The sequence below is a fragment of the Crinia signifera genome, chromosome 2, assembly GCF_055691185.1.
Source record: "Crinia signifera chromosome 2, ASM5569118v1, whole genome shotgun sequence".
NCBI classification, from domain to species: Eukaryota; Metazoa; Chordata; class Amphibia; order Anura; family Myobatrachidae; genus Crinia; species Crinia signifera.
In genome coordinates, this window is record NC_139218.1 from 333,258,950 (window position 1) to 333,331,038 (window position 72,089).

A 72,089-nucleotide genomic window follows, 5' to 3' on the forward strand; every position below is an offset into this window, starting at 1 on the left:
CACGGACGCTATGCGTCTCAGTATACAGTACAGTATTGTTCTAAAGGCGGTCACAATATTGGAAACTTGGTCACAATATGGTTTTGCAGCATTACGCATGACGCTCGAGCTAACGGGACGCTCGAGCTAATGAGACGCTCGAGCTAACGGGACGCTCGAGCTAATGAGACGCTCGAGCAGCAACGACGGTATCCGCTCCCCGTCGCTAGGCCCTGCTTTCCCCGTCAGCTCCTGACTGTTAAGCTACAGGCTGGGTGTAGAATCAGTCATGGTAGTATAGTAGTCATTACACTGTACAGTTCTTGGCTGTAGTGTAGTGGTTATCTGCATGGTGTTTCACGCCGGAGACCCGTGTTCGATTACGGCGTTAAACCTTTAATATTATAGTATCAAATTTTACAGTTTTAACTAAGATATAATTATTGACAATATACTGTGTGATTAAAATATAATTATTTATATTTACAGTATAGTATTACATTTTACAGTATATTGTATAAGTAATTTATTACAGTATATAAAAACTACTGATAAACTACTGATAAACTACTGTACCCACTACTCAGCGGCGGGCGCACAGAATGGGACGTTGTTCCGCACAGGACGCACGGCGCATAGGACGCACGGCGCATAGCACGCACGGCGCATAGGACGCACGGCGCACACGCTAATGCAGTATACTGTAGGCGCCATTATCAGTATCGCTAGTACTGTACCTGGACCTGTTCAGTATGTCGGACACTGGCAGAGTCAGGAGGGCAAGGCCCTTTGGCAGAGGGGAGCTCCTCACCCTGGTGGCTTGGCGGGACAGGCTCCTGGTCTCTAATCGGGAGATTGTGGAGGCCTACCAGGGGGCCCGTCAAGCCATCAGGGTGAGGTTCCATAGAGACAGGCCAGTTAGGAGCCTCCAGAGGAGATGGTCCGACCTGGTCCGTCGGGACCCTCAACTGCTGGACTCCCTCAGGCAAAGTAAGTACTGTACATACTGTACCTGTACAATGTTGAGTGCTATTGTATACAGTATTTTTTTACTTGTTGCCATGGGGGATTTTACAGTATACTGTACCTGTATTTTTTTTTAATGTGCTGATTGCTGTACAACTGTTCAGGTAGATTTTACAGAACTTGCTATTAGAATTAGAATTTAGAATTAGGGGGTGTGTCATTCTCCACCTGAAGGGTGTGTCTACAGTACTTCCATACAGTACACTACTGTACTGTACATGGAGATACTGTATTGTGTGTGGGGGGGGGGGGCGCTGACCTGGACAGAGAGGTTTTTTGGACCGGGTCTGAGAGCGCCAGAGTCAGCTGTTCAGCAGTGGTATTGATACAGATTTGGGGGGAGCAGTATTAGACAGGTCCTTCTGAGCATTGTTCCGCTCTCCAACTCCAGGGCCTGGACCCCACTTCTTACATTCCCATTCCTGCAGCCACCAGACCTGGTTTCCAGCCCATGGTTGGGGTGATGTCAACATGTTAACCCCCGGAATCCATGGCAGATCATGTACTGTACAGTAAATTCTTTGCAATGAGCATGTTAATCCCTTCCAGAGTGTGCAACACCTGGAAGACCAGGTTCATCCCATGGCAACGAGCATGTTAACCCCCTAATATGCAATGAGCATTATAGTGTGTGTAGTAATGGGTAATGGACATTATGGAATGTGGTAAAATACTGTACATACTGTACTGTAATACAGTAGGTACTGTACAGTATTTTGGTGTACAGTATGGCATAATGTGTAGGACTAATGAGAGAGAGATGGAGATTGCTGCTACAGTACTGTGCAGTATTTCAGGGAGTCTCCTGCTGAAGAGGGAAGGCAACTACTGTATGCTGTACAGTACATGCTTGTTGCCATGGGTGATTTCCTACAGCATTGGTTTTCATGACATACTGTACAGTACTGTACAGTAAATTGTGGGCCCTTACAAACTTTTGATATGGGGCCTACAAATACTGTATCTGCAGTAATTACAGTATGCCTTACGCACTGTATTTCTTATTTTTCCAGGTATCAGCAGGATGACGCTGCGGGAGAGACAGCACCGCCACTGTAAGTACAGTACAGTATACTGTATACAGTACAGAGCGGAACATTGCATATTGACTTTCAAACATGTGGGATACTGTACAGGACCACAGCATTTCATCCCTCCTGGAATGGGTCATTTTGGCAGGTACTGTACTGTACTGTACTGTTATGTACTGCACAGTACAGTATGTACTGTAGTGTTGATACAGTACCTTAACACATTGTACTTTATAGTACAGTATGTTCGTGTTAGAGAATATACAGTACTGTACAGCACAGTCGTTTTTTTGTGTGCTTTTCCGCAGTCCCAGTGGATGTCGCAGCTCCAGAAAGCCTCCCTGCCGCCACCCAGGAGGAGAGGGCCACCTCTGCCCCCACCCAGCTGGAGGAGGAGTCTCTGAGCGCGGTTGGTAAGTATTGTACAGTATAACACCAGGGCTCTCACCATCTGTACCGGAAAAGTATTTTTGAACAGGCTCCAGCATGTACTGAGGCCCTTGTTCTTCTTCACTCTCTGACAAAATCCTTCTTGGATGGACAAACCCATGTGCACTGCAGGTGAGGCAGGTGTTACTGGACTTGCGCAGAGAGAATTACAGTATCTACTGTACAGTAGATTTGGGTGTGTCATTTTGCACTGCCTCGCCTGCTGTGCACATGGGTTTGTCCATCTACTGTGGGGAGGATTTTGTCAGAGAGTGAAGCAGAGTAAGGGCATCAGTTCCTGCTGGAGCCTGTTCAAAAATACCCCTGCTTGCACGATACACCCTCTTTATTTTGTCCTTTTTTTTTTTGACATTTGCAGCTCCAGAAAGCCTCCCTGCCGCCACCCAGGAGGAGAGGGCCACCTCTGCCCCCACCCAGCTGGAGGAGGAGTCTCTGAGCGCGGTTGGTAAGTATTGTACAGTATAACACCAGGGCTCTCACCATCTGTACCGGAAAAGTATTTTTGAACAGGCTCCAGCATGTACTGAGGCCCTTGTTCTTCTTCACTCTCTGACAAAATCCTTCTTGGATGGACAAACCCATGTGCACTGCAGGTGAGGCAGGTGTTACTGGACTTGCGCAGAGAGAATTACAGTATCTACTGTACAGTAGATTTGGGTGTGTCATTTTGCACTGCCTCGCCTGCTGTGCACATGGGTTTGTCCATCTACTGTGGGGAGGATTTTGTCAGAGAGTGAAGCAGAGTAAGGGCATCAGTTCCTGCTGGAGCCTGTTCAAAAATACCCCTGCTTGCACGATACACCCTCTTTATTTTGTCCTTTTTTTTTGACATTTGCAGCTCCAGAAAGCCTCCCTGCCGCCACCCAGGAGGAGAGGGCCACCTCTGCCCCCACCCAGCTGGAGGAGGAGTCTCTGAGCGCGGTTGGTAAGTATTGTACAGTATAACACCAGGGCTCTCACCATCTGTACCGGAAAAGTATTTTTGAACAGGCTCCAGCATGTACTGAGGCCCTTGTTCTTCTTCACTCTCTGACAAAATCCTTCTTGGATGGACAAACCCATGTGCACTGCAGGTGAGGCAGGTGTTACTGGACTTGCGCAGAGAGAATTACAGTATCTACTGTACAGTAGATTTGGGTGTGTCATTTTGCACTGCCTCGCCTGCTGTGCACATGGGTTTGTCCATCTACTGTGGGGAGGATTTTGTCAGAGAGTGAAGCAGAGTAAGGGCATCAGTTCCTGCTGGAGCCTGTTCAAAAATACCCCTGCTTGCACGATACACCCTCTTTATTTTGTCCTTTTTTTTTTTGACATTTGCAGCTCCAGAAAGCCTCCCTGCCGCCACCCAGGAGGAGAGGGCCACCTCTGCCCCCACCCAGCTCGAGGAGGATTCTCTGAGCGCGGTTGGTAAGTATTGTACAGTATAACACCAGGGCTCTCACCATCTGTACCGGAAAAGTATTTTTGAACAGGCTCCAGCATGTACTGAGGCCCTTGTTCTTCTTCACTCTCTGACAAAATCCTTCTTGGATGGACAAACCCATGTGCACTGCAGGTAAGGCAGGTGTTACTGGACTTGCGCAGAGAGAATTACAGTATCTACTGTACAGTAGATTTGGGTGTGTCATTTTGCACTGCCTCGCCTGCTGTGCACATGGGTTTGTCCATCTACTGTGGGGAGGATTTTGTCAGAGAGTGAAGCAGAGTAAGGGCATCAGTTCCTGCTGGAGCCTGTTCAAAAATACCCCTGCTTGCACGATACACCCTCTTTATTTTGTCCTTTTTTTTTTTGACATTTGCAGCTCCAGAAAGCCTCCCTGCCGCCACCCAGGAGGAGAGGGCCACCTCTGCCCCCACCCAGCTGGAGGAGGAGTCTCTGAGCGCGGTTGGTAAGTATTGTACAGTATAACACCAGGGCTCTCACCATCTGTACCGGAAAAGTATTTTTGAACAGGCTCCAGCATGTACTGAGGCCCTTGTTCTTCTTCACTCTCTGACAAAATCCTTCTTGGATGGACAAACCCATGTGCACTGCAGGTGAGGCAGGTGTTACTGGACTTGCGCAGAGAGAATTACAGTATCTACTGTACAGTAGATTTGGGTGTGTCATTTTGCACTGCCTCGCCTGCTGTGCACATGGGTTTGTCCATCTACTGTGGGGAGGATTTTGTCAGAGAGTGAAGCAGAGTAAGGGCATCAGTTCCTTCATGGATTGTCTGAGTTTGTCCTTTCATAGATTAGTGCTGTCATGTACTGTAGTACTGTACTTTATTTTAGCGCAAGTCGATACCGTCCAACTCTGGAAAGGCAGGAGGCACTTTGACTTCAGCGCCTCCTCCATTTGCTCACTTGTACTGTATTGTACGTTCACTAGTGTCTCATTTTAATTTACTTTACTGTACTGTACTGTACTTTATCATTTCCCACGAGCACCTCATCGTGCATGAGCGTCTAATCGCGCACGAGCTTCTCATACAGTATAGTAATACGGCGAATGGAGGAATCACTCCGACTGTATCTTGATGGAGCATTAGCCACCCAGTGGTGGCAGATTGTATTACATGGCGAGCAACCATGTCGCTTGGCGGACGCCAGCGCCATAAAAATATCGATGCGCCAGAACCTCCGCCATGGCGTCCAGGCGGCAATAATAAGGCCGGCGCCATCTGTATTTGTACCCATGGGTGTTTTTCTCCAGTAAATGTTTGTCCAACTTTGCCTTGAACGCATTTAATGAGCCAGCCGTTACCACCTCTCTGGGAAGAGAGTTCCAGAGTTTGACTGTTCTGACCGTAAAGAAATTCTTTCTACTAGCTGAATGAAATCTTTTTTCTTCTAATCTATACTCATGCCCTCGTGTCCTAGATTCCTTTCTAGTAGAAAAGAGGGTGTGTGACAGTTCCTTATATTGGCCCTTGATATACTTGTACATGTTGAGCATGTTCCCCCTTAAACGTCTCTTTTCCAATGTAAATAGTCCCAAATTGCTTAATCTCCCCCCGTAGCTTAAATTCTCCATTCCCCTCATAAGCTTTGTTGCTCGCCCCTTGTGATTCAGTGATTCTTAAACCCAAAGGATACATTGTTTATGCTAACAACTACTGAATAACGGATAGAAATTGTATCATTAAGCTGCTAATACAAGTGTTTCTTTCTCCCGAGGACATTAGGCATAAAAGATCCTCTAAGGACTGGATACTAGGGTTGGTAGAATACCAGTCTGCCAGACAATCCTACACATCCACATAAAAAAATAATGGGTGTTTAAAGTACCGCTCATGTGTTGATGAAATTGTTTTTATAATACTATTGCCTTCTTATATATTTCTTTGTATTTTATATGATTTTGTTTATATATATTGCAAATGTTTTTTATCACTTCACCAAGGGAGGCTAATGAATAATTGCTAGAAAATTAGATCTAATTAATAAATTTTATCCAACGCTCTATATTAGTTTATTATATGTGTCTATCAGTTTACTAAGGACCAGCACTTTGTTTTTTTGGAGCTGCCGTCTGTAGCAGAATAAAGGGACTTTAGATAATTAGTACAGTGCCTATTGGAGGTGGACTAGCGCCTTTGTTTCCTTTTTTTTATATCTCTAAAACTGTCTGTTAGGCAGCGGGCTGCATCTACACATTGCGTTTTAGCAGCATGCAGTCGAATGAGAGCTGTTTAGCAGGATCCAGTTTCTTGTGTGTACCCAATGCGTTTTAGGCTGTGTCTACACAATGGGGGAAATTTACTAAGATGTGGATTCTACTTCACATGTGATGTTGCTATGGGTAACCAATCAGATCCTTTCTACTATCTTCTAGAGCGGGGGTGGGGAACCTCAGGCTCGGGGGCCATTGGCGGCCCATGTAGCCGATCTGAGTGGCCCGCCCACCTGCCCGGTGGCTTTGCCGGGAGTCAAGTACAGGGGAATTCTCGCCAGAGGTCGGTAGTTCTCAGCAGCTGCAGCAGGATAATTTGTAAGGGAAACTTTTACATATGGCCCCCGGAGGATTTTTTCCCCATACATATAGCCCTTGGCACAAAAAAGGTTCCCCACCCCTGTTCTAATTAATAGGAAGTAGATTCTGATTGTTTGCCCATAGCAACATCACATGTGAAGTAGAAAACATATGTTAGTAAATTTCCCCCAATGCTTTTTAGCGGGTCCAGTTCAATGTATGTGTTCCCACATGTGTTCTAGTTTATACTAAATATTAATACTGCCATTTATAAAACCTAACATGATCCTACATATTCTGTCATAACTACTGTATTTTAAGACCTATGTTGCCCTCTACTGGCAACTGATAAAGAAATAAATCTATGTAACTAGTGCATCTATCCCAACCTGTCCTGCATCTCATGTGATCCTTCCTTCTCTTCTCGCACCCTCCCTGAGCTCTTACTATGCGTTAAGGTATAAATCCATACCTCTCAACTGTCCCAATTTTCACCTTAAAATTGCTTATTTTTTAGGACTGTCATGTGTCCCGCTCAGGGCTGGCACTGTCCTGCAATGGGGGGAGAGTTGGCAGTCCCCCCTAACACTTTCTGGTGAATAGACACGCACAGCATCTATTCCAGGAGACAGGGGGACAGGGGGCTCATCCCATGAAGCCCTGCCCCTTTTCCTGCAGTCACACCCCCTTGCCGAGATGGAGTGGGAGTCCCACTGTGGGACGTTAAAATGTTGGGAGGAATGTAAATCTTTCTAAGTAATATTATTTATTCATCACTAATATAACGTTGTGTTCAGTATGGCAATGTTTTCTTTCTATGCACTTCTATATAGTAAGTAGCATTTGTCCAGCCAAAAACAGAGTGGGGCCTTTCTTTCCTGCACTGTGGGTTGGACAGCAGGATAGTGTCCAATTAGCAGGACTGTCCCACTATAATCTGGACAGTTGGGTGGTATGCATTCATTGCACTTAAGGCCCATACACACTGTTTTTTGCCCATTTCAGCAATTTTCACGGGAGTGGATGGCTTTCCATAGCAGGATGAGCGGCCGGGGCAGTAATGATGGGGGAGCGTGTATCAGCGCTCATCACTGTTCTGTACACACTGGCCCTTATTTTGTTGACTCACTCGGATGCAAATTTGCATGCTTGAGATTCAACCAAAACCGCCCTGCAAATGGTGGTACACCCGTCCCCCTTTGCATGCTGGGTAATATGAGGATTGTTCATACAATATGTAAAAATGATTGAAAAGCAGACCACTTAATACTTCTATTAAATGACAAAGATGCAGGGGCGTTTTTTACCTATGGGCTGCAGCCCCCCTAGGTAAAATTTGCCACTGTCTCTGCCTGGGTGTGGTATAGGGGTCCAACAGTCGGGATCCCGACAGTCATTATCCCGACGTCGGAATCCCGACTGGCCGGACGCAGACCGCATGGTGAGTGCAGCTAAGCCCCTTGCAGGCACGGTGGCTCGCTACGTGCACCACCTATTCTATTCTCCCTCTATGGGGGTCGTGGACCCCCACGAGGGAAAATAGCCGACAGCCATCGGGAACCCAGCTGTCTGTGTTTTGACAGTCTGGATCCCGACGTCGGGTGAATGCTTGTCGGAATCACGACTGTCGGGACCCTGTCCGGCACCCTTCTGCCTAAAGTGAAGCCAGATGCAATCTGTGAGACTGCTCTGGCTTCAATGTGACTGGCAGTGACTTCCTATTGGAAGTCCGACCTGCCAGTCACTCAAGGCAGTCCCACTGGGAGGTGTTACCTCCCTCCGGAATGCCTCTCTGTGTGCAAATGCACTGCAGCCCCGAAAACGAGTTCTGTGCATGCGCAGTACCGCGGACCATACTGCTCATGCACCGGAACCGGGAACCTGATTAAGCTTCCAGGGGCTGCTGCAAAGGCAGCCCATGGATGGTTGGGCCAGCGCATGTACAGTATGTATGAAGTTACTGTGCATGCGCTGTCCCCGTGCAGAAGATCGGCGGCCAGGACCAGAAGGTGCGGCAGCCCCCCATCCTCCCAAAGGGTAAGAGCCGCCACTGGAGCGATGCCATGGATATAATGCTGCATTCACTTATGGATGAAATAATTGAAACTGACAAGATATTTGCTGGGGATTAAATCTTTATTAACACTTTGTTGTTTTTATTTTATTGCAGAATTCTCTCCAGGGAGGAAGGTGTGATACATTTAGATATTCTGAAAAAAGGAGAAAATGTATTTTTAAAGCACATTCCCATGTACAATATTAACAGGTATCAGATATAGCATGGTCACATGTAAGACAGTTGCGTAGACACAAAAACCCCCAAAGCTGAATTTATATATCACTTCATTGAAATGTAAGCACTAGTAATCATAGAACTGCCCACAGCACCAATGAGATGATGCAGGATGACGGTAGGTTCGTTCCCTGGCATACCCAGCATCTACTATATTGTAAGCTCCTCCGAGCAGGGCCCTCTTCCCTCCTGTTGCCAAAGCCCTCTTCTCTTCACATTTCACTCACAGCTCTCCTACATATTCAAACACTCAGTGACCATCTCCGCATACTCATCTCCATCATTGGCCTCAAGCCTCTAGTTGTATGTTAATTGAGTCTTCACCACTTTTATTTAAGCTGTAATGTGTATTGAACTGTGGCGCTCTTTATTTGTACTCTATTTTTGTTATTTATTCAATGTTATGCCAAGTTTTGTCACCCTGTACTGTTCCTTTGTACGGCGCTGCGAAACACTTGTGGCGCCTTATAAATGCAATTATAATAATAATCTGCACTTCAGCTGTGAGATAGGGCCGGATGCACTAAGCTTCAAAAGTGATAAAATGGAGAGTGATAATCAACCAACCAATCAGCTCCTGTATGACATTTTCAAACACAGTCTGTGACATGGCAGGTAGATGGTATTTGGTTGGTTGTTTATCACTCCATTTTATCACTTTTTGTAGCTTTGTGCATCAGGCCGTCAGGCTACAGGGTGCAGTTTAGGGTACCTTGCAAGCCAGATGTAGAGACAGAGGAGCAACAATGGTCCATCCATCCATATTGTCCTCCGCTAGATCCTGTGGCACTACCTATACACCACCAGTTATGGCCCTGTCCACTTGTATAAAGGAAGTGTATACAAACTGAATCATGAAACATCATTTAAATATTATTTAAAATTTATTAATAAACTATAAAAAGGTAACCCTTTAAATGGATGCACAATTTGCTTGTGCAGAATTATAGCGATAAAGTGATTTTGTTTTCTTTATTAACATGATGATTTTACCATTATGATGAAAATGATTCAAGTAATATATAATAACAAATACTTTAAAACCCTGTTTTATCAAAGCTTGTTGCTTTATGTACATCTAATGTTTTTGCACCCAATTTGTGGGCATTGTTTTAAAGCCTTCATGAAACTGGCACTCAGTTCACAACAGTTGGACATGGTGCAAACTAAGTTACAAGTGCATTGGTGCCAACTTTTAAGATCCACAGCCACTGCCCAGGGCAGTAAAGAGCCTGGCTGGGCCCAGGCCCTTCCCGGTGGTGTGGTCTAATTACAGGAGGCTTATCCATGCACCTTTAGAATAAAATACAGAAAATAGTACTTTAAAACTTTAACACTGCTGGCCAACATACAGCAGCATGTACTGGGTTGCGAAGAGCTCCTACAGCCAAGTAATGGGGGCCCCACCGGGCCCCTCCCTCAGACCTCGGCCTGGGTAGTTAGTACCCCCTCTATCTGTGCCACTGCCAGGATTAATTAGATACATCCTTACATATTTTATTTGTTTAAAAAATATATATACTAGTTCTTGTGAGTAGTACAACAGCAAACCCACGTGCCCTGCAGGAATGGCCAGAAGTCTCCCGAAAAAATTGGGAGGCCCTCCCAGCCCCCTGTGGAAGTGGACAAACCTCCTGCATGCCCCCAGACACACCCGCATCCCCCTCCACTGCCAGTCAAATACTGGCAATCGTGGTTCTCTGGGAAGGGGTGTGACTAAAATGGCATCATTTTAGCCCAACCTCATCATCATCATAGACCCAGCAATCATGGCATTTGCCTGTGAAGGGGGCGGGGCTTGATGATGTCTCCTGGAGAGGAAGGAAAAAAGTAGATTATGCGCTATAGCCAGAACGAAAGAAGAGGCAACAAATCATATTGTACGGTAGCTATCATTTACAGTATATGGCACAGTTAGAAGCTAATTGACTGCTATGGGCAGCTTCTTGACTTTGTCTTTCTTGAAGGTTCGAGCTCCCCCACTGTATGCTATTAAGTGCTGATAGTCTTTCATACCTGTGACATCCTATAGCACTTTATTTCCCTGTGATCTACATTTCCGTTATGCCACAGTTCCCAGCTATTATATACAGGTTGTGCAATAACAGCCGGTCATATTTCTATTATGACGTAAGAAGTAAAGCACAGTTATGTAGAACATTCATGATAGGTCACTCACGCTGTTGATCCAGGAAGTGAAAGCAGAGACTCTGGTAAACACTGATGGTTTCTGGTAGTAGTTGCATCCAAGAGAGGATCCAAAGCTGACAATACCATGGACCTGGTACACACCTCCGACAGCACAGTTGAGGGGTCCACCAGAATCACCCTGAAGAAAACACAGACAACAAAGATAATTAATATTACACAATAATACAACAGTACTGCAATTACACTGCTTCATAATTATTTAACTAAAAGGATGACCATCCTTCATTCAGAAAGCATAGAACAAGGACTAATCCTTATGATCTTACCCCTTTTATATAATTTATTATTAGTATGTTGAAAAATACATAATAGTTATGCGATTTATATTCTCTACCAAACTTTATATTATTTGGATAATATTTAAACATTTCTAGATCTATGAGAATACAAGTCAATTGAAGTTACATTGCAGGAAGATTTGACTCCATCACCACCCGCACAGATCATGGTGCTCTTGACAGTTGAGCCCCACCAGGAGCTTGAAGAGCAAGTTGAGTGTGCAACAACGGGCAGAGTGGCCTGCTGGAGGATGGAAGCTAGAGCTCCACCGGCTGTAGAGAAAGATACGTAAATATAAATAATACAAAGTCAGTGACATTACATTCTTACAGTACTTTCTTTAATATTGAGGGGGAAATCTACTAAGATGTGAGTTCTATTTCACATGAGATCTATTTTATAAACAACGCTGTGTACAGTGCACTTACTGGTGAGTCTTCCCCAGCCTGTAACAACGCAGTTGTAGTTGTGTGCCAGGGTAACACCACTAGCGGGCAGTGCAGCCACTTTCACAGCATTATTCAGAGAAGCGCTGTAGGCCAGCCAGAGGATGGCAATATCATTGCTGCAAGAAAACAAATATTAAGACATTTTAAATAAGGAAACAATTATAATCTCATGCGCCTAAATGACTGTCACACAGCTTGGTTGTTGTGGAACCGATCTTGGACTCGGTGTAGGGAGTTTTAGAAAGAGCTAGGAATGTAGCAGTTCTAATATAGATTCTAAATTATGGGGTTTTATTCTGATTCACTCTGAAAGGCACAATCACTCTCTAATGGACCAAACCATATGCACTGCAGGTGGGGCAGATGTAACATGTGCAGAGAGAGATTTGGGTGCGGTTTGTACTTCAAACTGATATCTATATTGCAGTGTAAAAATAAAGCAGCCAGTATTTACCCTGCGCAGAAACAATAAAACACCCAAATCTAACTCTCTCTGCACATGTTACATCAGCCCCACCTGCAGTGCACATGGTTTTGTCCATTAGAGAGTGATTGTGCCTTTCCGAATGAATCAGAATAACCCCCTTAATTCCTGTGAAGAACAGTAGCACTGAACTGGACAGGCAAGACTAGATAGCCTTGGATACATGAGGACCGGAATGGCCAGACTGAATACACTTGGATACTCAAGAACTGAAGCAGACCTGCTGGACTGGATATATAACAAGGGAGAAGCGAAACTGAATCGGGCGCTGAGAAGCAGCTAATAGCCTATCTGATCATAAGAAGTATACACCAAACTTAATAAATACAATAAACAATACAGAAAAGGTATGATCATTCGGACAACAAGCGCTAAGAAACAATTTACTTTCCTGCAGATGGTGATATATCCAGAGTTTCAGTCAGGGTCTCTTCATGATATTTCAGGAGGATGTGACATGTAAAACAATGATAAAACAGAAACTAATGTGTATCATATTCTATGACAATGTGAAAATAAAAGATTCCCCAAGTGGTTCCTTTCGAAAAACGGGAGAGCTACCACCACTGGAATCTGATAGATGAATTATAGAAGCACATACAGATGTATCTCTCTCACAAGAAATAGGGTGTCTCACGTACCCAAACTCACAATCAAAGGAATTTAAATGATCGCCTCAAGGTTTCTTTTAAAGTGATGTCTAGTTATGCGTATTCACATGAAAAGTTATGGTAATCCACCTATCAGGGCACCTAAGGAAGATCCAGCAGGATTGAGACATGTTTGCCACTACAAGACCTATTGCCCAGTCATTGGATGATTTAGACTGACCACCCAGGGACAGATTAAGGAGTTCCGGACCTCCTTATCCATTTTTTTTCCTTCCCACCATCTATTTCCTCCAGTGCTGGTCACAATTGTGCTCCCTTCATTTCATTTTAATGTCATTTTTTTATTGCATTCTTGGACGTATTTATTACCTGTATTTTACTACTTGGATTAAAAATACTTTTTTACTGTGCAATGGTGCAGTTATCCCATGATATGCTTTGATCCCCCTAGTAGATCGTGAGTAGTGGTATGCCTTCCATCTACCAACATACAATACCTTTCCTTTAAGCGGTGAAAGTTAAAGATACCTTTAGAGGTGGATTACCATATCTTTTTGTGTGGGTACGCATCACTAGATATCACTTTAAAAGAAATCTTGATGCGATTATTTAAATTCCTTTGTGAGTTTGGGTACGCGAGACACCCTGGGGGAAATTTACTAAAGGAAATTTGTAAAAAAAATAGGTGTATTTGTATTTAGAAATACACTTATTTTTTACATTTACTATCCTGAAAATACAGCAATTCATATTCGAATTGATGTGCTATCAATACGAATACGAATTGCCGTATTTTCAGGATAGTAAATGTCAAAAATAAGTGTATTTCTAAATACAAATACACCTATTTTTTACAAATTTCCTTTAGTAAATTCCCCCCTCCCTCCCCCCCCCTATTTCTTGTGAGAGAGAAACATCTGTATGTGCTTCCATTATTCATCTATTAGATTCCAGTGGTGGTGGCATTATCTGATTCACCCTGTTTTTGAAAGGAACCACTTGGGGACTTTTTTCATATTGTCATAGAATATACTACACATTGGTTTATGTTTTATCATTGTTTTACATGTTTGAAATCGATATATCACCATCTGCAGGGAAGTAAATTGTTCCTGATCTTTTCTGTATTGCTGGACTGTATGAACTTGGATAGATGAGAACTGTACCGAACTGGCCAGACTAAGTACACTTGGATACATAAGAACTGAGCTACAGTAGACTGGCCTGGACTTGGACAGAGACTTAACTGGACTGGATTTGACCAGAATTGGACTGTAACTTAACTGGACTGGTCGTGACTGGACTTAAACTGTGACTAAACCAGCCTGGATTTCACCAGACTTGAACTGCGACTTGACCAGATCAGACTTGACCGGGCTAGGCTGAACTTGAATGGACTAGTACTGTGACTTTCAGAACTGGACTGCTTACCGAGATTCCTCCAAAGACGAGTTCCAGGAGTACAGCGTTAGCTGGGAGCAACGTTGCATTGGCAACTCATGATGCTCCAAAGTCTCCCTATATACCCTCTAGTGCAGGGGTCCTCAAAGTATTTTGCTCTGGGACCCCATTAGACAATAAAAATAATTACGCGACCCCAGCAAGTTGCGGCAGAAGGTCATCACATCACACGTGTAGTCAGCAGACAGCAGATACATGGCAGCATTGTGGAGGCACAAACTGATGGGAGGAGTCTAAAATAACAGACAATTCAACAGATCTTTCAGACTCCTTGAATCACTGACTGACATTAGAAAAGTCATCAGCCTTATGGTCAGCAACATGGAGTCGCGACCCCATGCTGAGAAGGCCGCGCCCCACTTTTGGGTCAGGACCCACAGTTTGAGAACCGCTGCTCTAGTGGACAGTGATTGGATCCTGAAGGCCCCATGAGCAAGAACCAGATTCTGTTTTAGTAAAGGCAGAAAACATTATCTTGGGGAAGATGGCAACGCTTATGCCTGGACTCAGGGAAGGGGGGGGGGGGGGGACCAAATCCTGCTACCCCACTACCTGAACTTCTGACTGCTGCCAACCCAACACAACCATTGGAAGGAATCCTCGCTGCTGGCAGGCTAAGTATATAAGCATACACACTCCTAAAAGGTAAGCATCAGGGTTTGTAAAACCACACCAGATCATGAAATCATTATCTGGATAGGGATGGCACCAGTGATACCATTAGAAATTGTTGGGCCTGAGCAGGGGCAGATTGGCCATGGGCCTCGCAGGGTAGATTTCCATTGGTCTGATGTACTCACAAAACTGCATGCAAGCCAGTATTTTTGTTTTTAAAAATTTGTGCTATCTAAGGGTGTAACAATTTCTGGGTTGTTTTTAGGCTGCACTGGGGGAGGGGTGTCGATATTTGTGATGTTCAGTAGATTGTGTTAATGAGTTGTTTGTCAGCTGTTGTAGAGTTGTTTGTCTACCTGATGGAGGTTTTGGGGTCTGTGGTCAATCTCAGTGGGAAAAGGTTGGGTGTTATTGGAAATGTGGAGGTTTGGGATTTGTTACAGCAGCTTAAAGGTCTGTGAGCCAATAGACTGCCAAGCATATTGAAACATTTCTCATCCTAACTCTCTGGTTATGCTCACTTCTATCCCTGCTGTGCTCCCCAGTTTGTCTGCCCCTTACCTTTAAGGCCTATACACATTTGGCGATTTTCAGCTGAGTATATATGGCCCAGAGATCCCCAACTAGCGATGATGCATGCTCCAGTATCATCTCTAGTAAGGTTTTTATTATTTAAATAGCCTTTTACCAGCATGTCTAGCGATTATGGTGAATTTTTCAACCATCATCGCTCAGTGTGTACGGTGCTGGCTGATGATGGCTAAAAGATAAGCCAGAGTCAGCCTGCCCTCCTCCCTCCCCCTGCTCCACACAGAGCACAGGAGTCCCTGCGGCCCGCCCTCCTCCCTCCCCCTGCTCCACAGGGAGCACAGGAGTCCCTGCGGCCCGCCTTCCTCCCTCCCCCTGCTTCCCCATTCCGTCCTGTCCCATCCGGCTGTCAGTGTCCGCGGCCACCTGCTCTGAGTCCGTACAGAGTACAATGCCCTATGCCCGACCGCTCCCTCCCCTACTCCACACGGAGCACACTACTTGCGGTCCTCTCTCCCCCTGCTCCCCCGTCCCGGCCAGCTGTCAGTATTTGCCTACTCTGTACGGAGCACAGTACAAGCTGCCCGCCTGCTCCCTCCCTCCCCCCGCTCCATACTTACCACAGTACAGGCTGCTCGCTCCATTCCCCTGCTACGCCGCAGCAGCACCAGCATTCTAGTACACTGCCCACCAATGTTGTATATTTACCCACAAGACAGTAATATATACATTGCTGGCCCAGGCCAGCAATCTATATGTTACAGGCACCACTGATCATCAATGCACACTGATTTATATGGCAGTAATATATACATTGCTGGCACAGGCGAGCAATGTATATGTTACTGGCACCACTGCCCACCAAGGCACATTTCTTTATATGCCAGTTATAAATACATTGCTGGCACAGGCCAGCAATGTATATTTTACTGGTACCACTGCCCACCAATGCACATTTCTTTATGTGCCGGTAAAGGGGTAGGATGGGTAGCAGGGCACCGCACCCCACACTCACTGCCCACCGGTCCGACCTCCGAATGCTGTGCCTTGCGGATGCGAAGAGTCTATGACAAAATTACAGAGATCCTGTGCCCTGGCCGCTGCCACAGAGAAGACACAATAGAGGACTCCTGCACCTCCAACGTCTATCGCACTGACAGACGCTAGAGGTGCAGGAGGACCTCTAGCGGCTGTCACTTTGCTGTGGCGACCATCTTTGGAGGGGCGCAGGCTCTCTGTGATGCTGTCAGAGACTCTACTCCCTGTGGCACTGACGGGTGGGCAATAAAAACATTTAAATCCCCTGGGCAATGAGCATGTAATCCCCCTTGGCTACGAGCATGTAGGTAAGCAGGGGACTTTATGTGTTTAAGCAGCACTAGTGCGGGCATTGTGTGAAGAGGGAGTGGCACTACAGGGGGGCATTATGTGTAAGCAGCACTACTGGGATCATTATGTGTGTAAGTAGCACTGCAGGAAGCATTATGTGTAAGTGGCACTAAAATGCCATGGGGGGGTGCAAAATATATAATTACGCAATTGTGTGTATAGCGTTACCCAGAAGCATTACGGTGTGTGGCATAATGTGTAATGGACATTACGGTGTGGCATAAAAGTAAATTGATCATTATGGTGTGTGGCATGTGAATTGGGCATTACAGTGTGTGGCATAATGTCTACTGGGTATTATGGTGTGAGTCATAATGTGTAATGTGCATTACGGGGTGTGGCATGCGTAATGGGCTTGTAATAGATTGTGTGGAATATTCTCTAATGGGCATTACAGTTTGTGTGGCTTAATGTATAAAAAATGGGTACTTGTTTCCTATCTGGGCGCCCACGATTTTAATCGCGGGCATCGGGGGTAAAATCGGGGCCATCGCGGGCATCGCGGCCGATAAAAAATCGGGTGCGATGGGCCAGACGCGATGCCCGCGATTTTCCCATAGAGAACAATGTTAAATGCCTCAATTTACCCGCGATGACCACGATTTACCATAGGAAACAATGTTAAATGGATCAATTTACCCAAATCAGCATAGGAACAACAGTAAATGGGCCAAAAACACCCCTGAACATTGAAATGTCCCCCCAAAAGTAGTTGACGCCACCCCGCCATCAACGTGAACCCGAAGCGTGGCGAGCGCAGCGAGGCCGCGAGGGGCGGCGGTACGCGTCCTCCGACCTTTTCATGCCCTACTATCCACTAGGGCGTGGAGTGAGAATAGAATAGTGTGGCGAGCCCGAAGCGTGGCGAGCGCAGCGCGCCCCGCGAGGGGACGCGGATACCTTCACAGGTAAACGCGTCCCTTCGCGGGCTTCCCAGGTGTCCGCGTCGCCATGGACACCTGGGAAGCCCGCGAGGGGACGCGTATAACTGTGAAGGTATCCGCGTCCCCTCGCGGGGCGCGCTGCGCTCGCCACGCTTCGGGCTCGCCACACTATTCTATTCTCACTCCACGCCTTAGTGGATAGTAGGGCATGAAAAGGTCGGAGGACGCGTACCGCCGCCCCTCGCGGGCTCGCTGCGCTCGCCACGCTTCGGGTTCACGTTGATGGCGGGGTGGCGTCAACTACTTTTGGGGGGACATTTTTATGTTCAGGGGTGTTTTTGCCCCATTTCCCATTGTTCCCTATGATAATTTGGGGAAATTGATCCATTTAACATTGTTTCCTATGGTAAATCGTGGTCATCGCGGGTCAATTGGGACATTTAACATGGGTCCTTATGTAAAATCGCGGTAATCGCGTCGGTCGCATCGCATGTCATTATAATGGCATGCGATGTACACGCGATGCCCGCGATGGGCGCCCAGATAGGAAACAAGTACCAAAAAATGTATAAGGAGCATTACTATAAGAAGGATAAATTACTAGGGGGGGGGGGGGGGGGGTGGGTGGGTGGGTCTGCCGAAACATACTGTTGTTCTGGGCACCATGTCACCTAGCTACTCCTCTGGCCGGTATCGTATAAATTGCTGGCGCAGGCCAGCAATGTTTACGTTCCCAGCGCCACGGCCCACCAATTTAGATGGCAGTAATGTATACATTGCTGGCACAGGTGAATGGATTTTTTTTAAATTAAATCACAGCTGTGCACATGGGCAGGATTTTTGCCGGGCTGGGCAGCGTTAACCTGATCGCTGGGCTCCGAAAATACGTTGCCCAGCAATCAGTTTTGAATCAGGCCTCAAGAACAGAAATGCACTGAATAAAATGGCCCCTGCTCCCACCCTCAGAATTTAAACCCAGCCCATTATTTAAATAGCCTTTTATATGAAAGATTTTCAGCAAAGTCTTTCGCCTCCTGAAAATCTCTTGCTCTTTGGGAAAATAGCTCAGTGTGTACGCACTACTTTGGTGACAGATATATCTTTCAGAGATTTGGGCAAAATCTTCTAGTGTGTATGGGCCTTTAGAATGTAAGCTCTAATGAGCAGGGCCCTCTCTCCTCATGTGCTTTTCTAAGAATATATCTCTGCCACTGTTTTAATAGTGTCAGTGTCTGCTGCTGCAACTGTCTTTTATTTACCATGTGCTTGTCCTAATTTGCATTTGTAGAATAAATCACTATTTTCTTCTTTTGTTTTTTGCTCATCTACAGTATGTATTGTCAGGCGCTGCGGAACCCTTGTGGCACCATATAAAGAAACAATAATAAACCAACGGTTTCCACACAGATGTAGTATTAATCCTAGAACAAACAAAGGTAGTGAGACTATCAGGCAGCTGTTACTGGGGTTGTCAGTCCCAAATGTAAGTATAATAGAAACCAAAAGTGTTGTACCAGTGCCGACTGTGTATAATGTAAAGGTAAAAAGGTTAATGGCTTCTTCTATATTGTAAAGAACTTCATTTACAGTATACAGAAAAAAAACAATGATAAAACAATGCAAATTTTAAACATATGGAATTCCATAAGATAAATTAAAATCATGAGTGAATATATTTTTTTGAAGAATAAGATGGCATATTAGGACTTTCTCCAGTACCAAAAAAGTGACATAGTGATTTACCAGGTAGCTGTACTTTTGGAGATGGTAGAAGGAGGTTGTAGTATTAATTCTGCCTATTTTGTGTTGATTCCGCCTACATTTAATTTGCTGCTGCCCACATGAGGCCACTTCTAAATATCTTTCCAGGGCCACTTTTAGTTCCCAATTTGACCCTGACAAAAAAGGCAGACCCCCTCTTCCCTTCCTGAACCCCAATGTGCATGATGAGACCTCTGGCACTTGCAGCACTACTCCCACATTGCTTCAACGGAAATGTGAACTTTGTTTAAGTCACATTATACTCCATACCTGGGATCCCTTTCTGGAGTCTGGGGCAGTCCCCCAATGGTGGCCCTGGCCATCATATACACAGTGCAGGCACTGGTTCTCACTAATGGAGATACTGTAGAACTCAGTGAGCGGTCACTGATCAAAGGAAGAGGCAGGGCTAAACACTGTGCTACCTACACCATGGGAGGAAAAATGTCCCCTTCATTGCATTGTTTTGGGACCACAGTTGATATTCTATTTGGCTAATTGTTTTTCATTTTAAAGCTTACATATCTGTTTTAAGTAATTTTCTAAACAAAGAAATATTAAAATTCTGACCTTAAAGAAAATAGAAAAATTCTCTACAAAGTAGTGACCTGTTTTGGGTGGTTTGGTACTTTCACTTTAAAAACACGGCAGTAACCTAACAATAGCGAAGCTTCATAGGCCCATGTTGTCAGTAAAATTGAATATGCATCTGTCAGTTTTCACTTTATACATTTTGCCTATTACAGATATGTTATATTGGGTGAAATGTGATACGATGAGAGAATCAGAAAGTGAGAGATTTGGTAAGAAATATTCATTTTTTTAAAAAAGTTTCAATCATTTACACTGCAAAACCAGTTTTTGATTTCGCAGTGTAAATGATTGCCGCTTTAAAAACCTAGAGATTTCTTAACACATCTCTCACTTTCTGATTCTCACCCTATTACAATTCACCCATTATCTTTTTACATGAACTATAAAATCTTAGTTACAGAAACTATGATAATATTTACCTAGTATAATTACTTACCCAGCAGCAACATTATTGGTATTCCAGCTGGCATGCTTCCTGATGGAGGACACGGAAATGTACTGTTCAGTACCATCATTAGCATTCAGGCTGTGATCTCCCAGAGCCACACGGAAGGAGACTACTCTGTTACAGAGGATGAGAAGAAGGAACATGGTATTTTCATTGTGTTTGTCAGTCATTTTATAAAGTATGATCCCAAAAATCTTCAAATTTGCAGCCTGAGCGATTATCAATCTACTGTGCATGCACACTGATCGTAGGGCGACTGACAGGCGGCCGTTGTTTGGGGATGGCACCCGGCCATTTTCAGGAAGTGTCAAGGCAAAACTCAGGCAGGATCAACCGTATTCAGGATGGACCTCTCATTCCTGTTTAATATATATATATATATATATGAATTTGCATAGTCCCTCCCTTTTATAAGAATCAGCCAATCCACATACTGCATTTCTAAAAACAAAACCTGTCTTTTTAGCTGTAAATCAATGTCTGGCTAGATAGAGAAGCATTAACCCCTAACACTGCAAAAGGAAATATTGAATTAAGTGTAATCTTTATGATCAATGAATTATATATATAATTCCAAACCAGTGCATTTTCCTCTTCCCAAACCCATCAGAGCCAAAAGGTTTATTGAGGAGAAAAAGGCTCAGTGGGTCCTCCTCGCCAAAGCTTGGGGAGATTCCATCCCTCAATCCCGGAATGGGAAAGAGTCAAAGGATCCTCCTCACCAAAGCTTGGGGAGATCCTATTCCTCAACCCCTGTAGGAGTAAGGGTCAGTGGGTCCTCTTTGCCGAAGCTTGGAGAGATTCCATCCCTCAACCCCCGAAGTAGTTAGAGTCAAAGGATCCTCCTCACCAAAGCTTGGGGAGACCCTATCCCTCAACCCTCAAAGGAGTAAGGGTCAGTGGGTCCTCCTCACTGAAGCTTTGAGGGACTCCATCCCTCAACCCCTGAAGGAATAAGGGTCAATGGGTCCTCCTAGCTGAAGCTTGGAGAGACTCCATCCCTCAACCCCTGATGGAGTTAGGTTTATTGCCCTTCCCTCTGTCTTGCAGCTCATGGTCATCCCAACTTCTTCAGGTTTGGCTGAAGCATGCTCTGGAGATAGAGCTTCGGTATATGGGGGGGCATGGCAGCACAAAAAAGAAAATACCTATTGCCAAATAAATGTGAGAAAAACATGAAAAATATAATAAACCTCAGCCAAAGGGCCAGGGTTGGGGTATAAAAATAAAAAATTGTAGCTGTCCTAGGCAGAAGGTCAGGGCAAGGGATGGGTAATGCAATAATCATGCCTTAGATGGACCTCATAGGCTATGAAAATTCTTTGTGCACTACACTTGACCTTAGCCAAAAGGCAAAGATGCAATAAGATAAAAGTGCAACAAGATAATCCCATGTACAAAATAACCAAGTCAGTCTATTACCTGTCCACGCAGTGAGCAGCAGTCAGCACACGGTTAGCACGGATCAGAGAAGCTCCACATGTGTGGTACCAACTGTTGCCAGAAAGATACTGGAGAGATACCTAATCAAACACCAATAACAGAAAATTACTATATTACACAATTTACTGATTAGCAAAACCTTGAATATAATGATAAACACATGTTGCCTGATCATGTAAGGCATAAGGCCAAGATACAAGGGGGGGGGGGGGGATCCCAAGGGGACAGTTGTCATGTGCGCTGGAATTTGACCCCCCTCCCCCGTAAAACAAGGATTTTCATGGCTGTGGCACCACCAGGCCAGAAGTGGGCCAAAAGAGTATTCCTCCGAGCAGGAGAGGAAGTCCAAGACTGCGGTAGTGGGAGCTGGTTACTGCCTGGGGACGGCAAACGCAGCTCCCTGCTGCTGCTTGCCCAGACTGGCATTAACGCTGGCACTGCTGTGGGAGGCTAGCACTATGCAACTACCTGGTCGTATCCATTCGCATCTGGCATCGTCCGTATTCGTAAAAGTTAGTAAATTTCCCGCATAACGTCTAATAGGCCTTATGGCGTGTGGTATAATGTCTAATGAGCATTATGGCATGTGGTATAATGTGTAGTAGGCATTTAAGTGTGTGGCATAATGTGTAGTAGCTGTCATTTCGGAGGTCAGGCTGTCTGCGCTGGGGGGCAGCCATTATATGGGACTTCTTGCTGCCAATAATAAAACCCTGCTCCACACCATTACTAGTCTTGAGGGGGTGGGGGCCCCAAAATTATCAGTGTTTGGGGCCCCAAAATTTCTGTTGTTGGCCCTGCAAAGCATAATACTAGAAGTAAGTAAAACATATGCATGAAAGTTGTGCTAATATGTAAATCATAATGTTAATTTTTTTAACCGGAACCTTTTAATGGAATTGTTTTATTATAGAATGTATTCATAAGACATACATTCTAGGTGTGTTCTATGATCCCTGTGTCACATAGTTCAATGCACTGCCGAAATTAGATTTTTTGGAAATTTAGGAAAGTGGCTTTGTGGGGAAAGGGTGTGTCACATAATAGTACCAGTTCACATTACACCACACAGCAGTGTCCATTTCATATTTCACCACAAAGTGCCACTTGTACACATTGCGCCAGGTATAGGGAGAGACACTGTGCCAGGTCCATAATATCCACAGAGTAGCACCCCGTACTCACTATATACCCACAGGACTAGCGCCGCTTATGCATACAATACGCACAGGAGTAGTGTAGCATCCCCAATTCCCCAGTGTCAGCCATGTTCTCCTTTCCCCCAGTGTCATTCATGTCCCCCTCCCCCCGCCCAGTGCCATTATCTTGTCCCCTTTTTGTTACTCACCAGTGCCTACTACTACTTGGCCAGCATGACAGCGTGCTCCTCAGCATTGCATGGTATTCCCCAGCCAGAGGATCTTCTGTCAGTCACAGCGCTGCCTGCTCAGCAGAGCTCAAAGTCTAGGACACAGAGAGGGAGCACTGAACAGCATCAACTTGGTGCCCCCTCTCTGTGTCCTAGATTCAGCGCTCTACGCACCGTGATTGAACGGTCCTGCCGGCTGGGAAGCGCAGTGCAGTGTGGCAGCGTGGAGGGGATGCGCTTGTCACTGTCACACCTTCTGCAGACTAGGTATTTGCCAGCGATGCGCCCACAGTGCAGATGCTTAACTTAACTTAAGCAAATCGTTTTTTGAAAGCTTGACTATTCATGGAATAGGAGATCAGAGAGAGGAGGAATAGGAGGAGATCAGAGAGAGGAGGAATCGGAGGAGATCAGAGAGAGAGGATGAATATGAGGAGATGAGAGTGAGGAGAAACAGGAGATGAGAGAGAGAGGAGGAATAATAGGAGGTTAGAGAGGGGAGGAATACAAGATGAGAGAGAAGAGGAATAGAAGGAGATGAGATAGAGAGGAGAAATAGGAGATGAAACAGAGAGGAGAAATAGGGGAGAGAGGGAAGAGGAATAGGAGACAAGAGAGAGGAGGAATAAGAGATGAGATAGAGGAGGAATAGAAAATGAAACTGATAGGAGGAGATCAGAGAGAGAGACAGACAGAGGAATAGGAAATGAAAGCGATAGGAGGAATAGGAGATCAAAGAGCTATAGAGGAATAGGAGGAGATCAGAGAGAGATAGATAGAGAGTGAGAGGGCGGGATGTATAAATATACATCACCGGCCTTCGCCTCCCGCCTACATACTAACATATGCGTCTGGCATCGCGGTGCGGTAACGGAGACCCCCCGCGATACCTGTACCTGCCCCCGGCGCCTCCTCCTCCCCCCTGCAGCCTTAAGGACGTCCGGCTGCGTTGCTAGGGGGAGAAAGGGCTTACCTTCCCGGGGTCCAGGAGGACCTGCAAGAAGGTAAGCCCAAAGGAGGGGGAGAGGGGTGGTCGGCGAGGCGGCGGGGTTGCGGCGGGTGGTGAAAAGAAGCCCAGGCGAAATCGGTGCGGCCGGGTAATAGTACATATGAAAATGCGGTAAAACTGGGGTTTTACCACATTTTCATTTTGATAAATCTCGCCCCCAGAGAGAGAAATAGGAGGAGATGAGATGAGAGAGAGAAGGGGGGATAGGAGTTGAGATTGAGAGAGGGGAAATAGATATAGAATGAGGAGGAAAGCAGCAGAAAGAGAGAAAGTGAGAGTGCCCTGACTAAAAAGTTGTAGAATCATACTCACCTTGTTGGAACTGATCACCTTTTTAGATCTGTTCATCATCCTGGAGGGTCCTCCTAGGGATGGCCATCATTGCCTTTGCCATCGATGGTTGCCATCGATGGCAAAAGTGCAACAGGCCATCGATGGTGCATAAGTATGCAATGGATGACCATCAATGTTTTTACATATCGATGGTCATCCATTTGCTTTGAAAGATTGGCCTGTGGGCCAATCAAAATACGGGGGCAGGGCTTCTCAGGTGTTGGGGGGCGGAGCTATGCTACGTGTCCCGGCCCCTTGATGAAAAAATAAAAACGAAACTATTCAGTTAAGCCTCACATCGTTGGTGGGAAACCATCTGGTTCTCCTCCATCAATGTCAAAACTATTCGACATCGGCCATAAACCATCAATGATTTCTAATCATCGATGGTCGATGGCCATCCCTAGGTCCTCCTCCTCTCCTCACCAGTAGCACGCCTCCTCCCTGCAGGACTCCTCCTCTGCTCAGCATTGGAGAGTCACAAGATTGCAAGGACATAACTACTGTAGCACCTCTGGAGCATGGTGAGCCAAAGGAAATCTTACTGTATTTGCTTATATAAGTTGTAGAAGCCAGTGTAGCTTCCTTTTCCGGATGAGCCTGAAACCTCCTCCAATGGTGGTCCTGATGCTGCTCATGATGTTAAGTGCTGCATATTGTGTGGGCATAAGATACACAGCTAAAAAGCCATATTTAATGTCTCTCGGTGTACTAAAGTCCAACTCACCTGCCATGGCCAGGCGTTCCTTGCTGCATTACTTCCTCCTACCACACGTCCATTTTCATTTTCTTCCAAATATTGGATATTGTCCTCATGACAATATCCTTTAAGCAGAGAAAACAGATATTGAATATTATTACTTATTCAAACATTCACTAGATTTTTGTACATTTATTTCTTCTTGCATCCTAACAAAGTCTATTTACTAATGCAACACCGACCTCACAGCACATTTGGGCAACACAGACATTTTAATGGTTAGCATTACTGCTTCACAGTGCTAAGGTCATGGGTTTGATTCCCACCATGGCTCTAACTGCGGAGTTCGTTTATTCTCCCTGTATTCTCGTGGATTTCCTCCGGGTACTCCGGTTTCCTCCCACAATTCAAAAATATACTGGTAGGCTAATTGGCTCCCAACAATTTAACCCTAGAATGTCTGGGGCAGGGATTGATGTGATTGTTTAAATATTCTTTCTGTAAAAGTGGTGCAGAATGTGTGAGGGCTATATAAGAAACTGGTAATAAATAATAAATATGTAGTCAAAATTGTAAGCCACAATCACACCTTGTGTACACATATTAAAACAATATTTGAGAGGTGTTGTTTTTCTTAATATTTCTTTGATCATAATATAGATCAGGTATTGCGTGCATTTTCATTTAATTAGTCAGTTTTACCTTTATGGTGCGGTTTATCTGAATTCTGTAGCTTATGATATATCATTCGAACTTATAGAGTAGATCCAGTTTTTATAATAATAGTTTGGAATTTAGGTACATATGTAGTAGTTGGGCACCCCGCCCACTAAGCAATTGGCTTAGTGGGCTATTCTGCGTAAAGAAATCTCATCGCATCGCATGACCAGTTTTAGTGGCATACGATGCGTGCGATGCGATATTACTAAGTAATTTATTCACTACTATTTATCTGCGGGAGCCACCCCCCCACTATCCACACCACCCCAAAACGTTGCAAGCGCAGCTTTCCCCCACTATCCACACCACCCCACCCCAAAGCGTTGCAAGCGCAGCGTTCACCCACTATCCACGCCACCCCAAAGCGTGGCGAGCGGCAGTGGAACGCATCATCTAGACCTTTTCATATCCCCACTATCCACGTCAGCGTGGAGTTGATCTTATATATTGTGGCGAGCGCAACGAGCCCTGCGAGGGGATGCGAAAGCATGTAATCCGTGTCCCTCGCGGGCTCGGTGGCTCACTGTGCTCGCCAAACTAAGCGAGCCCTGCTTCATGGTGGCGTGGATGGTGGGGTGGTTTCAGGAACACATTCACACCAGACATACAACACATCTGAAACAGTAATGTGGACACATGTTAACGTCAAACTGTAAATTTAGTGAAAATTTATTAAGATAATGAGTACTCATGACATAAATAACAATAGCAAAGATAATGATTAAATATAACAAGAATCACAAATACATAAAGAACAGTAAAGATAATAATAAGTACAATATTAGGAACAAGATTATGAAAAAAAGGCAGGCACTTAGTGGGCACTGCAGTACCCTTCGGCAGGAGGGTAAGTGCATATAAAATCCTTAGAATATGGTTGTTTGCACCCACACTTCTCCTCCACATAAACTCCTGCAGATATGAGTTTAAGTTCTGTCTTGCAGTGCCTCTGTGTTTCTTATTCCTCCATTTTGCGCCCCCCCCCCCCATATCCTTTCAACGTTCTGGGTGTGTACCCCAGAATCAGTGTCCACAAAATTGTATTTGTGGTTCACCCTGCAGTGTTTGTAGCCGGCCTCCTCTAGTTCCTCCGTCTTATACGTCCTCCAGCAGTCACTGTATATAATTGAGCCGGGGGCAACATTTGCAGTGATGGCAGCCATAAGGGTGGTGGCGTCTCTCCTTTCGACAGCTGTGAGGAAGCAGGCCCCTGTCTCCCTGCATATGCCACCGAACACCCATTGCTGGGGCAGCATCCTCCCGACTGCATATTTTCTTTTTGAAAACAGGGTCTCATCGAACTCCACCAGTCTGTGAGAGAAGATCGACGGTGCAGGCCTCCCTCATAAGTGCGTTATACTGCACCGTCATCTTAATCGACATCTGTAACTCCCTCTGGCAGTAGACAACACTAGTAAGTTCCTGTGCCCAGGAGTACAGAAACCATATGAGGGTGACGAATGGCAGCCAGGGTATGCCGGCATCCAGGGCATGCTCGCACAGTGACCTTTCGACGGCAGGACTTGATGTGGCAGCGCCACGTACCTTCTCTCTCACTGCGAGCCTAATGGGATGGCCGTTAACGCAAATCTGCGTAACCGGCCGAATTTTTTTTTGCTTTAAAAACAACAACGCCTCCTCCTCTGATGTCGGCAGGCTGAATAATGGCATCTGCTCACCTGCTGCCATGCTGCTGTGGACACTAGTCACTGAAACAGTGGGTGAGCTCTGAGTAGCATCCATCACTGACACTGTTTTACTTTTGACTGACTACATTATTTACGTTAGCTTAAGTTTATTCACAAAGCATAGTTACAGTACTCTGTGCATAGAAAGTAGTGGGATCGCATCGCACGGATCGCATGCCACTAAAACAGGACATGCGATGCGATTTCCTTCCGCAAGCGTACGTATCTAAATTGGGTGCCCGGCCACTACAGAAGTACCGGAATTTATTATAAGTATTTTCTAAAATCCCATTTTTTAACAAATATCATTATGCAGTTAAAGGAAACAATACAACAGAACATCACTTTGATATACGTACAACTTGTAAAAGAATGGTTTCATCAACTTAATGAAATGTTAAATCTTTTCTAATCCATAATGTGTGGATTACAGGGTTGTAAGGACATGTGCCTGTGGGAGGCTCTGATCCCCCTGTACATGGATACATCTAGGGTTGCACAGATTGTTGCTCATTGTGAATGATACATCTAACCCTCTAGCCCTTTGTTTCTCATTGAGAATGATACATCTATAACCCTCTAGCCCAGGGGTGGTCAACTGGTCAGAGGTAATGAGCTGAAAAATATCTGTAGTGAAGCTAAAGATCCAACAACATGCGCGCACCAAAAAAGGGGCGTGGTCTATTTGGACCCCTTGGGTGGGTGTGATACACATATGCCTCCAATAGTGCAATGCCATATATACATATGCCCCCAATAGTGCCAGATAGCTTTCTGCTATGGAATTTGTCCACTCCCGGGTAAATAGCTTAGATGGGTGAAAATCGTTCAGTGTGAATGCACTGAGTGAATTTCAGCTCAACGATTTTCCCCCATCATCGCTGTGTATACACACTGGGCAAAAACACCTAGTGTGTACGTACCTTAAGCGTGAAAATGGTCTACTTTTTGTGTAAAGCTTAGATACTGTAATATGAATGTAGATGTAAAGATGTTTTGTATCATTAACTATTGGCTGATGTAGAAGTCTTGTTATTTCCTTAAGTGGCCATAATAGATGTCTACTCTTCATCCATTACATGAACCTATTATCTAATTGTGCTTCTAAATATATTTTGCTAATTTTTTATTTTGTCCTGTCCTAATTCAAATAAATAGGTGAATAATTGAAATGGAAATGATACATACGGTAATAATTTAGTAGTTCTGCTCTAAATGAGGTCTCTTTTAAGACTATTGATGTAAATAAATGAACAGAATTTCTAAAAAGCAAAAACAGAGAACTAGGGGAAGGCCTCCATTGAACAAGTTAGGTATCAGTAATTCCTTAAGTAGTAATTGTGTCGTAGATTGAAGAAACCACAACATTTTCAGGAATTGCTTCTACAGACTTACCTGTATACAAGTGCTTAGATAAAACTTACCGCAAAGGACAAGAGCAGCCAATACAAGAAGCCTGAACATTGTGAGATGATTCCGGGGAATGTTCCGTAAAGCCCTAACAGCGTTGTCTCCCCTTTTATATCACTGAAAGTGGTGTCAATAAATAGTGAGAATATCTCCAGGTGATGCAGGTAACACAAGTGCCAAATTGGTTTCCAAGTTTACCTGAAGGACAAATAAGAATAAATATGTTGATATGTAAAAGATTTTGAAAGGGAATGAATAATAATACACACAGTGGAAGGTTTGCACATTTTCACAGTCTGATATATAGAGGTGTAAAATGTTTAGATGCTCCGCTCTACCTATTTTTTTATATCAAGGAAATAAGAAATATGTACAATAGATTTGGGGTGAAATTGGGGAGATTCAGAAAGTGTCTGTGGCTGATTAAAAAAATACAGCTGGAATGAAGTCTGATGGCTGTTTAAAAAAAAAAAAAAAACAGTTGAAATTGAGTCTTGAAGTGAGCCAGCCACAGATCCTGTGTAATTAATATGTCTCCAGTTTTAAAGGGATGAGGTGGCAACTCTAGCAACAAGGGTAGAGGTTTGGTATGAAAGACAGACAGACAGACGTTCAGATGGAAATGACCCCGGTGATAGCGGGTTCGGCATGGTCCTGGGAAATGGTGTGGTCTCAGGGGTGTGGTCTGGTTTATCTGAACAGGGTTATACTTAAAGCAGAAGATTGTCTGTGCATTCAGAGGGTTGCCTTAACGGAATGTCTGTGAGTGAAATGCCAGGAGCTAAATACCCCGGGAATAATCCAGGTCCAGTTTGAAAATGGTCTGACCTGGCTGTGAAAAGGTTTGTTCAAAAACACTAGTCGGAACTGGCATTTGGTGGATATGGGCTATTAATTGTGCCAATGAGGCACTTCAGTATCTATTTTAACTAGTTCCAGTTGGCATCTTCTTTCTTGTTTGTGACATCTTCCGGCCTCCTCCAAAACTTTTCTCTGTAAATCTTATTTCTTCTCCCATCGCCAACAAACTTCTGGCTGGCACAGCTATGATTTTGGGAGCTTTGCTTGGCTCACCATGGCCACTTCCCTTTGGCTGCTGGTCCAGTATCAAGTTTGAACTGCTGTAAGTCCAGTGCTGGAAGCAGATCCTCAGGAAAGTGGCAAAATGCTATCTTCTATTTGTCACCTTGTCTGACCCAAATTAGATGATTTGTACTTGTAGCGTAGGACTTCTGGTGTAGGTTCTTCCTAATGACAGTCAATCCCACAGTATTAAAAAAGTGAGATTAATTGGAAGCTTTTCCATTATAATGCATAAACTTGATATTAATATGTAAGTGCCATAAACCTGCTATGTATTTTGTGCATTTCCTGTACACTTTCTTACACCCGCTCCTTAGTAAGTCTACCTGTCATCTGTAGGCTAAGCTTTTTTTACTGATTGGCTAGAGGGGGGAGGAGAAGCATTGGTTGGCTGTACTAGTCTTTACAGTGAACCTGTCACACAAAACAGCCAGACATGGTGCAAAGTAACAAGTAAACTCTAATTGAATAGGTCAATCTGCAAGACAATAGAGATATGCTTACGTTTTAGTGTTGGGCAACGTAAGCAATGCCAACAAGGTTCCAGCCCCCTAGATGGCTGCCTAAAGTTACATCATGGAAGTCCTGGCTATGTATGGTTTGTAGCTGCAGCAACAACAAGGGATGTAATTTTGGTCTGCATTCTCTTGGTGCAGTCCATGGGGTCTCTTGGTGTTGGAAATATTGGTGGGTTCAGAATACTGACCAAAGAGCTGACAGTAACTGATCAAATATGTACAGGTTACTGGTCAATTGTTTGCTTTCTACTAGTCAGATTGGTGCTAGTGTCAAAATGGATATTGTACTATTCCTTTTAAATGATCACTGATCTAATTGGTACGGTACTATGGGCCTGATTCAGACCCACTTGCTCATCTGCGAATTCACAGCCTGATCGATTATCGGACGCCCACGCATGCGGATCGTAGTTTGCATGAGTGAGTCGTCCGTACAAATGAAGCCCGTGATAGCTAGCCATCGCTGAGCATTCGCAGGTGCTGGCTGTTTTGGGGCGAAACACCAGTGTTTTCTGGGAGTGCCCTGGAAAATGCTGGCATTTCCTGCCCATTGGAAAGAGAACCACTGATGTCAGCAGCGGACTCCTTCGCTCCATGGTCTTCGCAGTGGAGGCTGCACACGGAGGGGGAGAGGGGCGTATGTGTGATTGCAAATGAATTCCCCCCTCTTTGCACAGCTGCGATCACATTTGCAGCCGTGCACAAGGGTGGGAGTTCACCCTAGTGGGCCTACCTAATCGCTGGGCTGCAAACATGTAATTTATCTGTGACCCTTCCGGTGTGACTACGGGATGGTTGTAAAGGTGCTGTGTGGTAATCCGTCTTCAAATATTTTTCTTTGCACCCTATTCAGGCACACAGGAAAATGAGCAAAGATACCATACATGATCAACAACTCAATGGTTCCGATTTTATGACCTCATAAAGATGGTTATCGTTCCTGGTATAAAATGTAGAAACTGAAGGAAACTGACAACCAACTCGGTATCTTGGAATGCCATGGGTTATGGGTAAGCCACTTTTATTACCATTCATGGGGTTTGGGGATTGGATGGGTTGAGTCCAATTAATGAGTGCACATGCATTCTTTCTGCATTTAAGACTCATTACATAGGCTGTGAGCCATTCAGGCTGTGTGCATGGTGTAGCTGTGTGCATAATTTTTAAAGTGCGGCATAATTTAAACATAACTGCAGCATTATACTGGCGTTACACTGAAGTGACACAAAAGGACAGAAAACAACAGCAACTCTGAAAACTGTTTGAGTGAGCTCACTTCACACTAACAACATATTACCCCTGGCTGCTTAATCTGGCTATTCAGTTGTAATATCACCATTTTTACATCTGCTAAAACTTTGACTATCACTGTTAATGCTTGTATTTGCACTGTCAGTTTTGAAAATGCACAGCTGTACCTCTAATGACTTCACCTCTCGTGCTCCTCCATTGAAAGTAGGTGTCCCCCAACACATACTTTTGAAAAACAATTTCAGGGAGTTTATAGTTGGCAGGAGAATTTTGCACAGCGCCCCATCGAGGGGACGTGTCAGGCTCCACCCAAAGGGCGTGTCTAGTTCCATATAAGGAGAGATTGTGAAAAAAGATTGTGAACGTGGCACCTAGAAGCGTGGGTGTGTACTGCTACATCTGAGAGGAATATTTTAAAATGACTTATATCCAAATGTAGATGAGCCCCAAAGCAGCTAGTAAGAGCTACTGGAAAATGGCGCTGATGATTCAATGTAAATATCTGTCTCTAATTCCGTTTTTACCCCAAAAATGTAACAGTGTAATGTGGGCCAGGTGAAATGAGGGAGATTGCTAGACTAATGAGGGAGAGAGGGAGATTGCTACTATTTCAGGGAGTCTCCTGCAGAATGCAGGAGGGTAGGCAAGTATGCCCCAACATTTTATTCGGTACTTGTGTATTATAGCGTCGCCCCCGATGTACATCGTACGATGAACGCATCGCATCGCATGCCATGTACCGGATGGCATGCGATGCGATGCGATTTTGACCCCCTATACGATGAAAAATCGTATAAGCACCCTAAGCTTTTGAGCACCCTAATGGGTGCTTACAATGTTAAATGCACCCCCACGCCACCCCCCCACTATAAACATGAACCCGAAGCGTGGCGAGCGCAGCAAGCCCGCGAGGGGCAGCGGTACGCGTCCTCCGACCTTTTCATACCCCCACTATCCACGTCGGCGTGGAGTTGAGAATAGAATAGTGTGGCGAGCGCAGCGAGCCACCGAGCCCAAAGCGTGGCGAGGGGACGCGGATACCTTCACAGGTAAACGCGTCCCTTCGCGGGCTTCACAGGTATCTGCGTCCCCTCGCCACGCTTTGGGCTCGGTGGCTCGCTGCGCTCGCCACACTATTCTATTCTCAACTCCACGCCGACGTGGATAGTGGGGGTATGAAAAGGTCGTAGGACGCGTACCGCCGCCCCTCGCGGGCTCGCTGCGCTCGCCACGCTTCGGGTTCGCGTTTATAGTGGGGGGGTGGCGTGGGGGTGCATTTAACATTGTAAGCACCCATTAGGGTGCTTAACATTGTATAAGCACCCATTAGTGTGCTTATACAATGTTTAATCGCATCGCATCGTATGGCATTGTATGCCATGTACACTGCCATACAATTTGAAAATTGTATGCCATCGTACACTATCGAACGAAATCGCATCGCATCGTATGCGTTATGGTATGCGATGCGATGGGTGCCGCCAAAATACACAAGTACCTTTTATTCTTGGTCCTCTTCTTCTCTATCTCTACATGTCCTCTCTGGGTGAGCTCATTTGCTCACTCGACTTCCACTGTTATATCTATGCTGATAATACTGGAAACTCTCATCCTAACCTTCTGTTTATGCTCACTTCTACCCCTTCTGTGTCCCCCGTCTGTCTAACTCTCTGCTTTAGAATGTAAGCTCTCACGAGCAGGGCCCTCTCTCCTCATGTGCCTTTCTTAGAATATATAAACCTCTGCCACCCTGATGATTGCTGCAGTGTCCTGTCCCCTGATGCAACTATCCATATTTACCATGTACTTGTACTTGTCCTAAATTGACTTGTACTTTAATTCATTATCGGTTTTTACTCATTTGTGTATTGTTAGGCGCTGCAGAACCTTTGTGGCACATATAAATAAAGGATAATAATAATAATAATAATAATACATCATTTCTTAAGATTAATGTATTAGTATTCACAGCCAGTGATCAGTTTAGCCTCCGCCCCACTTCAATGAAATCCCGCCTTGCGAATTAATGTGCTTGCTGTGCAAGTGAATGTATACGGCTGCACATCCATTCGCTCCCGAGCAAATATGTCCAAATCCTGTCAGAAGCTGCTCACCATCGAATGTTCCACTGGGCACCAGTCATCGCAGCCGCCACGTAGCCCCGGACTTACTCGGCAGCTGAGATGAACAGGGGCACATCTGGGAAACGCTTGGGCATGCCTGCATTTTCCGAGGCATACCCAGCATTTTATTCTCACGCACTCAGCGTTTTCCCTGACACTCCCACTAAACAGTCAGTTACCACCCCTAGAGGCCTACGTCTTGTCAATCATCTTCTGAATGGCTAGTTAAGGAAAAAAGTAGCCATCTTTGTTCACTAACCTCAGTCACGCATGCGCGAAGCAGCTCTTGCGCATGCACAGTTTACTAATAATTGCCCCGATGTGTGGCCCAGTGGCATTGAAATCTAATAGAAAAATAGACTGCGCAGGCCAGACTCTATAGTACAGATCTGTACGATAAAGTCCAAATCGAATGCATTTGCCTTGCAGTGCGATTCAATCCTGATTCGTTCCCGATTGAATTGGGATCGAATAGCAAGGCAACCGCACTGTGTGTACATCCCTTAAAAATGAATAAGTCAACAATCTTACAGGATCACTAAATATGCCTAGTACTGTTAATGAGTGTGATTCCATTGGTATAATGCTGCGTTTCACATACGGATCAAAGGATTGACACATGTTTGCTGTGGATAAATTATTTATTAGCAAATTATTATTCTTATTCAGAAAAATATATATGTTATGTATTATTGTTTTTTCCAGAATTCTCTCCAGGAAAAATGGTGCGATACATTTAGACGTTCTGAAAAAAGAAGAAAATATATTTTTAGAGCACATTCCCATGTACAATATTGGACTCTTAACAGGTAGCAGATATATCATAGTCACTTGTACAACAGTAGTGTAGACACAAACACCCCAAAAGCTGAATTTTAGATATCACTTCATTTTCGTAGCTTTTAGTAAGCAATAAAAAAAGAATAATGACTAAAGGTGCGTACACACTGGGATTTTGGCATTGATTTTGGCTATGTAGTCAAAATCGATAGCAAGCTATGCACAATCGCGTGTTTAGTCGTATCCGATGTCGATACGATGCATGGCCCGGCAGTGTTGGTACTGCAAGTAGAAATAGACTTTGCAGGCAAGTCTAATTCTACTATCTCATAACAGTGGCCCACCTTTAGTTGTCGTGTGCCAGCCAATACCGGTACCTCGCCTGGTCCCCGCAGCACATATACTATTTCGTTCTACCCAATCAGAAGCATTTTGAGCATTTATTGGCTAAAGCTTTCTAAGGGCGAGATGTACTAAACCTTGAAAAGTGATAAAATGTAGAGTAATAAACCTCCAACCAATCAGCTCCTACCTGTCATTTTTCATACCCAGCCTGTGACATACTGTAGCAGTTAGTTGCTGATTGGCTCGTTATTAATCACTCTTCATTTTATCACTTCTCAAGCTTTGTACATCTGGCCCTAATGCTCCCGCATGCATATACTATCCAATTATCTACAGATTGGCCTGAAGGTTGGATAGTGTGTATAGCTTTAGAAACTGACTGGTTTCTTTGGGCAACTCCTCCACTTTATCTTTCTGTAAGATTTGATACATCTCCCACTGTATGCTACTGTTGGTAATACCGATATTGTTTATCACCTGTGATATCCTATATCACTTTACTGTACTTCACTATCATTTATGTTCCAATTATGCCACAGTTCCCAGCTATTATATACAGGATGTGCAATAACAGCCGGTTGTATTTCTATTATGACGTAAGAAGTAAAGCACAGTTATGTAGAACATTCATGATAGGTCACTCACGCTGTTGATCCAGGAAGTGAAAGCAGAGACTCTGGTGAACACTGATGGTTTCTGGTAGTAGTTGCATCCAAGAGAGGATCCAAAGCTGACAATACCATGGACCTGGTACACACCTCCGACAGCGCAGTTGAGGGGTCCACCAGAATCACCCTGAAGAAAACAAAGACAAAGATAATTATTATTACACAATAATACAACAGTACTGTAATTACACTGCTTCATAATTTTGTTCAATTAGTATTTATCTTGACGGATAGTATAGAACATGAACTAATCCTTCTTATCTTGGATGGAGTAATGGTTAGCTTTACTGCCTCACAGCACTGATGTCATGTGATTGATTCCCACCATGGCCCTAACTGTGTGGAGTTTATATATTCACCCCATGCTTGCGTGAGTTTCCTCTCGGTACTCTGGTTTCCTCCCACAATCCAAAAATATACTGGTAGGTTAATTGGCTCCCAACAAAATTAACCCTAGAATGTCTGTGTGCACGTGTACATGTGGTAGGGAATATAGATTGGAAGCTTCACTGGGGCAGAGACTGATGTGAATGTTCAAATATACTCTGTAAAGCGCTGCGGAATATGTGTGCGCTATATAAGAAACTGGGAATAAATAATTATCTTACCAATTATGTATTATATTCTCTACCAGATTTAAGTTTAACTGTGTGATATTTATATATTTCTAGGTCTATGAGAATATAAGTAGATTGAAGTTACATTGCAGGAAGATTTGACTCCATCACCACCAGCACAGATCATGGTAGTCTTGACAGTTGCGCCCCACCAGGCACTAGTAGAGCAGGTTGCGTGGGCAACAACGGGCAGAGATACCTGCTGGAGGATGGTGGCTGCAGATCCATTAGCTGCAGAGAAAGATAAGTGCATGCCATGAAAATAATAAAAACAATATAGTGGTATTCATTTTTTAACATTAAGCAATATTGTGTGCTCTATAGAGACAGAGATGAAACTGCTGAATTATTCCCTGTTTCTTTTTTATCTAATTTGTATTCATTCATATGGGTAAATTTACTAATATGGGAAATCTATTGAAGATGGGATGTTGCCTCTTAGATCTGATATATTATCTTCTAGAAAATTCTAAATAAATTAGAAGTAGAATGTTGCTATGGGCAACATCCCATCTTCAATTGAACTCCCATCTTAGTAGATTTACCCCCTTATAGTGCAGTTTTTCACCATTCTTTATAACAATAAATATTGCTCTTTTATTGTTCTTATGTTTCTGACAATGTTCTAGATCAGGGGTCCTCAAACTAATTTGCTCAGGGACCCCATCAGATAATAAAAATAATTACAGGACCACAGCAAGTTACTGCTGAAGTTCATCATATCACATGTGTAGTCAGCAGACAGCACATACATGGCAGTATCGTGGGGGTACACAATTACATCTAATATAACAGACAATTGTGTAAATACTGTTTCCAAGGGAGGAAAAAAGAGGAAAGATATACTCTGGGTGGCGGCACTCTTATCTCACAGACTGTGGTTAGGCTATTGTTACACCTGTTTAAGACATGATATTTATTTTGAACATCATTAAAAATATATGTTTACAACCTTAATGGATATTCCTTGTCTTGTCTCGTCTCAGTGCTGTGCAAAATTATGTTATAATGGTTGGTATCAACAGGTTGGTACCTGGTAGCTGCAGAAAAAATTGCAATTTTAATATGGACCTAGTGTGATCCTCATATTACCCAGGGTTAATACCATTGTGTAGGTAATGGTTGTGGGAATTTTAATCATTGGTCACATAAAAAATAAACAATAAACAAAAAGGTGTTTTGCTTTTCTGAGATGGGTACGACCAGTATGTGAGCAGGTAATAGAATTATACTGCTCAGACAGCGATATAGATGATAATTGCAAGAGGTTATTTCAAGCAAGAAGGGCTATAATAGCATGTAGCTTGGTATGCTGTCAGCACAATAACGATAAGGGGTGGGATCTTGTGCGCTGAGAGCCGCAAGCAGCCGCCGTGTTGTTCGTTTGCTGGTCTGTCCCCGTCTGTCAGCTGTGCGCCGGTCACGTGTGTGCACCACGTGATCGGCAGGTCCCGACGTATGTTTTGCTGGGCGCTTGTTCCCGTGAACAAGCGCCCAGTGAAACGTACGTCGGGACCTGACGATCACGTGGTGCACACACATGACCGGCGCACAACTGACAGATGGGGAAAGACCAGCAAACGAACGACACGGCGGCTGCTTGCGGCTCTCAGCGCACAAGATCCCAGGGACTAAGGTAACTGCTGGACGTATCCAGCGGACCCCCACCCCTTATCGTTATTGTGCTGACAGCATACCAAGCTACATGCTATTATAGCCCTTCTTGCTTGAAATAACCTCTTGCAATTATCATCTATATCACTGTCTGAGCAGTATAATTCTATTACCTGCTCACATACTGGTCGTACCCATCTCAGAAAAGCAAAACACCTTTTTGTTTATTGTTTATTTTTTTATGTGACCAATGATTAAAATTCCCACAACCATTACCTACACAATGGTATTAACCCTGGGTAATATGAGGATCACACTAGGTCCATATTAAAATTGCAATTTTTTCTGCAGCTACCAGGTACCAACCTGATTGATACCAACCATTATAACATAATTTTGCACAGCACTGAGACAAGACAAGGAATATCCATTAAGGTTGTAAACATATATTTTTAATGATGTTCAAAATAAATATCATGTTTTAAACAGGTGTAACAATAGCCTAACCACAGTCTGTGAGATAAGAGTGCCCCCACCCAGAGTATATCTTTCCTCTCTTTTCCTCCTTTGGAAACAGTATTTACATAATACTACCCATACTCAGGGGGCACCACTGGTGGTCCAATAAACAGATATTTCTAATTCATTAGATGTCTAGGACCCATGTATCCAATATAGGATCTCTCACCAATTTTCTTGCAGACAACATAGACCAAATACCCATCAAAGTTAACCACAGTGGGGTGTGACCACTGACCAGTGTGGATACAACTCTCAACATCCCCCTCTCCACTTCCCTTTTCTATAAAGTATAACAGACAATTGAACAGATTTTTCAGACTCCTTGAATCACTGACTGAGATTAGAAAAGTCATCAGCCTGATGGTCAGCAACATGGAGTCGCGACCCCATGCTGAGAAGGTTGGGACCCACTTTGGGGTCAGGACCCACAGTTTGAGAACCACTGGTCTAGATATTTAACAATACAAAACCCAGGCATATACTTTCCTAAAAACATTCTATTGCTCTTCTGCCTTTTGCAGTCAAATCTATCCCATTTTACAGAGAAGGCTGTGCACTTACTGGAGAGTCTTCCCCAGCCTGTAACAACGCAGTTGTAGTTGTTTGCAAGGGTAACACCACTAGCGGGCAGGGTAGCCACCTTCACAGCAGTATTCAGAGTGGCGCTGGAGGCCAGCCAGAGGATGGCAATATCATTGCTGCAAAAAAGACAAATATAGGGACATTTTCAATAATGAAACATTTATAATCTCAAGCACTTAGATGACTATGATCAATCACTGGATGGGGATGGCCAGCAAAGGGTCTCCCTTCAATGGCGACATCAGTGTTTCACATCAATGGCAGAAAACTATCAGTGGTGATCCATTGATGGTTTACATCATATTGATGGCCATCACACACACACACGCACACACACACTCACAGTGCAGACACTGGTTCTCCGTGGTAGATGGAACATGGTGAGTGGTCGCCCATCTTGAAGGGGGGAAGGATAAACACTAAAATAAATGCCACCTTCTCTGCCGTCAACGATGGAAAACCTTTGGTTCACTTTCATTGATGGCACAAAATCAGCCATTGAAGAAAAACCATTTAGGGCAATTAACTACCTACATCGGCTGTATGAATGTATTTTCACCATGCACAATAACGTTCCTCCTGATGTAGGATATTATTGTCAGTCAATGCATTGTTTTAGGACCACAGCTGAAGTGCTATTGGGTTGCAATACCGAAGCGTGTATATACACGTGTATATATATTTTTAAATAAATGAATATTAAAAAAAAAAAAACTGTCCTTGAAGAAAACAGCACAATCACCCTTCTCTGCGACGTAGTGACCTGTTTTGGGGCATTGACTAGTTCTACTTTGAAAGCACATTGCAATTCAGTAACCTAGCAGACAGCAAAGCTTCATAAACCCATGTAGTCAGTAAAACTGTGCAAGCATCTGACAATGATTATTTTGTATATTTTGCCTAGTGCCGATATTCTATTATCTTTAACAAGAATGCAACATCTTAGTTACAGTAACTATGATAAACTTTTCCTATTATAGTTTCTTACCCTGCAGCAACATTATTGGTATTCCAGCTGGCATGCTTCCTGATGGAGGACACGGAAATGTACTGTTCAGTGCCGTCATTGGCACTCAGGCTGTGTTCTCCCAGAGCCACACGGAAGGAGACTACTCTGTTACAGAGGATGAGAAGAAGGAACATGGTATTTTCTGTGCATATAGGGCCGGATGTACTAAGCTTGAAAAGTGATAAAATGGAGAGTGATAAACAGCCAGCCAATCAGCTCCTACCTGTAATCTCACAGGCTGTGTTTGCAAAATGTCAGGTAGTAGCTGATTGGCTGGTTGTTTATCACTCTCCATTTTATTACTTTACAAGCTTAGAACATCTCGCCCATGGTCTGTTATTTTCTAAAATATGAACCCAAATATCTTCAACAGTTTAAGGAACCAGTGATAATAATGCCTTTAGTATGGGGTGGGTCGATAGGGCCTCAAGCATCTATTTAACTAGCATAACAGTGCAGATCCATTTATAGGGATCCATAGCATTACAAACTACAGTACATACCCACCAACATGTGAGGGTCAGGAATCGGTGCAAATAAAAAAAATGTATCAGAGAGGGGCGTGGCTATGGAAAAGGGGGCATGGCCATATGTTCAATTCCTGTGTGTGCGAGAGTGGAGAATGATCACTTTACCTGCCCTGCTCCACGTCCCCCGCCCAGCGCTGGCCCTCTCCTGCTGTGATTTATTGAACCTGCTGCCCTGCACAGTGCACACTCCAGACAGCACGTTCTCCAGAGTCTACCCCGAGCAGGAGGCGGGCCGGCCGTGTCCCTCCTTGGTGCACCTTGGGAGTTGTAGTTTTGTTTGCCAGCTCCCCCTCAAGCTCCCTGGGGAATAGCCGGCAGTTGGAAACTACAGCTCCCAGAGTCCCCGCGGCTGAGACTGAGAGGTGCTGCGGCTGAAGCTTAAAAGTAGGTACAATCGGTACAGGGGAATTTATCCGGTACAGGCCGTTCAAGAACGGTACTGTACCGGGTAAATCGGTACAGTTGGAGGGTATGCAAACTATACTCTCATAGAAAGATAAGTGTGAAATTACTTCAGAAGAGAAAAGTGGTGTTGTCCACAGATGGCCGCAGGTTGATACTACAGTTATAACTGCTACAAACTATATTTCTACAAAGCCTGTATGTTTAGCTGTACATCACTGTCTGGTTAGATAGAGACGTATCCAGATCCTTCCACCTTCCAAATCATTCGATGGTCGGCGACCATCGAATAATGTGGGTGTTTCCCCATAGGCTGTGAATGGATTTTTATGTTAAACATTCATTCGCAACAGTGCAGGTTAACTTAGTGTGTGAGGGGTTGCGGGCGGACCTGTGATCGGCGGGCAGCGTCTGGGGGACTTTCAATGCTGTGAATGTAGTCAACCAGAATAAGGGCCGAAGAGAGTTAGATTTGCGTGAGTTATTTTGTTTCTGTGCCGGGTAAATACAGGGTAAATATTGGCAATTTTTCTCTCAGTTTGAAAACAACCCAGCCAAATCTAACTCTCTGCACATGTTACATATGCCCCACCTGCAGTGCAGCATGGTTCTGTCCATCTGCAAATAATTGCAGCCTTGAGGTGCATACACACTGGCCAATATATATCATCCGTTCGATTGAATGGCCAATATATCGATGCATCATCGTCCAGTGTGTACGAGCTATATATATGTGAACAGCGCTGTTCACAGATATATCGCGTTGGCTTTGCAAGGTCCGATATATCTAATGATATCAGCACATCGTGCTGTGTGTACGGGTGATCCACCGATGCCCGTACAGCCATGCCGGGAGCCGCCAGTGATTTGCGCCCTCCCATTTTGGATGTCAGCCCCGACGGATCGGGCAGTGTGTATGGAGAACACGCTGCCCAATCCATCTGTAAATATAGCTGCAGATTGGTTGATCTGCAGCTATTTCTATCGGTGTGTACCCAGATTTTCTAACAGGTTGGAATTAGGCCCTCGGTGTAATTCTTTAAGTGTTTAAGCAATAATAATTAATTTACTATACAGTATATCAGCAGGCCTAATTCATGTTTAGCTGCTGTTAACAAGTGAAGCTGCCAACCAGAAATGAAGAGACGTCCACTGGAGCTATTGCAAACTCATTTGTACACATATCCATAATTGCACAAAAACAGGGAACTGGGGGACTAATGCCCGGTACACATCAGGACGACACGCTCACGATGCACATCGTGAGCGGGTCATCAGTGTCTCCTCCGACCCGCTCACGCTCACGATCAGATCGCGACCCGCTCCCGGGTGTATGGTCGTTTTCAGATCCTACCTGCTGCAGGTAAGATCTGAATAACAACCGACCCGCGGGGCCGCGCATCCGTTCCGAACGGAACAGAACAGAACAGAAAAGGGCCCAATAAACATACAATCTACATCCAATTGGTAGGAATTGGATCTAGATTGGTGGGATCGTACCCTCGTCGTTCCTGGTGTGTACACTGCATAAGGGTTGCCCTATGGCTAAGCAGACTTGCAGCATATACAGATTACAGAGTAGTTTCTATGCATATACTGTATGATCTTAGGTGAATGCAGGTATATGCCCCAAAAATGGCAATGGCACGCATGCATTTTACCAACCGTTCCCCTCAGACCCCTGGGAATATCTCTAAATGGCATTTTCCTGTCATTAACTTTTCTCGGGTATCCTCATTCCAAGCGAGATCACTGAGGCACATTGGCACATGCAACCAGTCTGCCAATAATTGCACCATTGTATGATATTCGGTCATGGGGGGTTATTCTGGTTGATTCGCTCGGATCTGGTTGATGGCGGATTCGCCATTCTTACGAGTCAACCAGATCCCGGCCTGCGAATGCTTGTACGCCGGCCCACCATTCACAGGGCGCATATGTTTGCACTGCATGCAAATGGTTCCATTCGCATGTCAGTGGGAACCTCCCACATCTTTCGATGGTTGCATGCATATGTAAGGTTGCTCTGAGGGACCTTACATATGCGTGCACGTTCAGGAGGAAGTGGGCGGGCAGCTGATATCCAGGGATGTCAGCTACCTGCCCCCCACATGTCCTCACGGCTGAATTAGCATGAGAACGCCCAGCGTTCTCATGGGAACGTCAATGAAACGATGGACCTTCCAATATGCTAATGGACCCGCCCGGCACAGCCGCCCTTCACCTGCAAGGATGGGTGCGGGGCTCCCAGCGAAAAGTTTGTTCGCTGTGGGTTCAGACACCCAGCATCTGCACATGCACAGAAATGACCCTGCGCGTGTGCAGATGCAAAACATAAGACCCCTTGAGAACGAAGGGGTCTGAACGAACGGACCTGAATAAAGGTCCATGGTGAGCAAACATGAAATAAGCCCAATGTCCAGTAGTGAGTCTGTAACACCTTGTTAGTAAGTACCATTAGCTAGAAAATATTAACAACTAGGTTATGCTTTTCTATACATAGTAAACTAGTGCTCTTTTGAGGGACTACTAAGAAGGGCAACTAAAATGGTGCATGGCCTACAGATGTAGCCCCTGCCATCCTTGGCCGGGCTCGCCAGACCCTCCCTGCTGGGGGGTGCCGGCGGCAGGGGCTACACTGAACTGGGACATGGGTGCGTCTCACACGCACACGCATCCCAGTCTCTCGGCGGGGACGCTGCGTGTCCCTGCCCGTCTCTGCTTCAGGGAGACGGGCAGGGTTAGGGGGGGCTCGGGATGGCAAATGGTACCTGCGGTGACGGGCGGAGACGGCAGGGGAGGCGGCAAGGACCGGAGGCAGGCTCCGTTGCCCAGGTGGTGCGTGAGCGTCTCGTGCGCGCACCCCCTGGCGGGGCTGGCGTGATGGCGGGGCTGGTGTTAGAAACGCCAGCCCTGCAAAGATGGGACAAGCCCCATCTGTACATCACAAAATGTACCAGGAAAGACTAAAATATCTTAATATGTATACTTTAGAGCAGAGAAGGGAAAGGGGGGACATGATAGAAACTTTCAAATAAAACAAGGGTTTTAACAAGGTACAGGTGGGAGACATTCTTCACAGGAAGAGGAGCAACAGAACACAAGGACTTGCATGGAAACTAGAGGGAGGAAGATTCAGGGGAAATTTGAGTAGTAGATAAGTGGAATAGCCTCCCATCAGAGGTGGTAGAGGCAAATACAGTAGAGCAATTTAAACATGCTTGGGATAGGCATATTGATATCCTTACAAAGAAATAAAGATCAAATATGGTTTGAGGTAACATGTTTAAAAAAGGGCAGACGGTGGGCCATGTGGTTCTTATCTGCTATTCTATATTTCTAATCAGCAAACCAGCCCGTTACCTGTCCACGCAGTGAGCAGCAGTCAGGACACGGTTAGCACGGATCAGGGAAGCACCACAGGTGTGGTACCAGCTGCTGCCAGAGAGATACTGGAGAGATACCTGGTGGAACACAATAACAGAGCATTGCTATATGACACTGTATAGTAAAATCTTGGGTATACTTAATAGTTAATACCTGATTCCGCGAAGCATAATAATAGTCTGAAATAAAACATATGCATTGAAGTTGTGCTAAAATGTAAATCATAATGTCCATTTTTTCCAGAAACCTTTTGACAAAGTTGTTCTACAGTATTTTAAAATGTATTCTTAAGACATACATTCTAGGTGTGTTCTATGATCTTTGTGTTACATTGTTCAGTGATATGAAACTTTAAGCAGATCACAAGACTATAATATGCTTGTTCCAAGTTACAGTTACTGCAATTAAATGTATAATAAAATTTATATAATTGATCCCAATAGCGTACATAAAGTTGCTGCAAAACGCACATTTTCTTGCCAACTTGAATACTCATTAAGGGACACACAGGTCCATGTACTGTAGAATTGGAAGGAAGCTGTTGTTGTTTACACTTTGTTCGCTTGCAGATCAAGTCTTAGGGGGGGTATGCAATGTGATTCGAGCTCCCGCAGCCATCTCCCGACGGGGGAGATGGCTGCGGGGCCCTATTCAATGCTGTCTTCCCCGACAGCATTGAACAGGGGTTTTGCGCAGAACGAGCCCGACATCACAAGCTGTCGGGCTCGTTCTGCCGAGAAAAGCCGGAAATAGGCGAGCTACCGGCCGGAGCTCGTCTATTTCCGTCATCAACTCGCGGCCACGCCCCCTTCTCGCCGCTCGGCGGCCGGGACATTGAATCCCGACTGCCGAGCTCCAGGCGAGCTGACTGAGAACGGCTGTTGCACTAGCTCGACAGCCGTGCCCCTGACATTGAATACCCCCCTCTGACTTTCAGCAGAGGCGGAACTACCATTGGTGCAGCAGGTGCATTACTGCTGCCACCCACTGCTATGTGGCATATTGTGAACTTGGGTTGGAGTGGAGGAGTGGGACAACATTATACTGTATCTTTGCACCAAGGCCTACCACTCACAAGCTCTGTCACTGACTTACAGGCCTTGCCACCATGTTTAGTGATTTGTAATGGCAGAAGGAAGAAGCAAACAAATATTTAAGATGAATACACTAATATATTCATTATAAGTAGGGTTACCACCTCATCCTTTTAATTCCGAACACATATTATTTACACAGGTTCTGTGGCTGGCTGACTTCAAGAATCCATTTTGCCTGGTTTTAAACAGCCACAAAACCTGTGTAATTAGTATGTGTCCAGAAAAGGTGGTAAACCTAATTATAAAGGTAACTTAGACCCGATATGCTGTGTCTATCAGCAGGCTTATGTGGGGTGCGGTGCCCATGGATTGGTTGCGCTGGATGGCCCTAGTGTGGCACCCCATTACATTCATTAACACTTACTGTAGCACTGACTAATTCCTTTAACTAACACTACCGGTATTTCTTTAATTTTTTTTATTAAACTTTATTATTTTTGTTGCACTTTCTAACACCAATATTTATTGACGCTATCATTTTTTCACTGGTGTGCTGCCCTGGGCATTCTGGCTTATGCTGGAATTTGGTGTGTGCACCCTGCACCTAGATATAGTGTAGGGACCCCCCCCAATACACAGAGAAGCCTTGACGACAGCGTGGGGGCTTACACATAAATTTGTGCAATATATGTAACCATGATCTCTGAATTCTGTTGCCATATAGGATTTATATCTTGTTGCTGGTATCATTCAGGGTGCTGGGGGAAAATTGAGTGTGTTTTTATTATATCTCTTGAGGGTTCCTGGCTCATGATGCACAACACACACACACACACACACACATACCTCCCAACTTTTGAATGTGCTAAACCTGGACCTAGAGGCAAGGCCGTGGTTGGAAGAGGTTTAGGCCTTGGATGGAGGGAGCAGAGCATTATGCAGCAGGGGTATGACAAAGTGCCACGACCCCCACCATCTTTATTTTGGGGTTGTGCAGATCGCACCTTGATCAGCTGGGCAGCCCCCAGCTTCCCTCCTTTCATTGTTAGATGTCTTGAGTACAGCATCTATTTAGCGATTATTGGCTGCTTTGCAGAGCAGAGAGACAGTGATCACTGGCTCACCCACCCCCCCACCAGCGGGAGGCTGTGGCATGCAATTGGGACATTGTCAAAATAGTGGGACTGTCCTGCTGTAATCGGAGCAGTTTGGTGGAATACACACTGATGATAATACTGTAATTGGCTGATTGCAGATTACATTCTCCACTTGAAAAAGATTAATTCATTTGCAGCTATATGGCAGGAGTCTGATTGCACTTCATTCTTTCTTTTTTAAACCTCACAACCATTATGCCAATAAAGCAGCATGGTCCCATTGTTATGCACCATTGTGGATATGTTACTTATACCCCTTTTACACCAAAACGCCGGGTCGCACCCAGATTTTTGGAACCAGCTTCAACCCGGGTGCGATCCGCTGTTTGTTAACTTTTACACCGGTGGCTGCCCTGGCAAATTTCTCCTGCACGCCCCCCCCGGCGGAGGCGGTTCCTGAGCTGGCGCTTGGAGATGACATAATCTCCAAGTGCCGGGACTGCCGATTGCCGCGCCGATCCATGGAACGCTGTGCTGGGGGCAAGCCCAGCACCAAGGTAAGATGCTGGGCTGCCCCAGGCACCGTGCACCCCCCAGCCCCCGTCCACGAGGTGAATGGATGCCGCACACAGGCATCCATTCATCTCCTCCCTGCCTCCGCTGCTGTCTGCAGAGTACAGCAGACATCAGCGGAGGCTATGTGTGCCCCCCATCCAACCTGCAGATGCTGCGGTCTGGAGATTGGGCTTCCCCAATTGATGTAAACGGGAGCAGGGTCGGATGACCCGGCGTACCTGTTTACACTGCCCTCTACCCAGGTCTTGCCCGTGTTCTACCCTGGTCAGGACCTTGGTAGAAGTCCTGTTTAAAGGTACAAGGGTTAACCCCTTTTACACCGCTGCGGCATTGTAAATGGGGCATAATTAGTAACTGTTTGATCGCTTATGTCCAGTAGCCAAATTTAAATAACTGCAAGCACACACTATGTAAAGATATATTTTCTTTTAAAAATACATTTAAATATTAACTGTTACTCATAGGTGTGCGCACATTGAGTGTTAGGGGTGCACAGGCACCCCCTAATGCTGTACCCCACCCTTATGAAAACCTCTGCTGCTAACAATACCAGCAATACCCTTAACCAAAGACTTTTGCTTTTTAGAACGGTATTCCATTTAAAGAAGCGCCCATCAATCAATTATATGTGTTTGCATTGTTAATTGAACTAGACCATTGTCATATCACTAAATACATGCGTCATCTATATATGTTCATGACTGTATTGGCATGTACTGTTACAGAGAGTAATTAGAAGATTACAACTGAAATAGGCAGGAGATTATGGTGTGGCTGAGAGACTTTTTATATTGTAGCGAGTGCCAATAGATGACGGAAGACATGCCTGATTGGTGGTGTTAGACTCGCCCAATAGGTGGAGCTATGCACACTCCTTGGACGGTGCACCCCCTAATAAAATGTGCTGCGCACTCCTTTGCTGTTACTTATAATGTTTACAATCCGTTTAGTGTTCTGCATATTTTCTATGTACTGTATAAGATCCACAGCTAAAAGTCATATGTAAAATCTTCGTTTTTTTTACTAAGATGGGAGTTCTGTTGAAGATGGGATGTTGCTATAGGCAACCAAACAGATTATATTATCTTCTAGAAACACAGATTCTGATTGGTTGCTATGGGACACATCCCATCTTCAGTAGAACTCCCATCTTAGTGAATAAACCCCCATGTGTGTACTAAAGTCTTACTCACCTGCCATGGCCAGGCGTTCTTTGCTGCATTACTTCCTCCTACCACACGTCCATTTTGGTTTTCTTCCAAAAATTGGATATTATCCTCGTGACAATATCCTTTAGGCAGAGAAAACAGATATTGAACATTATTACTTATTTAAAACATGCCTTTAATTTGTTTCACTCATTTCTACTTGCTCTCTTAAAACACTATTTGAGAGTGTTGTATCGAAAAATATTTTATTTTGTCATAATACAGATAACGTATTTGAACAGTCATGCTCATTGGTAACTCTACTTTCCCCTCATGGTACGGTGGCTGGTGCTACTTCAGTCTATACTTTAGTCAGAGGTGTCATTGATCTATGTGATGCCCCTTGCTACCTGCATGAAGTGGGATGGAGCCTTGCAAAAAGGGGTGTGACCTCATCAACCTACATTAAAGTCACTTTGAGGGTTCCCGAACATGCTGGGCTGCCCTCATTTTAGTGTTACCCAGTACGATTTTTTGTTGAAAAACAGCTTCAGGAACTCCAGGTCTGGGGCTGGAGTAATTTAAAAATATTATATATATATCAAATTTGTTGGGTCCGACACTCAATAAAACCAAATTCAACTGCTCCTGGTGCCAGCCTCCCCGCAGGGGAAAACATAAGGTGTATGGGCTGGATGCACTCAAGAGGCTGTGCTAATAATTGACAGTTATTCAGTTGTAGTCCACAACCTTTGAATCATTGTCAATTATTTGCACAGCCTCTTGAGTGCTGACCAGCCCATTCACCATATATATATATATATATATATATATATATATATATATATATATACATACATACTTATAGAATTGTTTAGAAAATAGGCGCTCAAAAGGAACTTTAAAATAAAACTTATTTTATGGAAAGTACACTTTGGACCAGGACAGGTTCAGGAACCCGGTTTCTGATTATGTCATATTTAATGAGCTGAAAAATAGCACTGGTGTAACACGCCAAGGTGTAGTGATGCCACTGTCTTTAGTTTCAGTTTATATAATAAATAGCTTGGAATTTATATACTAATATCTCTAGTTTATTTTAACAAATACAACTATGCAGTTAAAAAAAACAATGTAAAATCCACAATGTTTTTTTTTATAAATTGGAAAACAAAGGCTTCCACAGATCAATAGTTTAAAAACTGGTGTAATTAGAAGTGTGTGGTGTAAGGACATTTACATGTTGGGGGTGCTCTGAACCCCCTCTGTTCTGATCAGTCTGGGGGTTGCAAAGATTGTTCTCATGAATATAATGACACATCTTCACAGTGGCCCTCTAACATGCTCTCAGATAAGCAGCGCAGAGAACTCCAAGACTAGTCCTGCACTAGGCCTAGGAGCAGCCATATGAGGAAGACATATCTGCTGTGGGGGCTATGTGTAACATGTTGTTGTTTTTAAGGGAAAGTGGGTTTTAAAGTAGATTTTCAACATTTTTAGGTTGGGAGGCCAAGATGGAATTTCATTAATGTACCCCTAAATTGCTGAATGTTGGGGTTCTGCTGGACTAACCCTACATATATTGGAGATGTTGCGAGTTGGGAGAAGGGCAAAGAGGGATATGAGGGACAAGAGGGGAGGAAAATATGAGGCGGGGAGAAGGATTATCTCAATCCTGACACTACCCATGGTAACCTGAGATGGTGGGCACACAAGGTCCTGCAACCCAGTACATTTACTGGCATCTTTTAAATATAAGGGGTGGGGGGGGGGGGGGGGGGGAGGTTGGCGAACCACCTCTGCCCTACTGCCACCATTTGGAATTTTTTTTAAGGACAGTTTGAATCTGCAATGGTTAGATGTGATTCTTTCTCAGGAGAACATGGAGTAATTCATTGCCCTCACTTGCTTACCTAATGTGATAATGGTCTACTTTTTGCTTTTAAAATGTTTATTTTTCATAAATGTTAACTCCTAAAGCCTAGACAATATACATGTAGATGTAATGATGTGCATAGGGGCTGATATGGAAGGGAGTGTCACTGCATCATTTTGTGGGCATAATTAGATGCTTACTCTTCATGCATTTAAATGAACCGATAGTCTAACTCAGTGGTTCCCAACCCTGGTCCTCAGGTACCCCCAACAGTGCATGTTTTGCAGGTCTCCACACAGAATTACAAGTGCTATAATTAGCTCCACCTGTGATCTTTTCAATTGTGCCTAAATAATGAGTGCACCTGCTGGGTGACCTGGAAAACGTGCACTGTTGGCGGTACTTGAGGACCAGGGTTGGGAACCACTGGTCTAACTGCAGGGCCGTCTTTTTGTATGGGCTTAATGGGAAATTGCCCAGGGGCCCAGGTGTATAAGGGCCCTATGCTGATAGCTGAGGATTCCATTTTTCCAGGGATATCAGAATTTTGAAAATCGGCCCTGGGGAACTGGAGATATCCAACTTCAAAGCAGCAGTCCACATCCGACCTGTTAATTGCAATTCCCAGTCATATTTCTCAGGTTCTCTCTAACGTAAAGTTTTTCTGATAGTATATTCCAAAAGCTGTGACTCTCCCCTTTCTGTTGACACTAGTCTCTATCATGCCCAGAACCAGAGATATCAGCCTTCCAGCAGCCGATCCCTGCTCCAGCTCCAAACGTCTAGTGTACAGCTTTATATTTTTGTCAATGGATTGCTTTGGCTCCTGATCTCTGATCCCCAAGTCCCCAGCACCTATTGAAAGTTGGGACTCTAGGTTTTTATACTATTGAAGGCTAATAAATCTATTTCCAGATAATGGCGATAGCTGCCCTTCCACCGGAAAATGATGAATATTAAGCCCACTCCATTATCCAACCCTCCCCTGCGTATAAAACACCCCCTACCTCCCTGGAAGTAATTTACAAGGGACCCTTCATTCAGCTCAGTGCCCCCTTCCACACGTTAGTGTTCTCCCTCCCACCACCTGTGCAGTAAAGGAGTAATTAGCAGAAGTTACTGCTCCAGGTCCTACATGTTGAATGGAAGATAGAGCACCCCCTGCCACCCGTGGTACATCAAAGCTGCTGCTGATAGCACCCCCCACCCCTAGGAGGGGAGAAGGGGAGAATGAGTAAGGGCCCCAGTGCATTGCTTTGCCCAGGGGCCACATTGCTGTTAAGAAGGCCCTGGACTCTTAACTGTTAAATATAATTTTGAAACATTATATAAATGGTTCTATTTTAGATGTAATAAGGTAAACAATAAAAATAGTAATTTGTAAACACCCCCCCCCCCCCGTGAGGTATTTTTTCTTGAACTTATTGATCTAAAAGAACTGCTACCTCCATTTTCCTACAAATGCATCTTACTCTTTACAATGTATGATAGACTTCACGTTTTCACCTGTCTGTAGTTGGACTAAACTGTGTAATTCTCAAGTCATTGCATTAGAATACATGATAAAGTGTGTTTGTAATTTTGAACGAGAGAAAAGCAGGGAAAACAGAGGACTTGAGGGAAGGGAGAAGGGGTCTCTCAGAATTTGGCCACCACTATACAACCTAGGTTCCCTTTAGAATGTAAGCTCTAACGAGCAGGGCCCTCTCTCCTCATGTGCTTTTCTAAGAATATTAGTTATCGGTAATTCTTTCAGTAGTAGTATGAAAGTGATTAAAAAAAAAACAACAACACATTTCCAGGAAATACATTGAGTATTCAATTGTTTATATAAAACTTACCACAGAGGACAAGAGCAGCCAATACAAGAAGCCTGAGCATTGTGAGATGATTCTGGGGAATGTTCTGTAAAGACCTAACAGCAGTGTCTCCCCTTTTATATCACTGAAAAAGGCATCAATGTATAGTGAGAATATCTCCAGGTGTTGCCGGTAAAACAGGTGGCAAATGAGTTTCCAAGCTTCCCTGAAGGACAAATATATATATATATATATATTTATATATTTGTTGTTACGTAAGGATTTGTACAGCCTTTATTCACCCTTTGCCCTTCCGGAAGCATGCCAAATATAGCCCAAGTGTCCCCGAATGGGACGTAATTCATTAAATGGTTTGTAGTAAATGTTCTGACCTTCAGCCAAAATGCTCTAATCAAAGGGCAACCAAAGAAATAATGATAAGGTCTACCACTGCTGCACGACATCTTGGGCATGTGGCCGAGTCCATCATTCCTGCTAGGTATTGGCGTTTGGGGGAAAAGTAAGCCTTGTGACATATATTCAAAAACATCTCTTGATACTGCATAGCCGGCATTAGCTTCCTAGATGTCTGTAAAGAGCGTAATATTTTATCATGTGTTAAAGAAGGCATCATCTTAATCCATACACTCATGCCCGTTCGTTGTTGTTCATGATTAAGTGTAGGCCTCAAAAACAGATAATGGGTAGAAATAGCCTTTTTCTCCATTTGTTTTTGCAATAGCATATTGTCAAAATCTTTATGCCAATCCCTCTCCGTGAACCCCCGGATCACAGAACCGGCACAGTGCTTGGCCTGAATATACGCGATAGGGAACCGACCTAGAGTAGGAAAGTTCTGAGATGCTTGTGTGAATGATAATGGCAATCTTGAATTCATATCCGAGAGGTCCCTCACTCCCTTCAGGCCCTCCTTCCTCAACTGTTTGAATGGCTGTGAAGCCATACCTCCCTGGAAACCAGGATTTTCCAGGAAAGGAAGAAATATAGAATTGTACGCATTAATGTTAGCTCTGTGGCGGAGGATATGCCAAAGACGTCTAGTGGACCACAGCAGTGGATTAGCACGCTCCGTATCCTCTATATCAACCTCCGGAACATGCAGGAAGGCGGTTAGACTACAATTTCTTAAGAATTCTTTCTCCACAGAAGTATCCGCATATACGTCCCTGCCACAGATCCAATCTCTCAAAAATCGCAGAACAGAAGCATGATTATAATGTAAAAGGTTTGGAAAGTTAATGCCTCCATTAAAGTAAGGCTGTTGGAGTTTGTGCAATCCAATTCTGGGTCGTTAAGGGCCCCAAATGAATTTCCTAAAGTAACCATTCAATGCTTTTAGATCTCTCTGCGTCAAAAGAATGGGGAGGGCCTGAAGCTGATATTATAATCTGGGAAAGGTTACCATTTTGATCAAATGAGCTCGACCTAGATAAGAAAGCTTCAGATGTTTCCATCCATCAAGCTGTCTTGCGTATCCTGCATAGCTGATGTAATGTTGAGTTTATACAAGTCAGATATCTTTTTAGGGAGGTGAATGCCCAGATAGTCTATTGTGGAAGAAGCCCATTGGAGCGAGATTCCACGGCTCCAGCTTGGGACGGTGACTCGGGGGTGTAGACACATAACCCTAGATTTAGACAGATTAACCGAGTATCCCGAGATTTCTTCAAAGTCCCTCAATTTATGAAAAAAAATTTCTAATGCCGTTTCCAGATTGTCAATATACAGCAAAATATCATCTGCAAACGCTGAGAGCTTAATCTCAGTCCTGCCTATTTTCATTCCCTTAAACTCGGGCCATACCTGTAGTATACGGAACAGAGGGTCAATACAGAAATTAAACAAGAGCGGCGAAAGAGGGCACCCCTGTCGTGTTCCTCTATGCATTACTATCGGGGTTCCTTTTTTCCCATTTATAAACAAGGATGTAGATGGCCAGTCATATAAATACCTCACGAGGTTAATAAATGTGTCTCCAAAATCCCTAATCTCCAATACTTTGAACAAGTGGGGCCAAGCCACCGTATCAAAGGCTTTGCTGGTGTCGAGACTCAGCAACATTCCCCCAGGGTCAGGTCTTCGAGTGCCCGCCACCACCGCTGCTATAGCCATTCTAATGGCTCTAACCGAATGCCTTCCCCTTATGAAGCCTGTTTGATGTTGTGTTAGTAGTTGGGGTGCTATTAGTTGTAATCTGTTGGCCATTATTTTTGTAAAAATTTTGAGATCCGTATTTAGCAAAGATATTGGTCTGTAAGAATCAACCAGCGTTTGGTCCTTACCTGGTTTTAATATTAATGACGTATTGGCCTCTGTAAAGGTCGACAGTCATTAGGTCAACATGGGCCAAGGTCGACAGGGTTATAGGTCGACACGGGTCACGGTCGACATGTGTTTAGGTCGACATGGGCCAATGTCGACATGGGTTTAGGTCGACGTGAGTTTTTCACTGTTTTTTGACCCGAATGTCAACACAGTCGACATGAACACAGTTGGAGGTGAACCGCGGCCCCTCGCATCGCTTGCTTCGCTCGCAATGCTTCGGGCACGGTGCCTCGCTGCGCTCGGCACACTTTTTTATTCTCCCACCATGCCCTAGTGGATGGTAGGGCATGAAATACCGCATGTTGGCACATGTCGGCTCAAAAAACAGTGAAAAACTCATGTCGACCTAATGACTGTCGACCTAAACCCATGTCGACCTTGACCCATGTCGACCTAAACACATGTCGACCTCGACCCATGTCGACATATAACCCTGTCTACATTGGCCCATGTCGACCCAATGTGGTCGACCTAATGACTGTCGACCTAAGTGTGGTCTAATAGATGACGGTTTCCCTTTGAAATGGAGCATGAACGCGAAACAAGGTCACTCTCAGATGCGTGCGTTCTGTACAGGAACAGGGTGGGCAGCTGACATCCGGTGATGTCAGCTGCCCGCCCTGGGAGCTGCGTCACTGCCTCATTTCCATGGAAATGCCTAGAGCTTCCACATGACCCCCCCACCCACACTGGTGGGTGTGAATGGGAGGGCTACCTTGCAGTTCTCCGTGACCATTCATACCCAGTGTCTGCACATGCATAGACGCAGACGCCAAACCCTCACTCGCGTTGTGGAGCAATGCTATCAGAATAAGGCCCTATATTAAAAGCATTTATACATACCTACTTTCTGGTTGCCCTTTCCGTGAGAGGGCAGCCAGCTCAGGGGGGGCTGCTGGGAGTGAAAAGGGCTGGGACGGGGGCTTAGCCACATGAGTTTCTACTTGTTTTATGGGCATGGCCAGAGCGATCGCGATGTTTTAGCCATGCTCCGATGGACAATTCAGGTTTTAAGGCATTGCACTGCAGTAGACGGGGCTAAAACGGTGCGATTGGTCTCATTTGACCCGCGGACCCTCCAGGCCATTGCGGGAGGGTAGAAAACCCGGTACTTGTGTATTATCTGGGCACCCGATTTTGTTCATCGCACCTTAAAATCACGTTGTATCGCATCGCATACAATCATATTGCATGCGATGCAACGCGATTTGACGCAATTTTTATATGTACAGGCACCCAGATGCTTGTTTCATATGTGAAATGGCCCCGCAGAACCCATTTATAATTGTATACCCACCCTGATGGCTAAATGCCCCCCATTGTTAACGCTGCCCTCTATCAACGCCAACCCGAAGCGTGGCGAGCGCAGCGAGCCCGCGTGGGGCGGCGGTACGCGTCCTCCGACCTTTTCATACCCCCACTATCCACATCGGCGGGGACGCGAATTACATGTGAAGTAATACGCGCCCCCTCGATTTCTTAACAAATCTCTTACTTTCTGAATCTCCCAGCCTATTAAATTTCACCCATGGTTTCCTATCCTAACTATCTCACTAGCTCAAGTTCTCCCATGGATTTTGTATGACAAATAGGTATACCGTATACTTGAGTTTCACATACATTAAAATGCATTAATGGCAGACTATAGGGGTGAAATTTAATAGGCTGAGAGATTTAGAAAGTGAGAGATTTGGTAAGCAATCTCCAGTGTTTTTTTTTTAAGTGGCAATCATACACACTGCAAAACCAGTTTGATTTTGAAGTGTAAATAATTGCTGCTTTGAAAATACTGAAGATTTCTTACCAAATCTCTCACTTTCTGAATCTCTCATCTTATTATTTATTTCACCTATTATGTTTACAATGTATATGTAGAAATTATAAATGTAATATATTGTTAGATACTGTAGGTAAATACATCTATAGCATTTTTTCACCAAAATGTAATTCTGGTTGTTAGGGCAACAAGGGTAGAGGTTTGGTATGAAAGACAGACAGACGGAAATGACCCCGGTGATAGCGGCTTCGGCATGGTCCTGGGAAATGGTGTGGCCTCAGGGGTGTGATCTGGTTTATCTGAACAGGGTTATACTTAAAGCAGAAGATTGTCTGTGCATTCAGAGGCTTGCCTTAAGGGAATGTCTGTGAGTGAAATGCCAGGAGTTAAATACCCTGGGAATAATCCAGGTTCAGTTTGAAAATGGTTTGACCTGGCTGTGAAAAGGTTTGTTCAAAAACACTAGTCAGAACTGGCATTTGGTGAAAATGGGCTATTAATAATGCCAATTTTCTTGGCTCACCATGGCCACTTCCCTTTGGCTGCTGGTCCAGTATCAAGTTTGAACTGCTGTATGTCCAGTGCTGGAAGCAGATCCTCAGGATAGTGGCAAAATGCTATCTTCTATTTATCACCTTGTCTGACCCAAATTAGATGATTTGTACTTGTAGCGTAGGACTTCTGGTGTAGGTTCTTCCTAATGACAGTCAATCCCACAGTGCTAAAAAAAGTGAGATTAATTGGAAGCTTTTCAAAAATATATAAAAACAGTCCTATATCTTGATATAGTCCATTATAATGCATAAACTTGATATTAATATGTAGGTAAGTGCCATAAACCTGCTTTGTATTTTGTACATTTCCTGTACACTTTCTTAGACTGAGTTATGCTGATATCTACTTCTGTCTGCAGTTCAGGCAGCTACAGATTCCCCCTCTAAGGGGTATTCTAAGTAAAGGGAGTTTGCTGGGGACAATGGGACATGGATTATCAGCAGCCTTGATTGAGAAATTAAAAATGGCAATATAAATACATAAATCAGCATTTCTTTCAATTGCTATTGGTCAAGGCTCGCTGATTGGCAGCTTTCAAAACCCGCTCCTTAGTAAGTCTACCTGTCATCTGTAGGCTAAACTTTTTTAACTGATTGGCTAGAGGGGGGAGGAGAAGCATTGGTTGGCTGTACTAGTCTTTTCAGTGAACCTGTCACACAAAACAGCCAGACATGGTGCAAAGTAACAAGTGAACTGTCACTGAATAAGTAAATCTGCAAGACAATAGACATATGCTTACGTTTTAGTGTTGGGCAACGTAAGCAATGCCAACAAGGTTCCAGCCCACTAGATGGCTGCCTAAAGTTACATCATGCAAGTCCTGGCGGGTGTGGAATAACACACCAACAGTCGGGATTCGCTAATTTATTCTCCCTCATGGGGGTCTTGGACCCCTACGAGGGAGCAGTCGGGATTCCGACGTCGGAGTAATGACTGTCGGAATCCCGACTGTCGGTGAGTCGTCCGGCACCCGTCCTGGCTATGTATGGTTTGTAGCTGCAGCAACAACCAGGGATGTAATTTTGGTCTGCATTCTCTTGGTGCAGTCCATGGGGTCTCTTGGTGTTGGAAATATTGGTGGGTTTAGAATACTGACCAACGAGCTGACAGTAACTGATCAAAAATGAGTCAATTGAACTCAATTGTCTAGGCACATAAAGTGAACAAACTAATTGCCCAGAGGGAATATTATGATTTGTTCAAAAACTAATAACTAATAAACAAAAACTAATAACTAAAAACTAATATTTGTAATTGTAGAATTCAGGAGGTATTTACATGTATGCATTATTGATTCTATATATATATGTATGTCTAGTTTACCTATGGACACTATTATGTATCTAACTGGGTTGATTTATGTGTCTCTGATTGATTGATTGATTGATTGATAGCCTCTTGAAAAATATTGGGCCAAAAATATATGTATGTCTCCTATACTTATGGACACTTTTTCTGTATATAACTGGGTTGATTCATGTGTCTCTGACTGATTGGTAGCCTCTTGAAAAATATCGGACCAAAAATAGTGGCTTAATTTATTGGTGTAAACAACAAAGTTTCTCCTTTCCTTTCTTTTCCTTTTCTTTTCCTCCCATCGTCAAATTGGCTAGCCCTCTATTACTATGTACCTTTAAGCTGTTTTTCTGTATTTCTTCTGCTTTATTATTAAAATAGGCATTTAGGGGGAAATTTACCAATATGAAAAACCTAGTTTTTCGTATTGGTATTTTCCCTACGACTGCATACGACTGTTTTAGTCGTATGCAAAGTCGTGTTCCGGAGGGGAAATTACAAAGCAGTCAGATACGACTGCTTTGTAACCCTCCGATGGTGTAACCATTCGTATTAGCTGGCCATATATACGGCCGCTAATACGAATGTTTCTGGCAGTCTGCACGGATCAGTCAGATCCGTGCAGGCTGCAAGGTGTAAAAAAAATAGAAAAATTAAATAAATAATAAAAAAAAACAGCGTGGGGTCCCCCCCACAGCTGTAACCAGCACCAGGCTGAAGGAGCCGGGGCCGGTAATTAAAAATCAGGGAACCCGACATATAGGGGTTCCCCGATTTTTAACAACCAGCCCCAGGCTCCAGGTCCGGGGCTGGTTCCCAAAATACGGGGGACAAAATGACTAGGGGCCCCCCGTATTTTAAGAACCAGCCCCAGGCACAACCAGCCAGCAGGGTAATGTCACAGCCGGGGGACACTTATGATCAGGGGCGGATTGGCCATTATATTTACCGGGAACTTTCCCGGGAGGCCGCTGCTACTGAGGCCGAATTAGCCAGCAGGGGCAGCACTGAGCACAAATTACAGCTGAGCAGAGCTCAGTGCGGGGCCTGCACGCTAATCGTCACAGCCGGCCACCGCTGGGTTGTGGAGCTGCTGCCAGTCAGAGACAGGAAGTGTGTGGATGGGAGGAGCAGGGGAGTCAGCAGCAGCCAGGGCTTTCGAGGTTGGCCACGCCCACCACACTCCGTGCAACATGCATCAGCCTGCTGCTCTCTCCCTGCTCTGTCCTTTCACCCGGCTGCTTCCCCCACCACCACACAGACTACTCCCACCACCCTGCAGGGTCCCTGCACTCCCATGGAAGGAGCAACACAGGCAAGTGCTTGGGAGTGGGTCTGTAATATGAGGGAGTAACTGTGAGCACATGGTGTAATGTGTTTGTGTGGGGGGAGGGGGCTGTGTCTAATGTATTGTGTAATGTGTTTGTGTGGGGGGAGGGGGCTGTGTCTAATGTATTGTGTAATGTGTTTGTGTGGGGGGAGGGGGCTGTGTTTAATGTATTGTGTAATGTGTTTGTGTGGGGGGAGGGGGCTGTGTCTAATGTATTGTGTTTGTGTGGGGGGAGGGGGCTGTGTATAATGTATTGTGTAATGTGTTTGTGTGGGGGGAGGGGGCTGTGTATAATGTATTGTGTAATGTGTTTGTGTGGGGGGAGGGGGCTGTGTATAATGTATTGTGTAATGTGTTTGTGTGGGGGGAGGGGGCTGTGTATAATGTATTGTGTAATGTGTTTGTGTGGGGGGAGGGGGCTGTGTATAATGTATTGTGTAATGTGTTTGTGTGGGGGGAGGGGGGGCTGTGTATATAATGCATTGTGTAATGTGTTTGTGTGTGTGTGGGGGGGGGGGCTGTGTATAATGCAATAAAGAGTGGACTGTTTATAATGTAGTATGGGTTGAGCTGTGTATAATGTAATATTGGGGTGTGTATAATGTAACAATGTGCTGTGTGTTATATGGTGTGGCTGTGTACAATAGACTATGGGCCTGATTCAGACCTGTTCACTAGGTTGCATATATTTGCAGCCTAGCGAGCAGGTAAACTTGATCCAACATCACGCCAACCCCCCTCCCCCCCCCCTCTGCGCGTGAATCCCCGCATTAGCATGAAAGTGGATGTTGTGTACATTTACACATCCCCTCACATGCGGCCATGTGGGAGAGAAATCCTTCGATGGTCGCTCCCCATGAAATGATTTATTTTCCCCTTCTACTGACTGACTCATCCTGGCCGAATTCAGGGCGAGAGTTGATGTCATTCGTCTGCCTCAAGCCGGCATAGACACTCTTGCGTTCACAGGGTTACGTCCAGCGGTTTTATTGGCACACCCATAAAACACTGGGCTTTCCCCTGCTAGTGCCCTGTGTCCTCCAAAACTGGAGCGAACGCCCCAGCGAGTGTGAAAGTCAGCGAAGGCATTGTACCAGGGGGTTGCACATGCGCAGACCCCCGCCTCATTGGTGCTGCAAATTTTACTAGCGCCTGGAATCTCCCTGAAACTAGTTTTCAAAAGTAGGCAAGCATGGTGTGACGTCCATTGCCCCGCCTCCTTTAGGATCCTCTGCGCCGCCCATCACCATTGCCAGTGATCACTAAAATACAAATATAACAGTACCGCTGGGTCCCCGATCAGAGGCCGCCGCCGACGCCGCACCCTTTGCACTAATAATGTCTGTGGCTTTGCCTCCTCCCGCCCGCTGTTCTCTGAGTCCCGGAGAACAGCGAACGGGAGGAGGCAAAGTCACAGACATTATTAGTGCACTGGGTGCGGCGTCAGTGGCCGCCGATCGAGGACCTGGCGGTACTGTTCTCATATTTTTAGTTTATAATCAGGCCAGGCCACCACCAGGGTCACTCACAGGGTGGAATATATTTTATATTTTAAACAAGAGAGGACAGAGGGCGGAAGGAGGCAGGGCCGCTTAACAGGGCAGGTCAGGCACTAGTAGGCACTGTTCACCGGGCTTGGGAGTGTAAGGAGGCGGGGCAGCGGAGACCATCTCCTCAGTGGAGTGTGGAGTGGAGAGGTCAGGTAGGGATGGCCATCGACCATTGAGGAGTTGAAATCATCGATGGTTAATGGCCGATGTCGAATACTTTTGCCATCGATGGGGGAGAACCAGATGGTTTCCCTGCATCGATGGAACAGCAAAACGATGTTTTGCTTTTTTTTTTTAGACACGGAACACAGCTCCGCCCCCCGTGTTTTGATTGGCCCACAGACCAATCAATCAAACACAATGGATGACCAACGATATGTAAAAATATCGATGGTCAGCCATTGCATAGTTTAGCACTATCGATGGCCAGTTGCAGAATTGCCATCGATGGCCATCCCTAAGGTCAGGTGACACTGACAGACAGACAGTCACTCTGCTATGCCTCTGCCTGTGACTGTCTATGTGAAATGTGCGTGGTTGGTGATGTCATGACGTCACTGCGCACATTACTAGAAGCGCAACCTGTGCTGGGGCAGGGCGGGAGGAAGCTGCCAGTGCCAAACCAACGAAACCGTGACTCTCTGCTGCGCAGCAAAATAAAGGAGACCGAGAAGACTGCACTACTACCTGCCAGCAGCAACTTATTGGTAAGCACTGCCTGGGCTGCAGTGTGTGTGTTTTAAGTCTACCTTTTCCATGTATTCTGTCAGACAGCCAAGAATTGTATTGCTAACCTGGCTATATAGTATACACATATACCTGACCCATCCAAATATGACCCAGGGGTGAATCACTGGCTGGGGCTCCTTGACAACAAAATTGTGCCCCCACAGACACTGCCCCCCCCCGGTACCTGGGCAGGCTGCACGTCCCTGCAGCAGGGCTAGCCGTCAGTGCGGGTCCCTTCAGTGGATGAGAAGTCAGAAGCGCAGCGCTACTGCCGTCGGCAACTGGTGTGAGCATTATGTATAGTGAGCGTTATGTATAGGCAGCGCTACTAGTGTTGGCAACTGGTGTAAGCATTATGTACATATAAGCAACTCTACTCCTGTCTGCATCTGGTGTGGGTATTACGCATCGCTACTACTGTCGGTAACTGGTGTGGGTGTTAGGTATAAACAGCGCTACTACTGTCGGCAACTGATGTGGGCATTAGTTATAAAGGAGCCCATACACGCTCCATTTTGCGGCGGCTCCGTTTTGTACTATGTGATGCGCGCTCCCGCTCATCACATAGTACGGTACAAAAAGTATGTGCTGCACATACTTGTTGTACTAGCTACACATCGCATCGGATCGCATTTCATGCTATGTGTACTATTTAAGTCCCGAACGGATCCGTTAAATGGACCGTGTATGGGCAGCTTTAGCAGCGCTACTACTGTCGGCAACGTGTGGGCATTAGGTATAAGAAGCGCTACTACTGTCAGACACTGGTGTGGGCATTAAGTAAAAGCAGAGCTACTACTGTCAGCAACTGGAGTGGGCATTGGGTATAAGCAGGGATACTACTGTCGGCAACTGGTGTGGGCATATGTATAGGCAGTGCTACTAATGTCAGCAACTGGTGTGGGCATTATGTATAATCAGCCCTAATACTTTCTGCAACTGGTGTGGGCATTACGTATAGTCAGCTCTACTACTGAGGGCAACAGTGGGCATTATGTATAGGCAACACTACTACTGTGGCCAATATTGGGCATTATGTTTAAGAGGCACAACTACTGTGGACATAATATGTGTGTGTGTAAGGGTTCTACTACTCTGGGCATAATATGTATAAGCAGCGCAACTACTGTGGACATTTTTTGTAATGGGCATTACTGTGAAGCGTAATTTGAATAAGGGGCTCTAGGTGCTGTAAAGGGCAATAACTAGGTGTGTGCCAGTGGTGCCTTGCCCATTTGCACTGTGGGTACATCATGTGGTCCAGCAGCTGCAGTTATTGATTTCCTGTTGGACCAAAAGCTCTGATTGGCTCAAAACCTGGCGCCATATTTGAAAATCAATTCAGTGCCTCTGCAGGCTCTGCTGGGCTCAGGGCTAGACAGGACTGGATTACACAGTGAGCAGTACTGAAGGCATACTGCAATGGGCACTTCTCTGGGCATTGTGTAAGGGGAACTACTGGTGGCATTATGTGTATAAGCAGGAGTACTTGGGACATTACGCATAGCATAATGTCATATGGGCATTAAAGTGTGCAGCATATTGTGTAAGGGGAATTACAGTGTGTGTGGCACAAAGTGTAATGGGCATTATGTTGTGTGGCATAACGTGTAAGCACATCACAATATGTGGCATAATGTGAAATTGGCAGTAATGTGTGACATAATGGGGGAAATTTACTAATATGGATTCGTATTTTAAAGTAGAAAAAAGTCGTATTCGTAGGGAAATAATCGTGAATTTCTGTCGTATTCGTGAAATGTTCATTTATCAAGTGCAAAATTCGTAGATTCGTGAAATTTGTATTGTCGTAAACATGTCATATTGAGATCGTATTCGTATTTTTAAATACGATTACGCATGTTTACGAAAAGTCTACACCATCGATAGAATACGCCTGATTTTTGCATTGGCTAGGCGTATTTTCACCATTTACTAAAAATTCGTATTCGTGAATTCGTAAAATCGGATTCGTAAACACCTACGATTCGTAAACAAACTCGTGAAAAAAAATACACCTTCCTTTGCAAGGTGTATTTTGAAGTGTCTTTCGCCTGCTTCAATGGGACACATGTGTTATCATTTTAACAATACATCACAGACCATTGTAATCCCAAATGTGTGCCTTATAAAGCCAAATAACTACCTACAAACACTTCCTGACTTCTAGCATGGCAGACTATATGCTATATCAGGGTGCTTCAGTGTGGGCTTTGAGAGACCTGATGTCTTGGCAGTGCCAAGGAAGAAGACGACTAATGCGCTGTCTCAGGCCTGCACAAACTGCTGGCTGTGTTGTACTTTCTGGCATCTGGCAGTTTTCAACATGTCACTGGCCAAGGCATTGGCATATCTCAGCCCACACTGTCCAGGTACCTGACCCAGGTGCTTGAAGCCCTTCAGCCACATATAGATGCCTCAATCTGCTTCCCAAGCCAGGAGACAGAGTGGCATGATGTTAGGGTAGCATTCCATCGCATTGCAAGCATGCCTAATGTGCTTGGTGCAATTGACTGCACCCACATTCCGCTGAGACCACCTCGGGATACTGCCCGTTCCTATTATAACCGACATGGAAGCACAAGTACCAACGTGCAGGTGGTCTGTGATGCAAAACTTAAGATCATGAGTGTGTTTGCAGGCTACCCTGGCTCATGTCATGACTCCTATATCCTCGGCCAGTCAGTCCTCTTTGATGAGTTTGAAGCCGGATCAATGGCAGAGGGCTGGCTACTGGGTAAGTCTCTAATACTGTATAAACTGCTGTATGCGATACATAGGGAATTGATTACACATGTGTGTTTATCTCTCTGGCTTTTTGTGTGATTATGAATACATTATAATCTGTCTCTGTCTCCCTCCATAGCAGATTTATTAAGCTTGGAGAAGAGATAAACTGGAGATAAAGCGGAGAAAAGGTAAAAGGAGATAAAGCACCAGCCAATCAGCTCCCAACTGTCTTTTTTCAAACACAGCTGATTGGCTGGTGCTTTATCTCCTTTTACCTTTTCTCCGCTTTATCTCCAGTTTATCTCTTCTCCAAGCTTAATAAATCTGTCCCATATCTCTCTCTCTATCTCTCTAAGGACCAGATGCACTAAGCTTCAAAAGTGATAGAATGGAGAGTGATAAACAACCTGCCAATCAGCTCCTACCTTCCATGTCACAGGCTGTGTTTGAAAATTGTCAGACAAGAGCTGATTGGCTGGTTGTTTATCACTCTCCATTTTATCACTTTTCAAGCTTAGTACATCTGGCCCTAAGACAGATGTCAGCGAGGCACCACTACACACAGCTGATCAAATACACCTGTTACTGTTGTAAAGTCAGCTGTAACCAGCAGTTATGGTGACTCATACATCAGCTAAGTTGATCAAAGACATGGCCAGCAACTGACATCCTGGTACCAGCCAGCCCAGGAGAACAAGCCCCATACACATGTGTGAGAAGAACACACACTCATGCAGGAAAACATGCTGTGCTGTGGCCTGAGTTCATGTAACATTTGTAGTGTACAAATTGACTTTGTGTTAGCGTTGCACTATGCCTATTATTCTGTTATGATGGTAGTTCAATGTTTTCAACAACGTGGGTCAGAGCATGTGTAGTGCACGTGGGCCAGATGTAACATGTGCAGAGTCAGATACAATTGGCTTGGGCAGTGCCGGTGCAAGGCGCCGGAGCGCCCCAGGCGGGGGGGGCGCCCCGGCGCTCACCCGCTCTACGGGGGGGGGGCGGTGGTAATACGGTAATCCTGGGGGGGGGGGACACCACTCACCCTTAAGGAGGACCTCGGGTGACGGTCCAGCGAGCGAGCGGGCGGGCGGGAGGGAGAGCTCAGTCCCGATGCATGTTAATTGACATTTTCCTCCACCCGCACCGCGTACAGCCACTCAGCCGGGCAGCGCTGAGCACTTGGCTCACCCTCAGACGCTGAACGGCTGTACGCGTGGAGGAAAATGTCGTTAACATGCATCGGGACTGAACTGCGCACAGCGCAGTGAGCCCTCCCTCCTGCCCTGCTTCCAACCATTGCCTAGTGGTGGCGCCAGCCCTGGGCTTGGGTGTGTGGAAGCAGAAATGTAAAGTGCTGTGTTTTTACAAATAAGTACATTATTTAGGCTGCACAGGAATTAAAAATCATAGAAATATATAAAACTGTTTATATCCATGTTACATCTGCCCCACCTGCACTGCACAAGAGTTTGAAAATGTGGATTGTGAAATTTTGGTGTGCTGAGAGCAGAATAAATGTATGTCCACTAATAACCCTTGAGCAGCTAAAGCCCACCTGAAGCACTCACACAGTAAAACATACATGTATGTGATTGAACCTGTGATTTCCTAAACAAGATCAGTGATGCACAGCATTAATACACATTCAATTAGCAGGTCACATGATCAATAAAAACTGCAGTTAGTGGGTATAATGTTTACAACACTGTAATATTGCAAATGGCTAAAACCAGGATGAAAAACAGTAACCTTCTGGACTTTCAGAGTAATGAAGAAATGATGTCAGCTGCTGCACTGATGAGCTGTGCAAACAAGGGTGTGTCAAATTAGGTGAGGAGAATCATTAATTTGTATTGAAGGTTATGAGCAGATATTATGTTATTGTCTGCATATATATATATATATATATATATATATATATATATATATAGTTCTGTACACACTTACAGATGTTATGTCTGATGTAAGTGTTGGGAACAAAAATCTGGAAAAGTAAGGTTGGGAATTACAAGGGCAGAAATGGTGGCAAACGCTTGTAAAGAGTGATGAGTATTGTGGTTTGCAGTGTTTCTGCAGACCTAACCTGTGCTATTGTGTTGTAATGCAAACAGTGTTTGCTATACATTAAACTGAAGTTTTGGCGCCTCCACGACTTATATGTGGCTGTGAGAGACCTCCCAAGTGTAAAACAAATACACCAATCACGATTCTGGTTTCATTTTCATAGTGATGCATGTGGAATTAAATACAATTTTTTGTATTTCATTTCACGAAAATTCGTAAAATATCCTGGTTTTTAAACAAACTTCCCTAGGACATTTGTATTTCAATTTACGATTCTACAAAAATACGAAACATTTGTAAAACAAAATACGAATGGCTACGACATCGAAAAATACGAATTTTTCAATTACGACTACATAGTAAATTAAAGCCCGGAACAAGACTTTTTCTACAACAATACCATTCGTACACATTCGTAATTGGTCGTAGGTAAAATACGAATACGAATTTTTAGGTTTTCCATATTAGTAAATTTCCCCCAATGTGTTATTGGCATTACCACGTGTGCCATAATGTATAATGGGCATACTGGTACAATTTTTTTTTCACTTTATTGAAACTTTTTATAAGCATCTCCATGTCATATTGCTTATATACCAAATCCACCTTTGATTGTACACCCGATGCAGCTAGCGATCAACCTGATTGACCAAAACTCCCACTCCGGACTCTGAGAACCACACATAACGGAGGGATGATGATACAGAGGTTTGGAACTTGAGTGAAGCGCATACTTCCGGGTATAGTGCTCTCCATGGAACCACCTATGGAACGCATCCTTCTGGTTACTATGCGTCCCAGTGACTTGAGCCGTAGAGACGGAAGTGACGTCATCAGGCTGGACATCGGCGAAACGCTGCACCAGGTGAGTGTGATCTTCACTGTTTTAAGCCCTATTTAAAGCAGCTTTTACACTTTGTTATTACTGACAAAAAAATCTGATAAAGATTTGAAACGTTGGAATCTACCACAGTTTGGTCGGTACTTGTGTATTATCACAGCGCCCAAGATTTTCATCGCAGGGCATCTCATGCGATGCGATCCGATTTTTAATTGTATGGATATGGCATGCAATTTTTTTTATTGGACAAGCACCCTGATGGGTGCTTACTATGTTAAATGCACCCCCATTGTCAATGCCACCCCCACTATCAACGCCAACCCGAAGCATGGCGAGCGCAGCGGTACGCATCCTCCGACCTTTTCATACCCCCACTATCCACGTCGGCGTGGAGTTGTTTTTAGATAGTGTGGCGAGCCACCGAGCCCGGCGAGGGGTGTGGATTACTTCACATGTATTCTGCGTCCGCTCGCCACGCTTCAGGCCCGATGCGCTCGCCACACTATCTGAAATCATCTCCACGCTGACATGGATAGTGGGGGGTATGAAAAGGTCAGAGGATGCGTGCCATTTTAACGGCATGCGATGCTATGCAATATTTTATTGTACTGTGCGGGTGTTTTGACCCGAAAATCGCATTGCATCGCATACCACTAATTAAGGTATGCAATGCGATGCGATGGGCTCCGTGATAATACACAAGTACCGTTTGGTCTATTTATTTACTGACAAATTGGTTGAGTACTTCCTGCTCCATATTGACTGTTTTCAACAGACAAACAGCCTGGGAAAGGCACCGGGGCATGATTTCTGTCAAAAAAGGAGTGCCGGCCATATATATTTCGTCCTCATATATGCAGCCACAGCTTAGCTTATGCTACAGATCTTATGTAGGACTCTAGGCGTACTATGTCACTACCCTGGGTCCACGCCACTACCCTCCTGTGTCTATTACCTTTAGAAAAGTTGTGGCAAGTGAAGGTGATCTAGTCAGATCACTTAGAAAAGGGTCTGAAATCACCCCATGTGTACGCCCCTTAAGGCTTTAGGAGGTGAGCTCATGAACATGTTCCCCCTCCCTGAGAGGTGCTCACCCTCATCCCATTGTTCAGAATTATACATGGGCTGAAAACTTCATATACATATTTTTTAAGTGTATGTATTCACAGTAATCAGCCCTGTTTCCTGCAGTGTCCATGGCTGAATTGCTTGGGCGGCGCAACACTAGTGATTAGGTAGAAACACGTGCAGCTTCAAGTTTGGCAGGTATACTGATGTAGTAACCCCACCTACTGTTATGCTGGACACGCCCATTTTGGTTTGGTGCCACCCACATGAGGCCGCTTCCAGAAATTTTCCAGGGCCACTTTTGGTCCCCAATCCGCCCCTGCTTATGATATAAGGTCCCGCGGCCAAAACATTAACCCCCTGACCGGTCAGCCTGGCCAGGGGCCCTGGGGGAGTGGGGACCCCCCCAATGAAGGGGTCCCCCCCTTCCAGGACTTACCTGACCAGGCTGAAGCCTGGTACTGTCCCCGATGCCCCTGGGCGGTAGGCATCGGGATAATTCAAGTGTAAAAAATAGATGAAACTATTGTTTTTTACTGTGGCACTACAAGTGCCAGCAAGCTGGGACTTGGAGAACCACAAGTCCCAGCCTGCTGGGCATTAAAGCGCCCGCTGGCACTTGTAGTTCCACAGTTAAAAAAATAGTACACAAAACACACTGACACACATTTTAAATAAAACTTTAATACATACAAAGCCCACACATAGGTAGCCCTGGTCCTGATGTCCGGTCTGTGTCGGCGTTCTTCTTCATGTCGACGTAAATACCTCCTGAATTCTACAATTACAAATATTAGTTTTTAGTTATTAGTTTTTGTTTATTAGTTATTAGTTTTTGAACAAATCATAATATTCCCTCTGGGCAATTAGTTTGTTCACTTTATGTGCCTAGACAATTGAGTTCAATTGACTCATTTTTGATCAGTTACTGTCAGCTCGTTGGTCAGTATTCTAAATCCACCAATATTTCCAACACCAAGAGACCCCATGGACTGCACCAAGAGAATGCAGACCAAAATTACATCCCTGGTTGTTGCTGCAGCTACAAACCATACATAGCCAGGACGGGTGCCGGATGACTCACCGACAGTCGGGATTCCGACAGTCATTACTCGACATGAAGAAGGACGTCGACATGAAGAAGAACGCCGACACAGACCGGACATCAGGACCAGGGCTACCTATGTGTGGGCTTTGTATGTATTAAAGTTTTATTTAAAATGTGTGTCAGTGTGTTTTGTGTACTATTTTTTTAACTGTGGAACTACAAGTGCCAGCGGGCCCTTTAATGCCCAGCAGGCTGGGACTTGTAGTTCTCCAAGTCCCAGCTTGCTGGGTAGGCTTGCTGGCACTTGTAGTGCCACAGTAAAAAACAATAGTTTCATCTATTTTTTACACTTGAATCAGCCCGATGCCCACCGCCCAGGGGCATCGGGGACAGTACCAGGCTTCAGCCTGGTCAGGTAAGTCCTGGAGGGGGGGGACCCCTTCATTGGGGGGGTCCCCACTCCCCCAGGGCCCCTGGCCAGGCTGACCGGTCAGGGGGTTAATGTTTTGGCCGCGGGACCTTATATCATAAGTGTCCCCCGGCTGTGACATTACCCTGCTGGCTGGTTGTGCCTGGGGCTGGTTCTTAAAATACGGGGGACCCCTAGTCATTTTGTCCCCCGTATTTTGGGAACCAGCCCCAGAGCAGGAGCCTGGGGCTGGTTGTTAAAAATCGGGGAACCCCTATTTGTCGGGTTCCCTGATTTTTAATTACCGGCCCCGGCTCCTTCAGCCTGGTGCTGGTTATAGCTGTGGGGGGGACCCCACGCCGTTTTTTTATTTATTTATTTAATTTTTCTATTTTTTTACACTGAAGCCTGCACGGATCTGACTGATCCGTGCAGGCTTAAAGCAAATACGACAGGGAAAGCAAGGTGTATTTTCCTGTCGTATTTGCGTGGGTGTTTTACACCACTTAGCAGCCATATTATCAGTACGGCTGCTTAGTACATCAGTTACCACCATTCTTTTGAATGGTGATTTCTGTCGTATTCTATCGATGGTGTAGACATTCGTATTTGTAAATACAAATACGAATGTCCCATCCCTAGGAATACGAATTGTTGTATCTTTGGGATTGTAAATCCCGAAAATACAAATTCGTAAAAAAAAGGTATATTTCTCCCTACGAATACACCTTTTTTCTACGAATCCATTTTGGTAAATGTCCCCCTTAATGCTGACTGACTATATATAGAAATAGAACAGAATAAAATAACAATTAATATGCAGTTTGTTGAAAAATATAAATTATGGTATAGAGACGCGGCTGATGGGATTAGAACTCCAAACTCTGTGGTTTGTGTAGCAGCATCTCTGTGAGGTGCGCCACACAACAGCCCCATAGCAACAATGGAATTTTCCTGATACTGAAACTCATAACTTATTCCTCTCGCTTTACATATAATGTGATTTTTAGCAGTCCATTTCTTTATTATAATATCGTGCTTTTTATACCTCTTGTTATAAACGGAGACAGCATCAGATCAAAATAGTTAAAAATGTTTTTTAAATGTTATGATGTAAATATACACATCTATATAAGAAGGGTAAGGGTTCAGAGTGCGCTACCAGATATTACACAATTTTTGAAACACAATATGATTTAATATAAAAATGCCTCAAGGGCAACATATAAAATACAAAAGCTTTTTTATTACAGCATGTATTTGCTATTCTTGTGTTATTCCATTGGTGAAGCAGGGTTTACAAGCAATGTTTTTTGACAACCAAATGGCACTGTGAATTCAATACAGACATAAATGGAAATAAAAAAAGGGGGAAGAGTTCATTTATACATTTAATTAAAAATATATATTTTTTTAAAATAACAATAAAATTTTTTGCTGATGAAAAATAAGAAGAGGAGAGTAGGATGGAAGAGAGAGATAATAATGATGTGTAGAACATGATTGATATTATAGATAACTTCATTAGAGGTGGTGCACCAGTTTCCATGTCATACTTCTATGATTTAAAAATCTGTGATATTATAATTTACAAACATTGGTGAACCTATACAATGTGAACATTTAAGAAAGTTTAGTTACAGTGGGACCATACTAATCCCGATTGCCGTGAATTAATATATATTGACAATACTTAAAAATAATGACAAACTAAATAAATGTGATTCACGTGATTAGGTATATAATAAGTGAGAACCCCACCAGAGTGAAAGGGGAATCTATATAAGTATATTTGAAACTTGCCAGAGTAACACCTACATCTGTTGTTTGTATTGGGACAGGTGTATAGACCTGTTTAATAACTGCAGGTGATATTGTTGATTGAGGCAATCCTTTGATTGGTCAATGGACCTTTAAAAATGGTTCCCTAAGCAAAGAGAGCATTCTTCTGATGAAACCGCCACACACAAAGGCGGAGAAACGCGTCAAGCCTCTCCACTTGTCACTTTGAGGTGTCCAGGACTCTCTCTGCCAATCCAGGCAATATTGCTAACGCAAACCCGGCTGTTCCAGTGATCGCACTGTGATCTTCCTCAAATTTCCCCTGAATCTTCCTCCCTCTAGTTTCAGTGCATGTCCTCGTGTTCTGCTGCTCCTCTTCCTGTGAAGAATGTCTCCCACCTGTACCTTGTTAAAACCCTTGATATATTTGAAAGTTTCTATCATGTCCCCCCTTTCCCTTCTCTGCTCTAA

At 44.6% G+C, this 72,089-nt stretch overlaps 2 protein-coding genes and 1 long non-coding RNA gene across 5 annotated transcripts; 1 reads left to right on the top strand and 2 right to left on the bottom strand.

Annotated features, from left to right (window-relative positions):
• The first annotated feature begins 1,529 nt into the window (after positions 1-1,529).
• Positions 1,530-2,931, top strand: LOC146059126 (uncharacterized). The gene is made up of 3 exons (XR_014470162.1): positions 1,530-2,060; positions 2,345-2,449; positions 2,845-2,931. It is a non-coding gene; the product is annotated as an uncharacterized LOC146059126 (long non-coding RNA).
• Positions 2,932-8,565: 5,634 nt separating this feature from the next.
• On the bottom strand, positions 8,566-29,188 carry LOC146059127 (chymotrypsin-like elastase family member 1). 2 transcript variants are annotated; one of them, XM_083171245.1, is made up of 8 exons: positions 29,138-29,188; positions 25,333-25,430; positions 21,874-21,974; positions 20,440-20,565; positions 11,656-11,792; positions 11,354-11,499; positions 10,917-11,066; positions 8,566-8,654 (listed from the first exon to the last, which is right to left on the bottom strand). In XM_083171245.1, exons 1-8 carry the CDS (start codon positions 29,175-29,177, stop codon positions 8,646-8,648), a joined length of 807 nt encoding a protein of 268 aa, XP_083027371.1. In that variant the 5' UTR covers positions 29,178-29,188; the 3' UTR covers positions 8,566-8,645. The 2 variants fall into 2 exon arrangements, with proteins under 2 accessions (XP_083027371.1, XP_083027370.1); XM_083171244.1 differs by lacking the exon at positions 8,566-8,654 and having other exon boundaries at positions 10,899-11,066.
• Positions 29,189-34,744: 5,556 nt separating this feature from the next.
• On the bottom strand, positions 34,745-52,193 carry LOC146059128 (chymotrypsin-like elastase family member 1). 2 transcript variants are annotated; one of them, XM_083171247.1, is made up of 8 exons: positions 52,130-52,193; positions 48,458-48,555; positions 44,531-44,631; positions 40,215-40,340; positions 39,206-39,342; positions 36,594-36,739; positions 35,869-36,018; positions 34,745-34,843 (listed from the first exon to the last, which is right to left on the bottom strand). In XM_083171247.1, the coding sequence occupies exons 1-8, from the start codon at positions 52,167-52,169 to the stop codon at positions 34,835-34,837; spliced, it is 807 nt and encodes a 268-aa protein (XP_083027373.1). In that variant the 5' UTR covers positions 52,170-52,193; the 3' UTR covers positions 34,745-34,834. The 2 variants fall into 2 exon arrangements, with proteins under 2 accessions (XP_083027373.1, XP_083027372.1); XM_083171246.1 differs by lacking the exon at positions 34,745-34,843 and having other exon boundaries at positions 35,851-36,018.
• Positions 52,194-72,089: the final 19,896 nt, after the last annotated feature.

What these genes read in the sequence shown, in the direction of transcription:
- LOC146059127 (XM_083171244.1), bottom strand. Translation starts at nt 29,177, where the DNA reads ATGTTCAGGCTTCTTGTATTGGCTGCTCTTGTCCTTTGCG. An exon ending in GGCTGCTCTTGTCCTTTGCG is followed by an intron (nt 25,431 to 29,137) that starts GTAAGTTTTATC and finishes CTCTGCTTAAAG; the next exon opens with GATATTGTCATGAGGACAAT. An exon ending in GGAACGCCTGGCCATGGCAG is followed by an intron (nt 21,975 to 25,332) that starts GTGAGTTGGACT and finishes GTGTTTGATTAG; the next exon opens with GTATCTCTCCAGTATCTTTC.
- LOC146059128 (XM_083171246.1), bottom strand. Translation starts at nt 52,169, where the DNA reads ATGCTCAGGCTTCTTGTATTGGCTGCTCTTGTCCTCTGTG. An exon ending in GCTGCTCACTGCGTGGACAG is followed by an intron (nt 40,341 to 44,530) that starts GTAACGGGCTGG and finishes CCTCTGTAACAG; the next exon opens with AGTAGTCTCCTTCCGTGTGG. An exon ending in GAGTCAAATCTTCCTGCAAT is followed by an intron (nt 36,019 to 36,593) that starts GTAACTTCAATC and finishes TGTTTTCTTCAG; the next exon opens with GGTGATTCTGGTGGACCCCT.